Source organism: Lactuca serriola, chromosome 5 (assembly GCF_051521515.1).
Source record: "Lactuca serriola cultivar US96UC23 chromosome 5, Lser_US96UC23_V15, whole genome shotgun sequence".
NCBI lineage: Eukaryota > Viridiplantae > Streptophyta > Magnoliopsida > Asterales > Asteraceae > Lactuca > Lactuca serriola.
In genome coordinates, this window is record NC_136412.1 from 300,877,598 (window position 1) to 300,949,686 (window position 72,089).

General features: G+C 32.0%; 2 protein-coding genes and 3 long non-coding RNA genes across 6 annotated transcripts in view; 1 reads left to right on the forward strand and 4 right to left on the reverse strand.

Annotated features, from left to right (window-relative positions):
- The first annotated feature begins 25,221 nt into the window (after positions 1-25,221).
- On the forward strand, positions 25,222-28,004 carry LOC145054766 (O-fucosyltransferase 10-like). Its single transcript, XM_079003020.1, has 10 exons — positions 25,222-25,661; positions 25,915-25,990; positions 26,097-26,164; positions 26,253-26,341; positions 26,456-26,653; positions 26,724-26,928; positions 27,003-27,170; positions 27,250-27,417; positions 27,489-27,676; positions 27,776-28,004. The coding sequence occupies exons 1-10, from the start codon at positions 25,320-25,322 to the stop codon at positions 27,942-27,944; spliced, it is 1,671 nt and encodes a 556-aa protein (XP_078859146.1). The 5' UTR covers positions 25,222-25,319; the 3' UTR covers positions 27,945-28,004.
- A 506-nt stretch (positions 28,005-28,510) lies between these two features.
- On the reverse strand, positions 28,511-34,218 carry LOC145054764 (uncharacterized). Of its 2 annotated transcripts, XM_079003019.1 has the most exons (8): positions 33,993-34,218; positions 31,821-33,902; positions 31,610-31,724; positions 31,414-31,502; positions 30,205-30,443; positions 30,024-30,110; positions 29,848-29,947; positions 28,511-29,771 (listed from the first exon to the last, which is right to left on the reverse strand). In XM_079003019.1, the coding sequence occupies exons 2-8, from the start codon at positions 33,816-33,818 to the stop codon at positions 28,902-28,904; spliced, it is 3,498 nt and encodes a 1,165-aa protein (XP_078859145.1). In that variant the 5' UTR covers positions 33,819-33,902; positions 33,993-34,218; the 3' UTR covers positions 28,511-28,901. The 2 variants fall into 2 exon arrangements, with proteins under 2 accessions (XP_078859145.1, XP_078859144.1); XM_079003018.1 differs by having other exon boundaries at positions 31,821-34,218.
- Positions 34,219-38,899: 4,681 nt separating this feature from the next.
- LOC145051748 (uncharacterized) lies at positions 38,900-45,403 on the reverse strand. The gene is made up of 7 exons (XR_013683808.1): positions 45,363-45,403; positions 44,090-44,157; positions 43,103-43,166; positions 42,323-42,392; positions 42,074-42,144; positions 41,449-41,499; positions 38,900-39,774 (listed from the first exon to the last, which is right to left on the reverse strand). It is a non-coding gene; the product is annotated as an uncharacterized LOC145051748 (long non-coding RNA).
- Positions 45,404-45,798: 395 nt separating this feature from the next.
- Positions 45,799-47,079, reverse strand: LOC145051749 (uncharacterized). Its single transcript, XR_013683809.1, has 4 exons — positions 46,995-47,079; positions 46,848-46,913; positions 46,546-46,627; positions 45,799-45,862 (listed from the first exon to the last, which is right to left on the reverse strand). It is a non-coding gene; the product is annotated as an uncharacterized LOC145051749 (long non-coding RNA).
- Positions 47,080-64,195: 17,116 nt separating this feature from the next.
- The window catches only part of LOC145054767 (uncharacterized), a 9,288-nt gene continuing 1,394 nt past the window's right edge, over positions 64,196-72,089 (reverse strand). Inside the window, exons 4-12 of the long non-coding RNA XR_013684920.1 lie at positions 70,667-70,733; positions 70,165-70,297; positions 69,990-70,090; positions 68,244-68,545; positions 67,387-67,559; positions 66,688-66,760; positions 65,984-66,469; positions 64,580-64,777; positions 64,196-64,399 (exon numbers count right to left, since the gene is read on the reverse strand). This is a non-coding gene — a long non-coding RNA (uncharacterized LOC145054767). The remainder of the gene's footprint in view (positions 64,400-64,579; positions 64,778-65,983; positions 66,470-66,687; positions 66,761-67,386; positions 67,560-68,243; positions 68,546-69,989; positions 70,091-70,164; positions 70,298-70,666; positions 70,734-72,089) is intronic.

A 72,089-nucleotide genomic window follows, 5' to 3' on the forward strand; every position in this document is an offset into this window, starting at 1 on the left:
GGCAGTCACAGTGGTGTCAAATCTCTCATGCCACTGTTTAGGAGCTTGTTTCAACCCGTACAAAGACTTAACAAGTCTACATACTTTGTTTTCTTGTCCAGGTATTACGAAACCTTCAGGCTGCTCCAGGTAAATCTCCTCTTTGAGATAACCATTCAGAAAGGCTGTCTTCACATCCATTTAATGAATGTACAATCCCTTCAAAGCTGATATTGCAATGAGAGTTCTAATTGAACTAATTCTAGCAACTGGGGCATAGGTATCAAAATAATCGATCCCTTCTCGCTACCTATAGCCCTTTGCAACCAACCTTGCTTTATAAGCAGATATGGATCCATCAGGATGATATTTCTTCTTGAATATCCATTTGGATCCTATGGGTCTTCTCCCCTTGGGTAGATCAACTAACTCCCAAGTTCTATTACCCATAATTGAATCCATTTCGTCATTGATTGCTTCCTTCCACAGAGGAGCATCCCGAGACGTCATGGCTTCAGTAAAGGTCTTAGGATCATCATCCAAATTAATTGAAAAGATGACCTCTCTTGTCACTTTCTTTTGTGTTCCTTCGACCAAATAAGAATAGAAATCATCTCCAAAGGTTTTCTCAGTTCTAGCCCTAGTACTTCTCCTTGGTTCCTCCATAATGGGAGGAGGTGGGACTAGTTCTCGAGAGGTACTTGTAGGTGTTGTATGACTAGAGTTTTCTTCATCCTTAGAAAACTTGTCCTCAAAGAATTCCACATCTCTGGATTCCACAACAACACCAGAATCAATATCTAGTAATCGGTAAGCCTTGCTATTTTGAGCATATCCAATAAATATACTCTTATTAGCTCGTGCTCCCAATTTGGTTCGCTTAGGATCGGGAGTCCGATAATAAGCAACACACCCCCACACTTTCAAATAGTCTAGGTTAGGCTTTCTACCTTTCCACAACTCATAAGGGCTTGTAGGAATCACACGACTAGTGATCCTGTTATGAACATAACAAGCAGTTAATAGTGCTTCCCCCCACAGATTGTTTGGTTGACCCGATTGATTCAACATACAGTTGACCATCTCACAAAGAGTTCGGTTCTTTCTTTCAGCCAAACCATTCTGTTGAGGGGTGTATGGTGATGTTCTCTCATGTTTGATTCCATTCTCTTCGCAGAATGTGTCAAACTCTTGGTTGAAATATTCCCCGCCTCTGTCCGAGCGAAGAATTTTGATGTGTCTTTCAAGTTGATTTTCGACCTCAGCCTTATATCGTTTAAATGCATCAAAAGCTTCATCTTTTGATCTCAGCAAATAAACATGTAGATATCTACTGAAGTCATCACAAAATGTGATGAAATACCTTTTTCCTCCTCGAGTAAGGATTCCATTTAACTAACATATATCAGAATGAATCAACTCAAGTAAAGATGTGTTTCTCTTAACGGATAGAAATGGTTTCTTAGTGAACTATGATTTTACACATTTTTCAAAATCTTTTGTGTCATATTTTAACATACCTTTAGTTTGCATTTTTTCAATGTTTTTAACATTAGTGTGAGCTAAACGTTTATGCCATAAAGAAATTGAACAAACAATATAACCAGAAAAGTTCACTTCATTCACATTAGCAACCAATCCATCAATTACATCATTACCAACACTCGACACACTAGCAACACTAGAAACACCACACTCAACACTAGGACCACTCACATTACCCTCATCACTAAGACACAAGCGATACATTCCCGAATTATTGTTCTCCCTCCCAACATGTCTTCTACCTTTAGTGATCACAATTTTGCCTCTCTTAAGCACCATCTTGAACCCACCCTTGTCAAACTTGTCCGCAGAAACCAAACCTTTCGAGATGGTAGGAACATGAAGAACATCTCGAAGAGTCACCTATTCACCACATGTGAACTTCAACCGAACATCACCCTTTCCTAGAACTTCAGCTCTGTGGCCATCAGCACAGACGACAACCGTCCCTTGTGGCATGGGGTGGTAGGTGCTAAAGCTTTCGCGATGCCCACAAACATGCATAGTGGCTCCAGTGTCCACGAACCAACCTCGAGCACAGATTGCTCGAGTAAGAGAGGAGATCATGAAAATCTCTCCAAGGTTCACACTGGCCACCATGTCAGTCACCTTCTCGACTGCGTGTGCAACCGGTACTGATTTGTGATCTTTGCATTCTCTTGCATAGTGCCCAATCTCTCCGCAGACGTGGCAAGGACCGGCCCTTTTTGGCTTTGAGTTAGGATTCTGATGACCCGGTTTCTTGAAGCTTTGTTTCTTGGGTCCAAAGTTCTTCTTGTTCTGTCCCCCAGATTTGCCTTTGTGGCTAGAACTCCCAGCTGACACTTGATGCACACTTTGTCCAACTTTACCTCTCTTGTCCCTGATGCGAGTTTCCTCCTCAATGCGGAGGTGTTTCATCAGATCATCCAAGGAGTAGTCCTCAGACTTGTGCATCATTCTCTTAGAGAAATCTTTCCAAGAGGGTGGCAGTTTTGCGATGATCGCACCAACCTGAAAGAGTTCTGGAAGAGAGATGGTGAGTGCTTCAACTTGTTGACCATGACTTGGAGTTCATGCACTTGCTCCATAATCGATTTGTCATCAACCATTTGAAACTCAAGGTACTTGGACACAAGGTACTTGTTAGTACCTTCCTCATGTGCCTTGTACTTAAGTTCCAACGCATTCCATAGCTCTTTTGGATCTTTGACCGACGAGTGAAGATCATAGAGCCGATCAGATAGGGAATTCTTGATGTGACCCACACACAATTCCTCGGATTCTCTACGCAGAATCCTTTGCTTTTCCAGTTTTGTAATGACCGCTGGGTCTACAGATTCCCCCTCCTTGGGAATTGGATTATCTGGAATTGGTGGCAGTTTTGGGTCCAACACAAAGGAGAGCTTCAAGACATGAAGCATGAACTTGACCTTTTCGGCCCAACGAGTGTAGTTTTGACCATCGAATTGGTCAAGTTTGGCAAACTCTTGGTTCATGAAGTGGAGGCTAGCAGTAGTGTCCATTAGTCTGTTGATTGATCACAAAATATAAAAACCTTTAAGATTGTTGTATGTCAAACTAAAAGACACGCAAGGAAACCGACAAATAATATTGTGAATTATATGTCGATTAGTTGCGAATAATAATTCAATTATTATTATTAAATTTACCAAGTTTCGTCTAGAAACCAGATCTATCCTTCTCGATTAGATCTGATTATAAGAAAGGTAGAAGAAGACTGTCTTGTTATTGGACGAATTAAACACAAGACAGAAAAATAAAACCGACCTGTTGATTGCTGACTTGATCTTGAAGCAACTGCACGGATCAGATTCTTGTCCTTAAAGGTTTTTACTTCGCTTGTATTGGCTGTAAGCAACAGAGTAAAACCCCAGGATTTAATGCAGCTAGATCGATATTCCAACAGCACTGGAAATCGACAAACACAAAGCGACTACTCGGAAACTAGAAGAAAAAACCGCAAAGAGAGGGAGAGAGCTTTCAGATTTTCGTGAGTGTTTATGTGGCTCCTAGGAAGCTGTATTTATAGGTATTGTAACCCTAGAAGGCATCAAACGGGCCCCCATAGGCCGGCCCTAGAAACCCTAGGGCGACAACTTGCTCTCCAAGCAAGCCGTTTCCTGATCCTTCTAGAATACCCTGACTTGGCCTCCACGATGTCAACGGCAGTCAACCATTTGACCAGGATCGGTCAAACCGACTTGACCCGAACTCGTCAAAAATAAAAGCTCCTCAGCTCCCAGCGACGTGCAAAGTGCGCCTAAATCGCACACTCGCGGCGTCGGCTAGTGCTAGGCTAGGCTAGGCGCGCGCGTGGGCTTGGCCCAATCCTTTGATCCACTAAAGCCTTTGAAGGCTTACCAAGGGAATATGCTTATAAACCCTCAAAAGTTTCTTCTCTCCACCAATGTGGAATACAAAGGAAATTGCCAACTTGCAATTCCTTTATATATAAAATTCCAACATGCGACGGACGACAAATCCCGAGTAGTGAATAGTTTTTCGGCGATTAGTATCATTTCGGAAGACATTAAATAGGTTTCTTTAGTCAAATATTTTTCTTTCAAAACTTGTTATATTCTTTTGGCGATTATTTTTTTTTTTGACAAATGGTTAGTGGGTACGAATTTCCGTTATTGTTTATATTTTATTTTTTGTTACAAAGTATGTATGTTTTATACCGAACCAAATACCACTAACCGAGATTTGTTCGGTTTTTCGGTTTTAAAAAACTCATCCCTATTCATAATAGTCATTTATAAAAAAAATACTTTTAAAGTTGAATCGTTAGATATTATCAAACAACTGAAAGTTTGGGTTTTATAAAAATTGAACCTTTAAATATTTTCTTATATATGATTTTTTAACAAAAACATTGTCTTATTTAATCACTAATATGAGAAATTATACTTGAGTAGATTTTTGAAAACCAATGTAAGTGTAATGTTATATTTATGTTGTTTTTCAAAAATTTGAAAGTTCAGTTACCTTTATTATTACATTCAAAAGCTTTAGAATTAAAACTTAATTAAGGACTCTGTTGTGAAAAAATTTAAAGCTCAATTAGAGAGAGAGAGAGAGAGAGTTTCTAAAAAATGAATTTGAAATTTTAATTCTGAAATGTGTGAAATGGTTCCAAAGAGGGTGGGATGGGGTTGGACAACTTTAGGTTTAAACTTTAATAGTATTAGTTAATCATTTTTATGAATATATTTTAAACCTTATGACCGATAGTAGGATTTACTTTATTTTTTATTACTGTATTACATATAAAATATGTTAGTCATTACAAAAAACGATCGTCATTTTATTCATTTAAGTACATAATTAAATGTACCTGAGTTTCAAATAACGTTAAGAACACGTTATTTGATTGTTTGATTTAATTATTAATCAAATTAAAAAAAATAGTTTAAAAATGATGGTACCTATGTGGGGACAACCCTTCTACTAACATAATGCTACATAACTCTTTATGTTTAAAAATAACATTATATTTTGTTTATTAGAATCAATCATCTCATCATTTTATTTTATTAATCTATTTTATAATTGTTAATAAATATATTTCATAATGAATAGATATATACATATATATATTTACATAATAATCTTTATCTTTATACATGACTAGACCATTGTTGATTAAACCAGTTAATTCTTCACTTTAGTCGGATAGAAAGAGGCCCAATAAAATCAATAACCTAATTTCACTTTTTTGCCCTATTTTGTTTCTTGTTTCCTGCATCCGACAAATTGAAGACATACATTTCTCTTCTTCTTCTGTATCACTCCATAGACACATTTCTCTTCTTGTGGAGCTAAGCACGAGGTGCAGTTTACGGTGGTGAATATCGAAGGCGCAAGTGGGTTTTCAAGTGGATATCAGAGGTGCCCAGTGAACGACTTGTGGTTAGAGGTGTTCGACAGTGACTGTTCTTGGTTATGGCAGCGACGTGGTTTAAGGATGATCCAAGGAGGGTGATGGTGGGAGGTAGGGAAACATTTTGTGGTTTACAGTTAAAAATTACAAACTCTTGTTAGAAGAAGATGACCATATTTAATGTTAAAATTCTATTTTAATTTCACATTTTTAGAATAATAAAGTTGTTGTTTAATTTCATTTTCTCAAGAAAGAAACTACATGAAGTAAATCTTTTAAATCTTTATGTGTTGATTTTATTGCACTCATTTTGATTTTGGTTCGACTGCCGCTTTTTGGTTAAGGGTGTATTCTAATGTAATTGAAAATTTTTGATGATGAATAGAAAAATAGGTTACTCTATATGTCCAGCCACCACATGTTTTCCTACAATAACTTTGTGTCAAAATACAAATTTGCTATCAACGATAAATCTTTACTATTCACATGAGAGATATGTTTAATCTATTCTCCTATGATATCTTTGTGCTAACTACATACATTTATTCTACTTTATAAACACAGGAAAGTAAATCATCTATTCACTTGAGACATCTCTTGGTCGCCTTGATCATGATGAGAGACATCTTGGTGGCCTTCATCACGATGAGAGAATTTTGAAAGCTTGTTTCCATCATGCCAAGAGTAAACTCCAAAGCTTAGTGGTCGCTTTGATAAGAGAGATGTTGATTTGATTAAAATACCCACACATCGCTCACAATAATTGTAACATCCCCCTCTGGAACGTATCACAATATTGTCCGCTCTGGGCCACTCGGCACGAGGACTTCCCAGGGGGTCACCCATCCTGGTACTACTCCCGCCCGAGCACGCTTAACTGCAGAGTTCTTATGGGATCTGCTGCCCTCACGGCTTTAAAACGCGTTGTGATAGGGAAGGTATCCACACCCCTTATAAGGAATGCTTAGTTCTCCTTCCCAGCCGATGTGGGATCAGATCTAACCCACTTTCACCCCCCATTATAGGGTTCGACGTCCCCGTCGAACACATCGACTCGTTCCCTAACTCTGATACCATTTGTAACAAACCCCTCTGGCACGTATCACAATATTGTCCGCTTTGGGCCACTCGACACGAGGACTTCCCAGGGGGTCACCCATCCTGGTACTACTCCTGCCCGAGCACGCTTAACTGCAGAGTTCTTATGGGATCTGCTGCCCTCACGACTTTAAAACGCGTTGTGATAGGGAAGGTATCCACACCCCTTATAAGGAATGCTTAGTTCTCCTTCCCAGCCGATGTGGGATCAGATCTAACCCACTTGTTTATGCTTTATGCAACTGTGACATCCCCAAAATCACGGCCATAAAAGACCGATTTTGTTTATGCTTTATGAAAATCAGAGCACTTCGTTTTATAAAAAGGTTGCGGAATTTGTTCCCAGAAAACATGGTAAATACGTTATTAAAACATTTTCGAGGAAACATATTTATTTCATTTTAAAACGTTTGGGATGTCATCGTTAATACCGAAACATAAGCATAAACAGAACTTACAATGATTTACACTAGTGATCTACATCTCTTTAAATCTCTCAGTGTAATGTCACTTCACTTCGTCACCTGTGATATACATAAACTGAGTGGGTCAGGTTGGGAAACCTGGTGAGTACATAGGGTTTTCAACCCACAATAATATAATTGTTATGTTCAATCATCAAACAATTAACCCAATTACTCATCCCCATTATCTTCTTTACTCTTAAGGATTTAACCTAAGAGTCGTCTATCCTGCATTCGCTTATTCCGAATTCCCTTACTTCCAGGGTTATAGGACTGGCACTAAATCCATAGCTGCCAATGTTCGTTCATAAAGCACTAATTCCATAGCTGCTATAGTTTATTCATCGGGTACTAAATCCATAGCTACCAGTCTTTATCTAATAGGTACTAAGTCCATAGCTACCAATGTTCAACAAGTACTAAATCCTTAGCTACCAGCGTCTAACTAATAGGTACTAAGTCCATAGCTACCAATTCCCAACAGGTACTAAATCCATAGCTACCAACGTCTAACAGGTACTAAGTCCATAGCTACCTATGTTTGTCCCATAGGCACTAAGTCTATAGCTACCAATGTATACTCACATCATCTTCTATCTCTCATCATTCATCTACCCATCTCATACCCAACATATCCGTATATATAAAATACGTATACAGTTTAATTTCTTTAAAACATGTATAAAACGTTCATCCAGCATAGACAGCAAGTATTCAGACAATATGCACACACAACACGTAATTTATATTAAAATACTTCATATCTATGTGTAAGATGAAAGGGACCATGCACTCACCTAGGAAGGTGGTGACTCGGCACTCGGACAACACTTCGTTACTCTTAAAACAACTTCCTCGACAAAACCTAGTATCATCACTACTAGAGTTTAGTCTGATGTTAACCGCGACAAATTAATAGTATAGCTATTATTATTATTATATAAGCGTTAAATAACACTCAATATAACTCATAATAATAGCCCACATACTTATTATAAGGTCCTAATAACATTACTATATTGAAACATAAGCTATACTAAAGATAGCGTAGGCATAGCTTACTTACAGCGGGTTTTCTCGAAAACCGGGCTTCGCTGGAGCAGCGTTCCCGAGCCAAAAGGCTCTTTTCTCGGGACTCTGGGAGCCTCGGGGCTTCCTTCGGGTGCTAGGGGGTTTACCTAGACTTTAGGGGGGTTAGGATAGGCTAGAGAGAGTGTAGAGAGAGAAAGAAGTGGGGAAAGGTGTGAGAAATGAGAGAACCCGACACTTCTATTTATAGGGTGAAATCCTGACGGACTCGCCGAGTCGATTCACTGACTCGCCGAGTCAGTTCCACGTGTCATCATCTGATGGCTTTCCTTGGGGAGAAAGCCTTGGCCCATATTCAGCCACGTCACCCCTTTTGCAGCAGCACCCTGCCGACTTCTAAACCCCGTAACTTTCTCATACGAGCTCCGTTTTCGACGTTCTTTTTTTCCACGCGTAGGTAAAAACAAGATCTACAACTTTCATTTAGACTTCATTGGATAATTCTCGACCGATCTCAAATTTAACAGTAGGAGGCGTTTAGACTGTTAAATGACCGCGAAGAATTCGTAACTCCTTCATACGAACTCCATTTTCATCCATCTTTTTACCATTGAGTTCCTATTAATGAGATCTTCAACTCTCATTTAGGTCGCGTAAGCCAAAAACCGCTCGAACTAAAATTCGAGTTTCGGGTCGTGCACTGCTAAGCCGAATCTTAGAAAAATCATAACTTCCTCATACGAAATCAGATTTGGGCGTTCTTTTTATCGACGCTCTCAGTTTAACATATTCTACAACTTTTGTTTAGATTGCTAAGGCTAAATCTTTCTCTATCGTAAATTCACTATTTACGCTTCCCGATGCCGTGCCGGTTTTGCCGTAAAACTTCGACGGGCCATAACTTCTTCGTTATAACTCGGATTTCGGCGTTCTTTATATGTACAGAAACCTTGTAACATATTCCAAAACTTGGTTAAGATTATTTATTCTAAATAGTATTTTGTCGAAAAGTCGTTTTTGACCCCTATTGCCTCTAAATTGACTAGCCCGGATTTGCGGGCGTTACAATTATCTCCCCCTTAGGATGATTACGTCCCGGAATCATCAACGAAACATGGTCGTATAATGACTCCATACGTCATCTCTTCATCCTAGGTAATAATTATAACTTCTACATTCCTTCAAGTCTATCTCTCAGACTTATTGACTGTATGCAGTACTCGATCGTGCACCTGCTAGGCAATTTAGAGGCAATAGGGGTCGAAAACGACTTTTCGACAAAATATTATTTAGAATAAATAATCTTAACCAAGTTTTGGAATGTGTCACAAGGTTTCCGTACATATAAAGAACGCCGAAATCCGAGTTATAACGAAGAAGTTATGGCCCGTCGAAGTTTTACGGCAAAACCGGCATGGCATCGGGAAGCGTAAATAGTGAATTTATGCTAAAGAGAGATTTAGCCTTAGCAATCTAAATGAAAGTTGTAGAATATGTTAAACTAAGAGCGTCGATAAAAAGAACGCCCAAATCTGACTTCGTATGAGGAAGTTATGATTTTTCTAAGATTCGGCTTAGCAGTGCACGGCCCGAAACTCGAATTTTAGTTCGAGCGGTTTTTGGCTTACGCAACCTAAATGAGAGTTGAATATCTCATTAATAGGAACTCAATGGTAAAAAGATGGACGAAAACGGAGTTCATATGAAGGAGTTACGAATTCTTCGCAGCCATTTAACAGTCTAAACGCCTCCTACTATTAAATTTGTGATCGGTCGAGAATTAGCCGACGGAGTCTAAATGAAAGTTGTAGATCTTGATTTTACCTACACGTGGATATAAAGAATGTCAAAAACGGAGCTCGTATGCGAAAGTTATGATTTTTCTAAGTTCGAAGGCTGATACGCGATAGGGGGTGACGTGGCACCACCAGAATTGGACACGTGGCACCACCAGAAGGTTGCCACATGCACCAACTCGGCGAGTCATGACTCAGACTCGACGAGTCCATCAGATTTCTCCCCTATAAATAGAGGTGACGGGTTCCCTTATTTTCTCACCCCTCAACCTTCTTCTTTCTCTCTCTATACTCTCTCTCTAAGCTCCCTAACCCCCCTAAAAGCCTAGGTAAACCCCCTAGCACCCGAAGGAAGCCCCGAGGCTCCCGGAGTCCCGAGAAAAGAGCCCTTCGGCTCGGGAACGCTGCTCCAGCGAAGCCTGGTTTTGCGAAAAACCCGCTGTAAGTGAGTTGTACCTACCCTATCTTTAGTATAGCTTATGTTTTAATATAGTAACATTATTAGGAACTTATAATGAGTATTTGGGCTATTATTATGAGTTATATGGAGTGTTATTTAACGCTTATATAATAATAATAATAGTCAGACTATTAGTTTGTCACGGTTATCGTTAGACTAAACCCTAGTGGCATTGATACTAGGTTTTATCGAAGGAATATCTTTTTGAGAGTATCGAAGCGCTGTCCGAGTACTGAGTCACCACCTACTCAGGTGAGTGCATGGTCCCCTTCAACTTACACATAGATATGAAGTATTTACTATGTGCTATGTGTGCATATTGTCTGTTTGCTTGCTGTCTATGCTCGGTGAAAGATTTTTATACATGTTTTAAATGATTTAAACTGTATATGTATTTTATATCTACAAAATATGTTGGGTAAAACATGGGTAGATGAAATAGTTGTTTTGTGATAACACGATGGGAGACATCAATGTTGTCAGTGATCCAGTCATCTAGTGGAGTATAGATGATGACCCTGGGCGATACTAGACGGTCCGGTGGAACGCTAGTAAGCTCGTAACCTGTAGGTGTTTTTGAACTAGGTGCTCATTAGGTATTTTGAACTGAGTGTGTTCACTACATATCTTTGAACTGAATGTGTTCACTAGGTATTTTGAACTAAGTGTGTTCACTAGTTACTTTTGAACTAAGTGTTTACCAGATGTTTTGGACTACGTGTTCACCAGTTGTAATCTATAAGATTTGGTAACAATGGACTTCGTGTCGATTCCTTAGGATAATCCTTAGGAATGAATGAACGAGAAATAGTTGATTCTTAGGGTAGATCCTTAAGAGTAAAGAAGATAATGGGGATGGGTAATTGGGTTTAATTGATTGATTGTTTAAACATAATAATTATATTATTATGGGTTGAAAACCCTATGTACTCACCAGGTTTCCCAACCTGACCCACTCAGTTTATTTATATCACAGGTGTTGATATGAAGTCATATTACACTGAGAGATTAAAGAGATGTAGATCACTAGTGTAAATAAATGTAAGTTCTGTTTATGCTTATGTTTCTGTATTGACAATGACATCCCAAAAGTTTTAAAATGAATAAAATACGTTTCTTCGAAAATGTTTTAATAACGTATTTATCGTGTTTTTCTGAGAACAAATTCCGCAACATTTTTATGAAATGAAGTACTCTGATTTTTAAACAAAGCATAAACAAACCGGTCTTTTCTGGCCGTGATTTTGGGGATGTCACAATAATACCCCAGAGAAAAATAATGATGTTTTAATTCAATTTGAGAGGGTGACAGAATTTGTGTATGAGTTTATGTAATGAGGAGGATGGTTCGAGGTCTTGGTCCTTTAAAAGAAAGTGAAATTTTTGGTTGATTACAATCCACCGGTTCATTCGTCTATTGTAATCCACATCCATTCGATTAAAAAGAAACGAAAGTTGTGGATTGCAATCCATGTGAATGTATTTCTTCTATTTTGATTGGTTGCTTTTTGATCACACGGATCATCATAGTTTTAATGGTATAGATTGCCTCCTCTTGTTTTAAATAAAATTAAAAGGCTAGGATGGTGTTTCATTGTTTTTTAAGATCAAGTCTTAATTTTATTTGTGGCCCACAACATGTATGTTTTATAGAATGATATATATATATATATATATATATATATATATATATATATATATATATATATATATATATATATAAAAGTAGGTTCATGCGAAAACATAAATATTACGCGAAAACGCGAAGACAGATTTTATCTTGAAAAAATCAAACACATTGACTATAAAAATTAAATTTATTTGCAATAAATTAAAGATAATAAGTTACATTAATTTGTGTTAATGATAATATAGATTTAAAGGCTGTTTTAACAATTATTTTTTTTCACGTCCTTAAACATTTTAAATACATGTTTTCATAATAAAAATGTCAAAAATCATGCTTTGCAAATATGAAACAGTTTATCATGTATCATCGTTTATCATCATGTAGTTCAAAGTTTGGATGGATTATAGCTCAAAATATAAGGTTGTGGTGACCCAATTTCATAGTTTTTTGTTGGTTTGCGTTTTTGCAAATTATTTGCATTTTCGCATGAACCCTCCCTTATATATATATATATATATATATATATATATATATATATATATATATATATATATATATATATATATATATATATGTATACACACACACTAGTGGGGTACCCGCGCGATGCAGCGGACGACAAATACGGGTGTGGTTAATATTATTTTTGTTGCTTATTTTCCTTTTGGTGGGCATTGAATAATTATTTTCGGTGAATAGTTTCATTATATAGTTATTTATTTGATAATCTCTAAATATTATTAAAAGAGAACCTTTAATTCACCAATGAAGCAATCAAGGCCCTTGATTGTATTTCAATCATATGATTTTCACCATTAGATCAAATTGATGACATCATCATCTCAAAATAGAATTCAAACATTTAATTATAGAATCTTTAAATTTACCAATTACATTTCAAACACAATTACATTAAATTATAGAATCTTTAATTATAGAATCTATTTATATTTAATTATAGAATCTATTCATACTTTCGAAAATATATTTTACAATTCGGACATAATTGCATTTAATTATAGAATCTTTAAAATCAACAATTATGTTATCAATTAAAGCATATCATTTTATTTATATATGAGACATCGGTTTCTCCATAAATGTGGCCAAAAACATGAATAACCGCCCCCATCTTTCTCCTCTATTATTTCTCTTAAACCAAAATTCCATAATCCTCTTCTTCATGTCAATGGTTGTGCTTCAATTGATGTTTTGTGTGTTCATAACAGAATGTAGCACCATAACGTGGTTCCTTTTTCTTATGTATTCTTAGAATTTGCGTATTGCCTCTTCCTTGCATCTCCAATTATCACACATCTGCTTTGGCTTCACACAAATCTCTACAAACTGAAGCAAGCATCTCCTTCAAGACATCTTTTGACGATCTATGTCATCATTAACCCTAATTAATATTGTTCATAATTTAATTCCATTATTTATAGTTTTTAGCTTCAAAATTTAAACCTGATTAGTTTTTTCTTTTTTAAAAAAACTCATTAAATAAGCATATCAATAATTATGTTATCTTTAATCTCTAGATATATATTAAAAGAGAAACATGATTACACCATCTTCAAAAATCAGGTATGTTGATTGGCTTTTCCTTATAGTTTTCCACCCTTAGATCAATTTGATGATGTCATCAATGTTAATAGGATTTTTTAAAATCCTTTCAAATGTTGATTAAGGAAATAATTATTTTTTTGGATTCCGACATTTATGATTAAAATGTTAATTAAGGAAATAATATCTTTAAATCATTCAAAATCGTTGACCCTTATAATGTTTAAAACCATAATTTAATCAAATCTCATTAAATATGCATCTAATTCATCTATTTTTGACAATTATTTGAATTTAATATAAAATCACACCTCCTGGTTTCTAATTATTTATTGAAAATCGTTAATCAGCTCTCATTCCTTATTATCTTCATCAATTTCCTTTAATTCTAATCTTTGGAGATACTAAATAATAGATAAACATGTTGTCTCCAATTTAAAGTAGATTTTAAAAGATTTAGTTTCTCATTGTCCGCATTTTGAAAATTATAAATAGTTCTCACATTTCTCATTCTCTCTTTCACATGTTCGTTCTTATATCAATGCACTACATAAATTGAACAAAACAATACATCAACCTTCACATCAGTTTTATTACGAATCTTCAAGGTATGTCCTTATTCACGTGTGCTTTTTAAGATGTGTATGTGTTGTGTTTCCCTTTGTTGGTACCTCTTATATGTGTTAACTAACTATTTGTAAATGTTCTAAGAGAAACCTGCATAAAAAGATTTACAACTTCATAAAAGTATTAACAACTTCATCTTCTTTATATAAATCAAAGTTTCGAATTTCTACATCTACACACATTTATATTGACCCTTATAGATAGGGTCAGACCTAATATAAGTGAAATATAGAATATCATAAGTACATGAATATATTAAGATTTCTATAAACATTTGGAATTCGTATAATCATTTGTTATGTTATGAGATCCATCTATGAATTTTATAATCTCTCAAACCTAATATAGATCAAGCAAAAATAGCTAATCTACATCATGGAAATTCAAATTAACATGTGTATGTGTTGTGTTTTCTCTTTGTTTGTACCTCTTATATATGTTAACTAACTATTTGTAAATGTTCTCGGTGAATCCGTTCATTGCCCACTGCATAAATTCAAATAAATTAAAAAATATATATTGTTAACAACATGGGTTATTCACTTGGATACTTTTGCATGCAAACTTAGCAACCAAAGTCTGAGGTTTTTTATTTTACTTTGAATAATTATTCTTTTTGTTTCTTTTCTAATTTTAATAATGGAATATTGGAATTTATTGTTTTACACCGTGTCATGACAGCAATAGAATCTCACGACCATAAAAGTTGTATTTTATCTGCTTATCAAATAGTTATTAAGAAAACAACTTACCTCAGATTTTATTTAAATAGTATTTGTTTTTGCTTAGTCTCATAATTATCTCTAATAGTTTTGTGTTTCTCTTTACAGAAGGCGAAATGGCACATAACAGTGTCAATGAAGTCGTCTTAAATAGTCTTGCTACATAGATGCCTCGAAGGAATCATAGAATATCCATATTCAAGTAGTCATGGGTTGGAAGCAGACTTACAAAAAGAACACAAACATGGTGAGAAGCTTGGACATGATTTTAATGGACCAGCAGGTGTGATTTTACTAAATTAAAATAATGCTATATTTTATTTTATTTTTCAATAAAACAACATTGGTTATCACCTACAGGGCACTAAAATACAGACAACAATAAAAAAATCTCATCAATGCATTTCAAGCTCTGTTTGATAAAGGAGTTGTTATTGTCTAACAATGACATATTGCAATTCGATGTACATTTAGAAGATTAATTAGTGATATATGCACCTTCTATTATTAATGATCTCAACTCGAATGCATCGAGACTTACCAAGTTTGATAGAAAATTGAGATATTTTTCTATAGGTAGAGATCGTTTGTGGGGTATTTGGGTTTTCATACATAATCAATGAGTTAAAATCGATGTTAGGAATTAGAATGCTGATTCACATGAATGCTGAGATTATTGAAACAATCTCCTTAATTTTTTTTAAAGGAAATACGATTAAGTATGTTGTTCCGGCACATTGTTTCTCAAGAAGTATTTTTATTTCATTCAAATTTTGAGATAGTGACTGTGCCAAGTAGAAATATATTTTAATCGTCAATTCATGTTTTATTTTGTTTAATGATATTAATTTTTTTAGGTTACTTTATCATTTTTTTTATCGTGTCGACTTTTTATAACTTTATATGACTTTTTATACGTTCTCCCGCGTTTAACGCGGGTCATAATCTAGTTTTATTAACATTTAAAAAAACGAATTTTTAAATGATATAACTTTTATTTTATCGATATTATTTAATTATAATTTGAAAGATATGTTAAGATTCTATTTAAATATGGTATGATATCATTTTTTTATTTTAATGAAAATATTATAAAATCTTTATTAATTTTGGTATGATGTTAAATATTTTTGGTATAATTTTTTAGATGTATATTAAATTATAATTTTAATTAATTTTAACAAAAACGAGGTTAATTATCTTTAGATTTGATACTAATTACGAAAATGTCATTTTTATATATTAGAGATGATTATGATTTTTGTAAATATTATGTTATAAGAATTGAATTAATTTTGATATGATTTTAAAATATTTTGGTATAATCTTATTATACTTTTAGGTTGATTTAATAGTAAATAATATATAATCTATTTATACATCCTTTGAAATTAAGTATATAAACGATTTTGTTGACATCTATAATATATGGGTAATAATTTCCAAAATTGTCTTTAAACTTCTGTTGTATATATTGTATATGACTTCCTTAACGATTACTGTTATTCACTGTGAACATCAAAGCTCTCTAATATCAGAATCAAGATACCGAGAAATACACAAGGTTAGTGATTTTATTCTTTTTATGTATACAATATCAATTTTTTTACTTGATACACATTGAAAGACAACTATTACATGATGTTTTACTTACTAATTGTCATTTCAACTTATCAAATCACTTCAATTTATCAAATCAATAATGGAGTACACTTCAAGCAATAAAAGTAATGATGCACAAGATCATTCATTCATCATATGTGGTTTACATCTTATTGTCTAACAATGACATATTGCAATTCGATGTACATTTAGAAGATTAATTAGTGATATATGCACCTTCTATTATTAATGATCTCAACTCGAATGCATCGAGACTTACCAAGTTTGATAGAAAATTGGGATATTTTTCTATAGGTAGAGATCGTTTGTGGGGTATTTGGGTTTTCATACATAATCAATGAGTTAAAATCGATGTTAGGAATTAGAATGCTGATTCACATGAATGCTGAGATTATCGAAACAATCTCCTTAATTTTTTTTAAAGGAAATACGATTAAGTATGTTGTTCCGGCACATTGTTTCTCAAGAAGTATTTTCATTTCATTCAAATTTTGAGATAGTGACTGTGCCAAGTAGAAATATATTTTAATCGTCAATTCATGTTTTATTTTGTTTAATGATATTAATTTTTTTTAGGTTACTTTATCAATTTTTTTATCGTGTCGACTTTTTATAATTTTATATGACTTTTTATACGTTCTCCCGCGTTTAACGCGGATCATAATCTAGTTATATTTATAATACGAAATACACGAGCGACGTCAATGAAGATTCCTTAGGCATTTAGTTCGTTTTGGTGAACTGTTTTTTTTGTTAAAGTTAAAGTAAAAGTTTTGTTTGATTTAAATATAAAGTTTTATCTATTTTGTTGTTTTTAAATATATTTATTCTTTTTGGATTAATAATAGATGTATTTTGTCTGTTTTGATTTAAAAATATAAGTATATTACTGTTTTGGGTTATTACCATTTTGCCATTTGAATATTTATTTGTTAATATACAAATGAATAGTTATTTTAGGTTAAAAATAAAAATATGAGAGAGAGATCATTAATAATAATTGAATAGTACAAAATAAAAGTAAACTAAAAATTTGGTAAAATCTAATGAAAGTAAAAAATTTCTAATGAAACCCACAAATAAATAAAAAAAATTCAAAAGAAAATTAATAAGGTCAATATTGTTTGAGACTTCAAGTATGAATAATTTGTATCTAGTATCAAAAAATTATGGTTTTCTAATCAAAATTTATATTGTATTTGTACATAACAAATTTTAAAATCAAAATACGTTGTTTTGGTATAAAATTTTATTGTGATTAGTTTATATTTAAATTGTCGATGAATGTAAAGGGCCATATTTTGCTACTTTTTAAAAATTACGAACATTCAGTTATTAACTGGAGAAAATATATTGATATCTATTTTATAAATTTAAAACATATTAGGTTTTGAAATACTATTAAAGTATTATCATATTGAAAAAATAACAAAAATTATTTATTATTATTATTATTATTATTATTATTATTATTATTATTATTTTACTTTAGCTATTATAAGAATTCACTTGTCATCGAAAAGTTTATATTTTGTGTATAATAAAATTTCACTTTTGTTCTCTTAAATATACCAGTGATTAAATAATAAACTAGAAAGATTACCCCCGCTACACAGGGTCCAGAAGCTTTCAACGTTGTTTACGAATCGATAAGGGGGTGTTTGGGATTTCATCAAAAAACTTCTTTTTAACTTATTGACTTTTTGAAAAGCTAATAAGCTAAAAAAGTGTTTGGATAATTAATAAGGACTTTTAAAATGACTTTTTTGAAAAGGAGTTTTGAAGAAGTTACAATTTGTGACTTCTTGAAATGACTTATGACTTATTAGAATAAAAAACAAGCAAAAGTCAATAAGTTAGCCAAACACTTTTTAATTTATTGACTTATTGACTTTTGCCACTAAAAATCAAATCCAAACACTTTTTTAAAAACTATTTTTCCCATATTCATAAGTCAATAAGTCCTTTTAAATAAAAGTCCTTTTAAACTTCAGAATGAAATCCCAAATATTCTCTAAATATGACAGACGTAGAAAGTGCAACGATAAAAAGCCCGGGCTTTGCCACGAACCATTTTTTTCATGTTTTTATGAAAAAATATAAAAGTTTTGACTGCAATGATTAAAAGTGTCAAAATGGCTAAAGAATTAAAGGAGTAGGAATTAACAACTTTTTCGAAAAGGGATCAAAGTTGTCAAACCATTAAAGTTTTGTGACCAAACTTTAAATATTAAAAGGTTCCTAAAAAGTGTAAAATTATTGATTGCAATGACCAAAAGTGTTAAAATGACCAAAGAATGAGGAGCAAAGTTGCCAAAAAAATGGCAAGTTTACTATTCATAAGATTGAGTTCTTTAATATATATATTAATTACAAAAAAATAAAATATTTAAAATGGAAAAAATATGATTTAAATATTTTAGTAATTTATGTATAAATATGTTAATTAAAATAATACATATGTTTATATGTAAAAGAATGTTTACATACATCTCGAAGTGTGATATAACATTTATTACATTAAATGTCATATAATATATTTTCTCTGTTTATCATATTTAGTTATAGAAATCAAGAAAAAAAATTGATATATTAAAAAAATAAACTTAGGAATCTGTACAAAAAACGTTCTAGGTCGTTACTCATAATCCATTCACGATTTTAATAAAACTTTAGCAACCATTTTATCAATATTGTGAGAAAAAAAATAGTATCGTGAATTTGAGGTCCGTTTATCACGAATAAGATGCACAAAGATTTTTTAAATGTTTATTTTGATATGTTAGGACACCATTTTTTTTTTGAAATAACAAATATATTAGGAGACCATTTTAATAGCAATTTTAAAAATATATTAATTCAGTTCTTATGATTTAATTGCAGAGGCAAACAGAATCCTCTATAGGGTCAGCCCCTCTGATTTTTAACCTCCTTAATACTAATGTTATATATAAAAACTTGGTTTTATTTGTTGACCAACCATTTGGCCCCTATGTTCATGATATATTATATGCAATTTTAAATAAATAACTCTAAACCAGAAAGACAATAAGATTTGATATTTGATAATCTCATAACAATCCAACAAACGAAAGGTAAATAAATAATTAACACATTTAACTAAATTTGAAAACATCAAAACGAATTTGAGTAAATTTAAAATTCTAACAAATTAGGAAAAAAAAACTATATTGATATCCAGTCTATTCATACTGAACTTCAGAAGATATAGAATAAAATTCGTCTCTGTGCCGAAAAAATAAATAAATAAATAAACACGATTTCTCACATGGAAAACATAGCTACCGCCAGACTTCCAACTAGGATATATCACCGCCGCCGGAATGCTCACTCCTAGCTCTCTTTTGTCCGCCTCTGTTGATCCATGTCTCCCCCCTCATCCGTTCAAGCGACCAACAACTCCGAAATCGACCTCTGCAGTCCACCGCCGGAGGGCTTTCTCCATCGTACGCTACATTACATCTCGGTGAGGCCTCACTACCTTCGTTGTCGTTGCTTTCTGGCCTCACTACCTCAATTGTCGTTGCTTTCTACTGAAGCGGATCAATAATATCTTCTGTTATCTCTTTCTTTACATTTTTCTTCCTCAAAAGTGACGTTTTATGCACCATTTTTATATAATTAGCTAGGATGTACTACTTTTAATAGAACTAGATAGGCTATCATGAGTTTTTTTCTCGAAAGACCTAGGCTGTACTATTTTTAATGTTATTTAATGTTTGTTATGCTAATTGACAATAATATATAATTACTAATTTTGAAAAATAAATTTTACTAAAGTTGAAATAATTAGTTTACTTCTTTATCGAAATATAGTTATAGATTGTGATTATAATTTATTATTTTGTTTACTAGTAGTAAATTATATTACATAGTCTACGTCTAAATAAAAAAATATTGAATACCGGTTTCGGCTCATCCGATTAAAATGTCTGTATTCCGCCCTTGTTTAATTGTTATACAAATATACATTAAATGATAAAAATATAATAAATAATAAACAATTGCTATTAATTATAAGAAACAGCTCATATATATATATATATATATATATATATATATATATATATATATATATATATATATATATATATATATATATATATATATATATATATATATATATAAGGTGTTGTTAGTAGGTTAGAAAGTGATTATTACTTCTAAATCATGCTTTTTCAGACAATTACTTTTCGAAGTTCCAATACATTAATAAAAACGAAGAGTTAACCATATAGTACTTGAAAGCTTGTCTCGTAAGCATCCATTGATATTTTTTTACACTTCATCATTTTGTTCCAAATGTAACCGACTTCTTAACTTCTTAAACAAAAACCAAATATATTTGTACCATGACATTTTTAAAGCTCGGCCATATATTATTTTTATCACCTTTTGACTTTTCTATTGGTAGATTTATTTTTTGATATCATACTTAATCAATTAGATACATTGTCTACTGTTATTAACCAAATGTTCCCAGGTGATTTTCATTATAAATAATAACCAAATGTTCCCTGGTGATTTTCATTATAAATAATAGTTTTATCCTCACAAAAACAATTTTAGACTTTTGCATGTCTTGTTAATCACGAAGATCACAAATCAAATTTCTTTCCTTTTTGTGCCAAACACATAACTTATCATATTAATCATATGTATAAAAGAAATAAATTAAACTACAAATTAAGGGAGTATTTCATATATACCCCTCTTAAACTTCAAAATATCATATTTGTCTAGCTTAATTTCTCAATATCATATTTACCCTTCATAAACCTTCAAAATATCATATTTGCCCAAATCATTTTTTATAATGTTTTTAATATTTTATAATAACTTTTTATACCTTAGAATTATTATAATTATTAAAAAACGTAACGATATTATCCTTACATCTACGATAATGGAATGTGAACTTCTAAATTGTTGAAATGTCGCCTTCTTGACAAACAAAAAGATTCATCTTCAACCCTCTCTATTAAATGTATATTTTGATTATTTAGTTTTTGTTATTGTTGATTTTATCATATTGTAAATAGAAGATATTTTAGATATTATTATTGATATTTTTATATTTAAAAAGTATATATACGATATTTTGATATTTAAGAAAGACATATATGATATTTTGATATTTAAAAAGGACATATATGATATTTTGAAATTTTATGAAGGATAAATATGATATTTAAAAATTTTATGAAGGGTAAATATGAAATTTAAAAATTAAGTTGGGTAAATATGATATTTTAATGTTTAAGAAAGGCATATATGAAACTCTTCCAAAAATTAATTACAACATACTTATATTTTGAATTTAGTTAATTGTTAGTATTTAATTACTTTTATAAAAGAAATGTTTCATATACTTTTTTTTATTTTTTCAAAATCTAGATAATTTTATTTAAAACTTGAATTTAATAAAGATGTTGGTAATTTGAAATTATATATTTCAAAATTTTGGATTTATTAATCAAATGGACCAATATTTATAGTTTTTACTTTCTTATGGCCCACAATCGTAATTTTACCTATAAGTTATTATTGTGTACTTTAGTTAAAGTTCTCCGTATACACTTAAATTGTTCAAATAAAAAATGTTGCATACTAAAAACAAAGCGTAACACATTCACACACGTTAATAATCGATTTAATTTCCTTATAGAAACAAAGTGCATACTAATATTTACACGTTATTACTAAAAACAAAGTGCAACGCTACTAATAATCTATTCAAGAGGGAAACTAAGGAAAAACCAAATACAACCCATACAACGTTCAAACCACAACATTTCTTCTCGATACAAACAAAATAAAAAAAGATATCCTCCATGCCACAGTGCCACAAAAACATCATATTCATATACGCATATTTTCAATAGCCTAAAAGAACATAATAAGAAACAAATAGAAAGCAACATAAAGTGTTGTAGGTGACTACAAAGAAAGTAAGAGCAAAATAGCAACAGATTGGATGTACTACCATCGTGAAATTATTCATCTGATTCAGAAAATAATATCCCTTTATTGCATTCATAATCGTGCTTCTTTCCGTTTCTTTCATCTTCTGTGATTTAAAAGAGATGAAAAGCCTATACAAACTCAAATCTACATGTAGAGCACAATCCCTGAAAACACCAACAAAAAACCATAATCAATCACCAATGCATCTATTTATATTAATATCAGTAACAAAAATATTTAACTAAATTTACATTAAATAACCCAAATGACGAAGGTATATAATCAAGTTTTCATCAATCAACCTAAAAAATAACTGATTAAATGTTGGTGATTTGTTGTCATCAATATTATTTAAGTGTAATGGGATTATTTTGTTGACAAAAGGTGATCTTGATAAATATTAAACAAGTAAGGAAGGTGTGAAGTATACACTTGTTTAAGTTTGATCAAGTTTTCAAAGTACACTGTCATTTAGGGGGGTTCGGGGGCAGCGCCTCTGGGAGCGGGGTCCAAGGGGCGGTAGCCCCTGGCGGGGTCTAAGGGGCAGAGCCCCTGGCTGGGGTCGAGTTGCCAAGTCAGCGCAATTTTTTTTTTTTTTTTTTTTTTTTTTTTTTTTTTTTTTTTTTTATATATAGGGTATGTTGCTATATAAAAAATGCATCAGAACATCGTATTTTCAAAAAATTGACCATTGTTTGACCCTTATCCAAACTTCCGTTTTATGTTAGTTTTTACAGTTTATGACAGTTTTCAGACAAAGATCATAAATTCGGTTTTTTGGTCTCATTTTCTGGTACAGACGAAATCATCATCAAAGCATTCTAAATTCTTGTCTCTCTGAGTCTTATCCGATTAAAGAATATTGGGAGTACCACCCAAATACTTTAATCTGAAAGTGTTTTACACAATTCTCAGAATTTCAAGCCTTACTATACCCCAATTTCTAACATTAAATCCCCAGAAATTGATTAAAATTACATTTGAAATTGCTTTGTCGGTTCATGGTTTTGATTCTTAACTAGATCTAATCACACCACTGCCTTCAAATCTTGGATTTAATCCAAACATATTTACAAAAAATTACTGATTTATCATCATATATAATATCCAAACCATATTTATTATGTAGTGCATCTGTGTGTGCGTGGTAGTGCTAGTTTTTAGGGAGGCATAAAGAGAAGAAGAGAGAAAGATGTTGGTGCGTTGGTCTGTGGCTTTGGCGAAATTAATATGAGTATAGATGCATGGATTGGTAGTGAATCAGCGTTTGTGGCTTTGGTCTAATGGTTGAGACGGCGGGGTGAGTAGCCGGCCATGAGGTTGGTGGTGAAAATAAGGATGACTACATGGAATATTGATTACAGAGGAAGGGTCGGTGATTTTGGAGAGATAGAAACCTACTTTGTATAGAGAGATGAGACATATGTGAATAAGGGTTTAAAAGAGTCCAATTTTATAGTGTGATGTGTATTATGCATATGGTTTTGATTGGTCCAAATTCATTCATAAGGATTACCATGAGTTTTTAATCACATCCATCTAAATTAATTTAAATTTAATCAATGGTCAAAATTTTGGCTCCCTTTTTAAGACTTTGGTTTTAAAACCTTTGGTTTCTCAATTGTATACTTTATATATATATATATATATATATATATATATATATATATATATATATATATATATATATATATAATGACTAAATCGATTATGAGGTCAATATAAAAGGACTTTTTTGCACTTTTCCTTTATTGAAATAGGATTATATTTGTTCATTTATGTTTATAATTATATTTATTTATGTTTTCATCTTTTATGGTCACTAACATATCTTTATGCTTTATTGTTGTGACACGTATCTATATTGAAAATAAGAGAAAGAAATATAGAGAACAAATGTTGAAAGAGTGATGCTTCATTGAAAATGTAACAAAATTCTTCATAGAGCCGCTAGGATTCTTCTATAGATCGTTAGAAGGTCTCTATAGTGACAACCGATGTGACATCTATGAGAACACATCGCTTAAAGTATCTGTTTGATTAATGTAAGTAAAAAAATCATTTAGAATGTTTATCGGTTGTGATTGTTTCCACTTGGATGTGAACATTAACATTCTTGTAAAGAGATGAACTTCAAATGAACCCTACATAGTTAAATCAACAAACACGACAACACAAAAAGAAGCCTAAATTGACATATAACCAAATTTCCAACAAATTTCAAAAATTTAAGGTTTCCTTGAATAATTTTTTCAATTTATCAAGATTTTATTTTATAACAACTCTATATGAATAATCAAGAATCTAAATCAAGTGAAAGAAGTAACTGTTCATTTAAAGCCAGTAAAAAATACAATATTATGAAATTTCTTATAATTTACATGTTTGTTTATTGTCCGGAAGGTACATAACCACTTGGATATATACTATTATTTGATTAATTACTACATAATTTACATTATAGAATATGAAATTTAGGAATTGTTCAAATCCATTTACACTTGATTTAACAATAGAAAATGGATAAATTTATAATTATAAAAGTATATTTAATTCAATAAATTTGTTATCAAAATTAATAAAAAACTGAGTTTCTAAATAAATCAAATACACAAAAATGAATAAAAAACAAAGAACAAAACAAAAAACATTTGAAGATGACCAATAAGGTCTTTTAGAAGATCCCAATACAGTAAGTATAAATTAAGAGCAGTTAAAAAGTAATTATTAGTTATCGTTCTAAAAAAAACTAAACACTTTGAAAACTATACAAAATAATCGAATTCGTATGAATTTAAGGGTTCAGACGAATTACTCCTTAAAAATGGGATGTACAGAAAAAGACAGGAGAGAAGATCTCACTTTTTCCCCAAACGTCACTACGCCTTGAATCCAAAAAATAATATGCAATGGATGCCACTCCCAATTACTACAGCAGCAGCAGCAGTGGCAAATCTTTGAGCTCACCGCCGTCTCCTCCTACTACTCATTCCACTTCTCGCCGGCGAGGTCGCTCTTACAACTCTCGTCGACGGCGTCCACATCTTTTAAACGGAAAATTTTTCCGGCGACGAATCTTTGGCTACTTGCTTCTACTCCCGTTATTGTTCTTATCGGCTGTGATCACGTTCGTCGGCCCCTTGTCGGCAATGCTATTCCCCAATCCTTTGCCTGGCTCCATTTATCGTAGTCATGAGATCTTCCAGAATCTCCTGACTGACATTCAATCTGACACTTCTTCTGGAATCCAGGTATTATATGGTTTATTATACCATTATTATTCCCAATTTTAAATCCTTTTATCCCCAACCTTTACTGCTACAGTTCTGTAATATCTAAATCTCGAAGAGGAGGCTTTCACATCTTAATTTCTATTGGTTTCTCATCTTTATCCAAGATAGATCTCAGTATTGTCCATTGATTCACCGAATACAGTAATTAATTGTCGGCTACATTACATTATATGCTTGAAGCTGATGGAAAATTTGTATCTTGTTGACTTAGTTGTCAGATGTATGGAGACAAAAAATGAAGTTGACAGAGCAGAAACCTTGCCCTACAACATCTCATCAATATCTTGGTATTTGTACTTCTACTTCAATTCAGTGGTAGTCTCTTCTAATGATTATGTATTTTGCCATCTTCTTTATGTGTACCTATAAACTAATGAAAATCTTTTATCACAGAAACTGGCATACCTGATCAATACTTGGTTGTGGAGGCAAATGGTGGTCTAAATCAACAGCGTTCATCTGTAAGACTAATGAACATCCATTATTCATTAGCTTACTTATTTTATCCTCTAAATATGTTAACATAACAATGAAATCTTTAAATGGCAGATATGTAATGCAGTGGCAGTTGCAGGTCTTTTGAATGCTACACTCCTCATTCCTCTTTTTAATTTTCATAATGTTTGGAGGGATAGCAGGCAAATCCTATTACTTAATGAACATCCATTAATCTTGAAATGCAATAAGGAGTTGTTTTTGGCTTTTTGTTGCTTGAACTTATTGTTCTTTTTATACTCTTTTGTTCTTCACAGTGAGTTTGCAGACATATATGATGAAGACCATTTCATAGCCACCCTTAAAGAATATGTTAATGTAGTTCGTGAGCTCCCAAATGAATTAATGGAAAATTACAATTTTAGTATAAGCAATATACCAAACTTTCGGGTCCCAGCTTGGGCATCTGCCAATTACTACTTAAAACAAGTTTATCCTGTCCTCAAAGAACAGAGGTTGGTTCTTAATATTATTTTAAAATTTGGGTATTTCTTTATTTTTAATCCTGTGAAAAATTCAATTCAGGATTGTTCGAATAGCTCCTTTTGCAAATAGATTGTCTCCAAATCTCCCTCCTCATATTCAATATCTTAGATGTGTTGCTAATTATGAAGCATTGAGATTCTCTAACTCCATCATCACAGTTGCCAAGATGCTAGTCAACAGAATGACTGTTGATAGTTCAAATTCAGGTGGAAATTACGTTTCTATCCACCTTCGGTTTGAAGAGGTATGATACACTATTGTTATCCATTTGTCCTAATGAATCATGTAATAGATACTTATTGATTGCATGTGATTTAGGACATGGTTGCCTTTTCATGTTGTGTATATGATGGAGGGAAATCTGAACAACTTGAAATGGATAAAATACGCCAAAAAGATTGGGGGGATAAATTTAAACGTAAAGATTATATTATAGATCCTGTTCGTAATCGAATCAATGGAAGGTGTCCAATGACACCTTTAGAGGTTAGTTTCAAGAACTCATGAATTTTATAATTTCTTGAATTTTGCTTCATGTTTGAGGATTAATTTCTTTAAAGCATAGGTAGGGATGATGCTAAGGGGTATGGGATTTGCAAACACAACTCCAATTTATTTGGCATCAGGAAAAATATATGAAGCTGATAAAAATGTAGCTCCTTTGAGGAAAATGTTTCCCCTCTTACACACAAAGGAGTTACTTAGTACCCCAGAAGAGCTTGCTTCATTTAAGGTTAGTGTCTTAATACATTAAGCCATGTAACCCCTTAAACTTAGTTTAACTTGTGTAGTTTCTGGATGTAGAATTATTCTTCAAGGATGGCTGCTTTGGACTACATTGTGTGCTTTTTTAGTGAAGTTTTTGTAACAACACAAGGTGGAAATTTCCCACATTTTTTGATGGGTCATAGGAAATTTCATTATGGGCATGCAAAAACCATCATGCCAGATAAGCGCAAGCTTGTTGTTTTGCTCCACAATACAACCATAAGGTAATCCATAAAATGCTGTATGAATAAAAACATATAAGCTTATGATTGATGAATCTTTATCTTCAAGTAAATGCAATACCAAAATTGTTTTTTTGGCAGTTGGGATGAGTTCAAGAAGGAGATGCAAGTAATGCTAGCCGAAAGTGACCACAAGGGTGTTGCGATACCCAATATCAAGAAAATCACAAGAAAAAACTCGTTATATTTAAACCCCTTCCCAGAGTGTCAATGTCTTAAAAAACCAAAATTATTTGAAGAAGAATATTGATGCATTAATGATTGATGTAAGAATGTGAAAAATCCATAAATGAGGTCTAAGGTTGACATATGCATGCATGCATGCTCATACTCATACTCATACTCTGTGATTTACCTTCCCCATGTTGGTAGCGAGACTGGTTGGTGGTTTCAAAGATATCACCATAGATTTGGAGTCATGCCATGATGTGGCTCTTGAAACTATAAGGCTTCAAGTATGAAGATTTTAGTTTTGTGAAGCCACAACATGGATTAAAATTTATCATATATTGAGTTTATGTCATAGATGAGGTTCATTAGACTTGGTGTCATGAGATTGCTTTAAGTTCTCTCTTTTTTTGACCAATAGATTTCTAGGTCTCAAATTTTAGGCTTTGTGTATTATGGGTAAATGTATGAATATGATGGAATATAACAATATATGTAGTGGTTAAAGAATAATGGTTTCTTGCGCATGATTACAAATATATCATTTTATTATGTATTCAATTTTATAAACCAACATAAATCCAATATAGAAAATAATGGCGTGACTAAGGAAAATAAATCTGAAAAGTCAAATACGACAGCCCTTAATATACAAATAAGTAAATTGTATTGGCAACACCAACATTCCCGTTGAAGATAGTTGTAGTTATAAATTTTGTTACATATCAAATAGAATTGGAAAAAAAAATTACTCTGATAAATATGTTGTCCTCAAAAACCCAATCAACCTAATCGTTTATTAACTTTTCTTGATACAACAACAGTGAATGAGTCAACTCGAGTCGACCCACAAAACCAATTACAAACTCAAACCTCATCAGCAGCATCTTGTGTTTATACATTCCATTCCAGGCTCTGTAGCAACTCACGAATGGAATTACTTTTCATGTGATTTGGAAAGATTTTGGTTCCTATTCTTTCCATCATCTTCACATCAATAGGTTATATATAACATAATCAAAAACTTTAATCTGGATTTTCATTTCTCCTTTCCTGTTGAAAATTGAATCAATTCTGCTATATTTGCAGCTGAATTGGGAACAGATGGAAGTGATTCCATTCCAGACAATTGTGGTTTGGGTTCAAGAGAAACGTTTAAGGATATCGCGTCAATTGGAATAGCATCATCGATTCCGTCATCCTGCACATCAGTTAGTTCTTTGCTGGAATCGGAATCCATAGATACAGAAACTGATTCTTTTCCCATGACTTCACATGGGTTAACGGAATTGACACCGCCTGTTTTGGTGATAGACGTCACACTCCCATTCTGCAGAGCAAATCCTTCTACCTTGGAATCGGCATCAGCAATTCCGTTTGTAGTCTCATTGCCACCCCGCACACCTTTTTTCATCGGAATGGCAACAGAAATAGCAAAATTTTCAGTACTCTCTTCACCATTCTGCATAACCGTATCATCACCATCAAGCTGAACATCGGAATCACTAATAACATTTGGTTTTCTTTCAGGAATTGGAAACCGAATATCAACTTTAACAGAACTGATGGAAAGAGTTGCATCGCTAGCATCTTGAGAACCGGAATCCGATGGAGCAATTCTTTGTCTCGACTCTTTAACATCGGGAGAACTTGATTCCGATTTGTCAGCCTTCGGAATGTTGCTTTCCAATTCCAATTCCAATCTTATCTTATGTAACGATGAACCTTTCTCTGGAATTAGCGGTTTCTGCAACATATCTGTTCCAGGAAACACCAACATGTTGATGGACCTCATTTCTTGTCTGTGTGTTTCCTCAAGAGGCTTAAAACCAAAAACATCAGTCCATGTATGCATGTGTTCAGCAATGGCGGGAATAATCAATTTCTCAATATGGAGGGATGAGAGTACCTGAAAAGAAAAGGGTATACAAGTAATTTACACGCACCACACCAGAAGCAAATAAAAAGGTTCTACTTTTTCTTACCGATTCAATAGCAGATAACAACCTCCGACACATCCCTTGGCGTCTATACATATGGCGGGTCCCAATAAATGGCATCTCTGCTAGCTGGGTCCCATGGATCCTTTTATTAAAATTTGAAATTAAGGTAAGAAATTGACAAATTTTATTAAAAATTAAGTAAAGCAACAGAAGCCTACCTGATGGATGCAGCACAAATCATTTCATCACCCCTCTCCAATATAGCTGTAAAGAAGCCACTGTAGTTTAACCTGTTAAAGTTTGATCTACAAAATTTTTTTATAAAGAATTAGGAAATTCAGACATGAAGTTAATGGGTAAAGATTAAAGAAAGTAAGAGGGTATTATGTTGGAACTTACCCACAATTGTAAACAACATTATGAATTAAGTTGATTCCACTTCTCCTGTCAAGAACAGGAACAAAGCACTCATCAATGACTGAAAGAGCAACAGCTAGCTTGGAATTGCATTCCACTCTTTGTGATAACTCCATGGATGAAGCATCTGGTGGAAGATCTGATCGACGAATAAGAGACCATGAGAATCCAGAACCCACTTCATGTTTCGCCCCAAGAAGCTTCTGCAGCTGGCTGTATACCTGCAAAATCAATATTAATTACAATTTACACCACCAAATTAGAAGAGAGAATGTCATAAACAAATAACACAACAAAAAGATAGTTTCTCTCTCTCTCTCTCTCTCTCTCTCTCTCTCTCTCTTTATGTCCCAAGGAAATTGCAACTTTAGATACTTCTTGCGCATTTTCATTGTTATAAATATTGTAACATGTGTACAGTTATGTGCAACTTTTACTGACTTTACTCACTATGTTCCAAGAAAAGAGGTTTTAACTTTTACATATCTAAAATCAAACTAGTTATTTTCAAATATTAAATTGATAAAAAACATATGTTGCAATACACTCCTATAGATTACTCTTGCAATTATGGTTACTCAAACTTTGAGCAATGTAGATGACTTTGAATCTTCACATTAAATCACAAAATTCTATATTTGTGTGTAATCTCTTGCATTCTAAAATACATGAGTGTTACTCTAGAAGTTTAGTGTAGAATGTAATCATTCCCTCAAACTTCTTGTTTAACAATCTTCCTATTTTGGTCTTCCATATTTCTAATCGACACTCCCCAGAGTTACCATATCCCTAAAATATTACCAAAGGCCTAGTCATTAAAATAAATATTTTTCAATGAGTTCTCTTCTCTCTATATGCTTATATACATGCACGAAGGCACAAATCTCTAAACATATAACAATCTAAAAGATAAAGAGATAGGAATGCAGGGTAATGGTGAAATGAGAAAAGGAGAGAATATAAATCATGATCTCTTTGCACACATACTGCACATCAAGCTTAAAGCAAGTGAAAACTAATGATGATGATGATGCCTTTAATTTTTCCCTTTAGAGCTAATATGTAAAATACTAGAATACTAATGCTAATATGCTTAAGAAAGAAACAGAAATAACAACAGCTGCATGATTTTCTATATGCATATGAGATTAAAATCCATTAACTCAGAATAGGAAAGAGAACTTTTAGTACCTCTAGACACTTCTGGCCACAAAATGACAGGTTTGGATCAGTGAGATCAACAGGCTTCTCATTCATCTCCAGGCTGCATGATTCATGATCTGCAACAGCAACATGTTTTAAATTTAGTCCAACCAATAAACATTAAAATCACAATGATTAATGAAACAAGCATATGATCAGATCACAAACAAATAGCAAACATTACATTTTTTCTCACAAAGGCAGCATGCAAGAAGTTGACTTTCAGTTCTAACACCAGCTTCAGTTTCACAGTATTTACACGAGCAATTTGGACAATGCCAATCACCTTGAGGAAGCATCTGAAATCACATGATTCATAACAATGAATTCATAATACACATACAAATAATATATCCATGGGTATAAAGCAATAAAATCACAACTAATATTAATACCTTTATGCCTAAACAGCTCTGGTGAAAGGTGGATGGACAACCATCACAACAAATCAAATCACCACCATCGCCACATAAGCCACATGTGTCATCATTAGGATCATCACCATCAACATCTACAGCATAAAAACCCTTTCTTTCCAACTCTCCTTGTTTATTCCATGCATCAATCTGACACTGCATCAAAGATTTTCCAGATTGTCCAAAAATATTCAGATATGGCTGCTTGAGTTTGCTTCCTGCATGAAGCTCAAACTTCAAAACCGATAAAATTTTACTACAACAGCCACAATGGATTCCATCTTTTGTGATCCACCCTTCTTGCATTACTCGTGTCTTTCTTCTGTTCATATATTCAACTTTCTCACTCATTTCCACTGTTCCAGAATCAATCAACCATGAAAGAATGCTTCGTTTCCCTGAATAGGAAACAAACCTATCATTTTCAGAGCTTTTCCCTTCACTTCTAACCAACAAAACACACCTTCCGAGTTTTCGACTTTTTTGCCCCTGTGGAATTTGAGAATCATATTCACGCCCAAGTCCAACACTTCTCTTTGCAGCAGCCTTCTCTTGTTTGGCTGTTTCCACGTAATAATTATCATTTGAATCATCAGCATCACCATTGTTGTTGCCTTCATCTCTTTTCTTCTTTTTCATTTCTCTTTCAATTTTCTTACGGGTTTGCCTGGTTAGTTTACTAAGTGTTTCAACGGGTAAAGGAGTAAATTCTCCACCAACTTGTGAGTGATCTTTCTGTTCTTCTTTTTGAAGTGCCTCATAAGCTTTGATTATAGACCAATAAGCAGTTCCTGTTGGATTGATGTAGACAGCATCAAGGTAGTCTCTGTTCCTTCTTGGTCTATAATCAATAGTCCAACCAGCACCAAGAAGCATACTTCTAATCTTCTCTCTCAATAATTGCTTTTCAGTGCCACTTCCACGTTTAACCTTGCTTTCCTTCCCTTTAACTGGAGTAACTTTTTTGGTTTGTGGGGTTATTCTTTTTTCAATTTTAACCATTTTTTCAGCAGATGGTTTTATTGGTAATGATGTATCACTATCATCTAAAACTGGTTTTTCCAAATCCAAATCAACTTCACGTTTCACTTGATTCTTGAATGAAACTGGTTTCTCGGGATGCCTTGAAGCAGAGTGCAATGAAGATGACTCCATAGCTGCTTTTTTCCTATTAGAACCTTCCCAATGATCATGGCTTTTATGGGATATGTTCTGTTGTTTCTTTTTGTAAACTACTGGCCTAGATTCTTTCCACTCTTCAACTTCTGGATGATGATTATAACTTTGATGTGGAACACTCATCTGCTTATGTTTTTTTACCATCACCTTTAGAACACCATTTTTCCCTTGCAACCTGATAGGTTCATCAGAAACTTCTCTATAATGAAGGGGTAAATGGGATTTATCGTCCTCCATCTTGTATCCACTTTTGATGCCATGAATAGGCCTACTACTATTTCCACCCAAAATGGCATTCCTTTTATCATGAAGGAATTCCCTTCTCTTATCATCGATTAACCTACTACTACCACTTGCAGAATTCTTTAGATCCCCACTTTGCCAATGTAACTTCAACCCATGTCTATGATCGTTAAGATCCTTCCTATTCATCCTCTCAAGGAATCCATTATACTCATCAAACTCATGCATATTTATCCCATTATTTACCCTTTTCTCAATCTCTGATTCTCTATTTCCCATAAAACCCCTATTACTAAAAGATGAACCATTGTGAAAATTATCAAGTTTTTGGCGGTAAGGCTCTGTGAACTCATCACTGGACTCGGAATCACTCCTAATCGCTCTTGGCCTTTTTTTCTCTTTTGCCGAGTAATATAGCTTCCTTGATGACGAATCGCTAAACCCTTGAACTCCGCCAACACCATCTGCTACCTTCTTTTTGATAATCAAGCATCCAGAAGAGCTTTTTTTCTTTACCACGTCTATCGAATGGACAGATCTCCCCACCTCTTTCATGTCACCAAAGATAAATAACAGATGCCCTCAATTCTATCAAATCCGACATAACAGAAACACCGGCAATCAACGATACTTACAGATCTAGGCTCGCCAAATTGAAATAACACAACAAATCAAGATCAACGGCCTTGAAAACGAAAAGGCATGTGAAAAGAATATAGGTTTTCTTACCAGGAATTAAGTAAGAATAAGCAAAGTTTCCCAGCGGAAAAAATGTCGATTAAGGGAATTTGATCAGGGATAACCCAAATTTCAATCCAAGGACTTGGATTTGCGTGTGTCGGAAGAATACTACTAGTGTGTATCTGGGGGTCTTGTAAGTTGTAATGATGCAATCTATAGCATGGATCGGATACCTGTAACATTAGCAGGCAAAACCCTTTTCCTCCATTGTATCCGGTCGAATTATGTAAATTAAAATTCTTTTTAACTTTTTTTTTTCTTAGAAGGATAATGAATTTATTAGGATAATTATTTTTTAGTTTGTTTATATTTTGATAATTTATTATTTTTTGCATATATATATATATATATATATATATATATATATATATATATATGTAATGAATTTTTTGAAAGAATATAAAAGTTACAACATGTTATAATGGTAATATCTAACACTTTCAACAAATTCGTTACATATATTTATACAAAAAAAAAGTTATTCAAATATGAACAAAACGAAAAAGTAATTACTAATAAGTCAATTTTTTTTTTATTTTATCTCCTAATTTTGATTAAGTATAAAATTTAACCCAAATGATAAATATTTTTAAAACCATAATATTTTGGTAAATATCATTTTAAAATATTTTCAAGGAAGTTTGCTCCGGTCTTGACTTGTTTTTTTTTTCTATAACAAATTGAACATACTTTGCAAATATACAAATCTCGAGTGTTCTGTCTGACACAACTATAGATGTGAACAGCTGATGTGATGTGGATGGTGACTGTCATATTTATTGTCGAGTTGGTATGCACACACGTATTCCCAATTTTTGCACGTGTACATAGTAAATTTTAATTTTTATATTTAATATCTTAAATAATAAAATTATGAAATGACGATATGTGTTTTTATCGGTTAAATCAGGAGTTTTTATTTATTTAATTTTTTATACCAACGTAGTCTATTTTAAAAATATATTTACCACATTGGCGTGGTTCTAAAAATATTACCATTTATGTTAAATTTTATATCAAATCAAAATTAAAATGTAAAATAAAAAAGAAGGGAAATTGACTTATCATGATAATTATTTTTTTCGTTTTGTTTACATTTGGGTAATTTTTTTTATACAACTGGTCATAGTGATCATATGTGAACACTTCTAATAAGTTTGTTACCTAGATGTGTAAAAAAATAAAAAAATTACTTAAATAGGAACAAAATGAATAGATAGTTACCCTGATAAGTTAATTTCTTGTTTTTATTAATATAAATAAGTATAATGACTTAATAGAATAAAATATATATTTTTTATTTTGTATGTATTTAGTTATCGATTTTTTTCATAATTAACTATTTAATTTGTTTTTTGTATACATTCGTTCTTTATAACTGACTGCCCCGGTTAAGCCAAAAAAAAAAAATTAAGTTAATAAGGTAATATAATTTTCAGTTTGTATACATTTAGTCCTTAATATTTTTAGCTTATTTTCTATTTTATGTTTTTCTTTATTCTTGTCTACATTTTAGAATCAATAACTACTAATTTGATGCTATAAAGCCTAATTTCTATAGCCACAAGCATTGGAAGTTGCAAACATCAAATATTACAACCAAGCAACATGCCATTTCAAAGTGGCTTCTTCATTTTAGATCAACTAAATCTTTTTTTTTTCCTGTAATTACACTTTTTATTGTCCCGACTATACATTGGAATCTTAAAGTCATATTTGTTATACTTTTAAGTGTGATTTCTAGGTCTATAACCTTTTCACAACTAATTCATTGGGTTCAAAAAACATATATGTATCTATTTAACATCTCGAATATTCAAATTTAAAAGTGTTAAAAGTACATATCCCTTAAGAATAGTATTTAAGAATAGTATGTCCCCGAAATCACTTGTAGTATAAGAAAACAAGGTAATAAATATATCATCATTTATTCTTTGCTCTCTCAAGTAAGGTTTTGTTTATAAGAATGTTTCCATTTTACCTATAAGCAACCCTTGAATAATTAGAACACACGTTGATGATTAAATCTTCATCAGGAAGGACCTCGTATATCATAAATCCATGAGTAAATAACATGTACCATGATGTCGGTGTTACATCAAGCATATATCGTAAACATGTGGCCTAAAATATTGTTTAACGTTGTTCTGAAAAATAATCTAAGACTTTATGGACGTAAACTATAGTTCCTACTTGGTTCACTTGTCCACCAAAACTCTTGTTATTATGGTATTGTAAAACAAAATAAAGAAAAGTAACATTAACAAGGAAAAATGGTTTATGGTATTTTTCGTAGGTCACACCTGTGAAATATCCAAAAATGACTTGTGCAAATACCACAAACAGATAATTTGTGTAAATACGACAAACATATAATTTCACATGCATGGCTTGCGAAATTACCAAAATCCGCCTACGAAAATATTGGAAACAAGTAAAGGTACGACCTACAAAAATAATATAATTTATCAATGAAATTATTCATGTTTGAATTTCAAAATTAATATGTTGCTAGAAACCTATTTTAGACACTTCAAATATGGATAAACACTTATTTTCACAGAAAATATTTGGAAAGATGGATTTTTGCTATTTTTTAGTGTTTAATTGTCAAATCTATACAATTTACAATCTATACGAATATAAAAAAAAGAAACTTAATACATTCGACCCATTATACTTGTTTTTTTTTTTTCAATATGAGGAATTTGCTATGCTAGGAAATGATTTTCTAACATGTACCCTAAAAGAACACATAAGAAACATTAAGTAAACTATTAATTATGGGAATATTACCATAATTGGGAATATTACCATAATAAAATGTGAAATTAATTAATTATAGAAAATATTCTTTGTAATTAATATATTTCACATTTAATTATAGTAATATTTCCTATGATTAGTATATATATATATATATATATATATATATATATATATATATATATATATATATATATATATATATATATATATATATGGGCTTAGGGAATATGTGGCTATTAGGTATCTATCATTATATATAGAACTCTCAAAACTACGTAGTTTTAATTAAAACATATCTAAATTAGTTAACATGTTTACACTAATTTCTATCCTAAAACGGCGCATATGTATTTTTTCGCTGCACAAAGAACCCTAAAACAAAAACGGCAACACTAAAACATATGATCGATGTGTTCGCAATAGTGGTGGAATTAAAAAAGAAAATGAGCTTCGTGATCAGTTCATCAATAAATGCTTTGGGATGTGTTTCTCATGATTAGGATAAAACGGTTTATGCAAGTTATATTAAATTTAGAAAATGTTTGATTACTTTGTGTGGTCGAAACACAATTCATGATTTTTTACTGTGAAAAAAGTATGTGATTGAGTACTTTGATTTAAGAATTCAATTGTTTTGGTGGATCATTTTTAAAAACTGATGAAAACGATTATAAAGATGATTATTTTTATTTAAAACTATGTAGTTTTGAAATGTTCTACACCTAATATTAGATACATAACAGCCGCATATTCACTTATTTATATATAGGGCTTAGGGAATATGTGGCTATTAGATATCTATCCTTATATATAGAACTCTCAAAACTACGCAGTTTTAATTAAAACATATATAAATTAGTTAACATGTTTACACTAATTTCTATCCTAAAACGGCGCATATGTATTTTTTCGCTGCACAAAGAACCCTAAAACAAAAACGGCAACACTAAAACATATGATCGATGTGTTCGCAATAGTGGTGGAATTAAAAAAGAAAATGAGCTTCGTGATCAGTTCATCAATAAATGCTTTGGGATGTGTTTCTCATGATTAGGATAAAACGGTTTATGCAAGTTATATTAACTTTAGAAAATGTTTGATTACTTTGTGTGGTCGAAACACAATTCATGATTTTTTACTGTGAAAAAAGTATGTGATTGAGTACTTTGATTTAAGAATTCAATTGTTTTGGTGGATATTTTTAAAAACTGATGAAAACGATTATAAAGATGATTATTTTTATTTAAAACTACGTAGTTTTGAAAGGTTCTACACCTAATATTAGATACATAACAGCCGCATATTCACTTTTATATATATATATATATATATATATATAATATATATATATATATATATATATATATATATATATATATATATATATATATGTGTGTGTGTGTGTTTTTAAATACATACCAGAAAATCCCTGTTATATGAAATCAAAAGTCGAAAAATGGGATTTTTAGCTAAGGCCCATTGACCCATTTCGTAGTCCATCATGTCCATTTCATAGGCCTTCTGCACTTCTTTTAAAAATTGGTAAATGGTGATTACATTTGGAAAAAAAGTAAATTTTTGTTTAGAAAAAAAATTATATTTTTTCTTAAATTATTAATCTGTGTTATATGGATCAAATACTAATGGAATCAATGCAATCCAAATCCAAATGAAGTGTTATTATCGTTGGACACCTTGTACAAGGACAACCCATGGACAACATGGTTTTGAAGCTTGGAGGTGAAACAGCTAGCCACCCTCCCTACTCCAAAAGACACAACCATTAATTAATTTCAGGAAATTAAAAGAACGTGCTACTTCTTCATCTAGCTTGTCTAAACCAGACACCCAAAGCAAAAACATTGATATAATCACTGAATTAATTAGATGGACGCTAACAATGTATATATGTTAACTACGAATTGGATTTGTCAACGTTTATGTGGCTAACGAGATCAGGAGTTGTTGGAAATATGCCCTTCAACCAACAGGTTGAAGGTTGAAGTTCATGTTTTTTTTTCAAATTTGTTGGTACCCTGGATCTTAAGCAATGTACTTTATTTGTTACATATTGGCATATTGCTATTATTGGTAAAGATATCTGGAGTATGTTGCAATAACGAGTAACGAATTGTAATTATGTTGCTATTATGGGTTACACGTCGCTAATTCGCTATTGTGGGTAAAAAATAAAGTATATTACCTATATTTATAAAAAGAATGAAGTATGTGTCCAAAAAAATAAATGAAGAATAATAACTTTGTCATGATAGAGTAACAATCATATAAGAAGAGATCTTGGAAGCTCCAATGAAGACAAACTTCTTTGAAGAAAGTTATTCACAAGAAATACATTTGTGTCTTCTGATGATCTGAAGCAAAAAAAATGACATGAATTTTCTTTGGATTTTAACATGGAAATGCAGAAGACGGGGGACAAAATGGTCATGTTCAGATATTTAACATATGTATTATAAAGTTGACGACCCGTGGACCAAAAATGTTATGAAACCATGAAATGAGTACCAAATTTTCAAAGAATATTCTTGTTTCGAGAATTTTTTTTTAGGGATTGGTGAATAGTTACGCTCTTTAAACGTATATGACAGAGAATTTTAAAGAAAAGTGATGAATGTTGTTGGGTGAAGAAGACATTGGCAAAATGGTCATTTTAATAAATTTTGGGCCTAAACCATATTTTCAAAAAGATTCTATTTTTAAGGATTTAGGGTTTAGTTATATTCCTTCAACATATATGACAATTGTTTTTAAGGATAGACATATAATTCTGTTGAAATGTCATCATGCTCCTTGGCAATGGAAATGAAAGAGATGAAGATGAAAAGTACTTAAAGTGTTATGAAGTAAGGACCAAAATTGCAAAAAGATTCCCTTTTGGGCCTAAACCACCAATCTAACAATAAGGACATGTTGTTTAACTGTAGCAAGAAACTCCTGGACTCCACTCCACTAGAATAGGAAAGAGAAGGGAATGCTAGACCTGAAATCAAGTAGATCACATTTAAAAAAATCATCATATCATAAATATAAATAAAAGATGTGGGTTTCTAAATAAATTCAATGTAAAGTAACATGAACTCATGATTAAGTAACAAACTACTATCTGTTCTAATTAAAAAAAAAAGCTATAATGCTATAATTGGTAACCACTAACCAAAAACAAACAAGGTTAGTTTTTTTTAAGTACAATGACTAGATAGGAAAAATAATAAAATTACAATGTCTTAACAATGAAAGTGGAATTAGGGTAAATTATTCCAATTAAAAAAAATGGTCAGTGGATGGAGAATGTTTAAGTTAACAGCTTCTTGTTTAATAAATTTGGTGGAAATCTCATGTTTCAAAACAAAAAGGTTATCGACCTTTTCACCCATCACTCCTACTTTCCAGCCAAAATTGATTTTTTCGGACATATTTACCCTTGGTGATCAACAACATTATATTAGTATAGTGGCCATTACTTCCAGGAATCAATATACGTTTTTCCAAAAAAAAAAAATCATGGATTTACAGTAACAAAAGTTCTAGTTTCTCCACGTTTGATTAGAGCTTGTAGCTACAAAAATATGAGGAAGCTATATATACAGCTGATGGATATGTCCTTTTTTGGGAACTATAAGAGTGAATATGATCAAAAAGTATAAACAAATGGAATGAAATAGATTTAAATAAAGAAGATAAATTTGTATGTATGTATGTATGTTGTTTTTCACCTTGGTTGCTTGCTTCTGAAACAGAATGAACCCTAATTAATGAATGTCCCCTGTCAGGATTTTGTTACTATTTGTATAGCCAATGGTGATCTATGAGCATATTATTAACGAATCATGATTTCAAAATATTTTGGAATTAGGTGCATCAGTGTAGATAGCTGGGGATGCGGAGGGCATTTTTGTCTTTTACTCAAACAGAAAGATCAAGAGTCAGTTCCCATCCCACCTTCCACCTTTTTGGTTGGGATATAAAATAGAAATTTGTTTTCATCATGGGATGTATGTATATACTTCATTTCAGGAACATCCACACACTTTACTTCTAAAACAAGAGGAATAGCATACATCAATATTGGTTTAAATGCAAGAAATAGCAATCTACTTTTATTGATTTGTGTATTACAGCATTTCCAATTATAGCATTGTACTATGAAAAATCTGCATAGAGTTTTCATAATATAATGCCCTTATAAGAAAAAAGTTGAAAATTACAAGTGGAATTCTCTTCCTTCTTCAAGATACATCTAGTCATTCTTCTTTTTTTATGGCAGGAGTAATGTTACTAATTGAGAATTGATTGATTGGCCCAATCACCATTAAAGAAAGAGTCCTATATGTTTTGTCCGGAAGGCCCAATAAAGGGTAAAACAGGAAAATAGCTTAAGTCAGTCAGGATAGAAAGATGAATAAATAAAGGATTTGATTGTGTTAATCAATTCCTTTAAACCCTAATTTATGTTTCACAAAAATATTGTAGCAACAAACATCATCTGGCGATGGTTGTTACTTCTTTAAAAAGCAAATAAAAGAACCATGTTGAGAGACAAAATCTGGCTGTAGGGGCGAATAAATAAATAACTTTTAAAACGATAAAATTTAAACTGTGTGTAACTTTCATACAATATAATTAGGTAAAAAACTTACAGATTATTAATCTTTACCTTAACATTTGGTAGTTGAACATCTCATGCAATTTGAACTTATGTAGTACCCTGTATGTAGGATTGAAATTTATAATTAGTTTCTTTGTAATCTTATATTCAATAGACCGATTTCAATTCAAAAAATTAAATAATAAAGACAAGGAGTTTTCTAAATGAATTACAGCAAGAAGCTCTAAACATTCTTTTCCTGAAGATAATAAATAAGCACAAGTTATAGGAACAGAGGGTTATTTCTGGAAATACACAAACAGGGTCATAGAAATAAACATACATACTCTAATTTCATAAATAAAAAATAATTATATAAACATCAAACATACATACTCTAATTTCATAAACATTTAAAACAATTTTGGGGGGGATCATTTTTAGAGGAAAAGGGTGAAACATATCAACTACTCATGTCTTATAATCTTCTCTTTTTAAACTAACTTCAATCAGAGTTTTTATAAAGCGGACTACATAGATGCATACTCCAATTGAACCCAAGATTCGATATGCTATATAAAACTTTTAGGCATTTAGCTATTTCTAAAATATAAACCACAATCCTTCCCTTTTTATTTTTATATTAAATAATGAAAAAAGAGTAGTTACATATGTTAAATAACTAAAAAATTACCTCCTCATGTCTGTTAGTTGGATGACTACAAGCCAGACTTTCCAACATATGTGCCAGTGCCACATCAACACCTTCCAAGAAAAGCATACCTCAAGTGTCCGAAGAGGGTAATAATGTAATTTCAAACAATTCAGAGAATTATATCAATAACTCATTTAAAACTTACTCTCCTATATGGAAATGAACATGATCTCGAACATGTTGTTCTTTTAAAAACAAAAATAAAACATTTCTATTAGCATGTTTTACCTAACAATTTCATATAATTATGGATCACAGTAGAGCACAATAGGTCTCAATTCCACCATTTCAAGTTATCCTACATGAATGAAAATACAGTAACTAAGTCAAAAAGAAACACCAGTTTTGTCAAGATGTAATTAAGTACAATATTGTCAAAATGTGTGTGTGTGTATATATATATATATAGCGGAAGGATCAATAGAAAATGCATCAACCTAAAAAACCCCCTAGAAATGCATAAAAAATACTTTGAGATGTCTATTTTTTAACTTTACAGGGCTAAAAATCGCAGTAAAAAAATTCAATTTTTTTTTTCAGCAAATTTGAACGAAAAGTTGGGATTTTTAGCCGTGTAAAGTCAAAAAAAAAGATTACATATCTCAAAGTATTTTTTTATGCATTTCTAGGACATAATTTCAAGACTTCCACCAGCAACATTTGTAAGAAAAGGAATAAGTTCCACTTAAGATAAGAAAATATTTAATTTTGGTAGAGTTGAAAAGAAAAAAAGCATAAGTGAATAAGATTAGAAACCATTGGTGTCCCAGTTCTTTAACATAATACAACAACAAACATCATATGATTTGTAGTTTACAAGTTGGAATTCTCTTCCTTCTTCAAGATGCATCATCTATTTTAGTCATTCTTCTTTTTTTTATGGCAGGAGTAATGATACTAATTGAGAATCAATTGGCCCAAATACCATTAAAGCAAGAGTCCTATATTTTTTGTCTAGAAGGCCCAATAAAGGGTAAAACAGATAAACTTATACATCAACATTTATACCTCAACATTGTAACATGTGATGAATGTTGTGAACAACTGATGCATTTTGAACTTGTGTAGTAGCCTGTAGGGTTGAAGTGTATAATTAGTTTCTTGGTAATCTTATATTCAAAAAACCAATTTCAATTAAAAAATTAAACAATAAAGACAAAGAGTTTATTTTATGGTGGACTACAACAAGCTCTAAACATTCTTATGGGGCTAAATGTAATAAAACTTCATCTTTTCCTGAAGATAATAAATAAACACAAGTTTTAGGAACAGAGGGGTATTTCTGGAAATACACAAACAGGGTCATAGACTCATAGCTATAGCTACCTGTACACCTGCATATCGTTTCAATGAGACTAAAAGTGTATCTTTAAACAATAACAAAAAAATAAACTAAATAAATAAGTACATAAAAGACATGAGGGGCTTTATAGTGTCAAGGGTGATTCCGGGGGGGGGGGGGGGGGGGGCATCTTTTTTTCTTTTTATTTATCATAAGTTCTTTATATAGTTTCTAAAACCTTTTCTTGTTGCGGAGTATTAAATAAAATTCGTTAAAGGAAATGATATCCATCATGTGCATGGTTGATAGAAAATGGAAAGGGTTTCAATCCCACATTTTAGTTATTTTCTTTCTACCATTTTACCGATTATAGTGATTACATTACACAATTATAGATAGTTATATTACCTTGATCCCTTAAGTTGTTGCTTGTGCTTTAATTACCTACTAATGACCAACACAATTGCACTTGGCATATGTGTTTTCAAATTCATTAAGTTAAAGATTTGAATTTGTTAAACAATACTTATATTTTGTTAAATCTATCATAAGACCCCAACTCTCCAATTTTCAAAAAGGAAAATGATATTGGCCTTTAAACATCATAGTAATATAAAAGCCTGCACAACCCATAACCTTTTAATTTTCAAAGAGACTATTAAACAATGAAAAAACAGTACTTATATTTTGTTAAACAATGAAAAACAAATTACCTCATCACGAGTTTTATCACAGTAGGCATTCATCAATTTTTTTTTTGCTTGATGTGCTTCATTCCATACTACAAATGCAACAAAGTTCTTGCATTAGCTTTGATTGATGACTACAAGCCCCAATTTCCAACATATGTTTCATTGCCACTTCTAGGAAACGCAAACCACTTGGATCCGAAGAGGGTAATAACGTAATTTCAACCAATTTGACATATTACATCAAACTTTAATAACACATTTACAACTAACTTCCTGTCATATATGAAAATGGGTATAAAACACACAAACCTAGAAACAAGACTATAATACACTTTTGGTCCCTGATCATAGCTAATTTATGAAGGCAAATCACCCAACACCCTATTTGAGATTCAATGGAACTAAAACTGTACCTTTAAACAATAACTAAAAAAACTAAATTAGAACATATAAAGCATGAAGGGCTTTATAGTGTTAAGGGTAAAAGCATACACTTTGATTCTCAAGGGTATCGTCTTTTCTTTTTCTCCACCATATAAGTTCTTTATTCGGTTTCTTAAACCTTTTCTTGTTGCAAAGTAATGAATGAAATTTTTTCAAAGGAATTGGAATCCATCATCTATATGGTTGACAGCAAATGAAAAGGATTTAGATTCCATTCGTTTGTTGTTTCTTATTTAGTTTGCAAATCTATCAGAAAAAATAAAATGAAAATTATGTTAAATGACCAAAACACCCTTTAGTGATTTTCTTTATATGAAATGATAGAGTTGCTATTTACAGAAATAAAATTGTTTTCTTTTTCAGATAATTAAAGAGTTACTATTTACAGATAGTTATACTATTATATGGCCTTAAAATAAAATTGTTTATTTTTTCAGAAAGAACCTCATCCACATCCTCTTTGTTGAGTAAAAGGCCAAAAGCGATTTCACTGCTTAATTAGGTGAATTTTTAGAATATAATGTCCTAATAAGCAAAAATAAAATAAAAAATGAAAGTGCAATGGTATAAATGGGTAGATTATTCAAAGTATAATGTGACAACAAGACAAACAAAATTGGAAGTAGAATGCTATCTATAATTGGGTAGAGTTTTCAAAGCATAATGAATGCCCTAATAAGGAAAAAGATGAAAGTGGTACACTTCTGCTTAGTTAAAATTTATAAGATATGGAATACTTTATGGCATGTGCCAAATATCATAAAGGAATAATTGTAATATTGTCTAGTTAAAATTATAGAGTTGCATTTTCTACTGTTTAAAATCATTAATTTCTACGAAAAGACTTTACCATTTCGATCAACTTCTTTCTGCTTCTCCTTAATCTGCACCTTTAACAAATCAGAATATTAGAAAGATAAACTGATATGAACATGCATGAAAAGGGAAAATTAGGTAAGTTCAATCCCCCTGTGTAACTTGTGATATAGAGCATACATTACAAAATAGGAACATTACCATAAATAGTGAAGAGCCTTTGTACTTGATCACCGATCCTCTCTGTGGCATATTGATTAAGTTAGATGAATTTAGTCCTAAAAATAACTTACACTTTAAGAAAATATATGACATAAGGAAACTTGTCTTTTATTTAGTTAAATACTAATCTGTCACACATAGGAGATGCATCCTTGCCTGAAAGATAATAGCAGACAAATTATATTCTTTATAAAGTATAGAAAACCAAAATACATATATTTATCATAATTTTTTTTGTAAATAGTTACCTTTAAGCAATGCTTCCCTCTTGGCATTAAACAGTCTTTTCTTTCAGACCACCAGATGACTTCACTGCAATAACCACACACCTAACTGAGCATCAATAAGCCCAACTGAAACTTTTGACAAAATACTAACTGATTTTGAAATTAAGAAAGTCAAAAATTTGGGATTATGTTATTGACTGAAATTTTTGCAGATTTTTTCATCATTGTAGAAAAAGACAGACCCTTTGTGATACTTAGGAACAGTTACCAACAATACATTTGGTAAATGTTAAAAGTACAGAATCTGAAAATACATTCTCAAACAACCAACACGAAAAACATTATCAAATGATCAACAAAATCACAGTTAGAGACAGAGAAAATCAGAAAATTGTTCTCATTCATAACAAGTTATATATCTATAAGTGGGTAGATTATTCAAAGTATAATGTCATTATAAGAAAAAAAATTGGAAGTACAGTGCTAAAATTGGCTAGAGTTTTTAAAGAATAATGCCCTAATAAGAAAAAGATATGAAAGTACAATGCTATAATTGGGTAGACATCTAAAAGTAAAAGGACATAATAAAAAAGATAGTTAAAAGTACAATGCTATAATTGGGTAAATTTTCAAAGTTCAATGTCTTAATAAGAAAAACCTGAAAGGACAATACTGGAATACAAAGAAAATTGAAACTAGAATGCTATAAAACACAAAAGAATGGAAGAAGGTTGTTATTTATTGCAATTAGCCCTAAAAATAACTTACACTTTAAGAAAATCCAGGGGAGAAAGGAGATGGCCAAGTTTGTCTTTTATTTTGGTGTTATACATAGGAGATGCATTCTTGCCTGAAAGATAATATCACACAGATTATATTCCTTAAAGTATTGAAGAAAGCTTTGTAAATTGTTACCTTTAAGTTATTAGCACCATTAAAACAATAATCAAAATGGCAGAAATCATGAAAGATTGATTGACTCATGTTATTGGAGATGTTTAATAAAACAAGACAGAGTTAGCGAAAAGCGGAACACTAAATTGTGATTCAACAAAAGGGCTTGAAGTTACCTGAATAATAAGTTCTGAAAATGATACAACATCCTTATTTGATATTCATTGGAACTAAGAGTGTACCTTTAAACATCAACAGAAAAACTAAATAAGAACATAAAAATCATCAAGTGTTTTAATAGTGTTAAGGGTAAAAACATACACCTTGATTCTCAGGTGCATCTTTTTTTTTTCCACCATAACTTCTTTATTTAGTTTCTAAAACCTTTTCTTGTTGCAGAGTAACAAATGGAATCTGTCAAAGGAATTGGAATTATGAATAATAGCAAGTAAAGGAAACTTGTGGTGCATAGAATATTTTTAAAATGAATGGAATTTGTCAAAGGAATTGGAATCTGTCATGTGCATGGTTGACAGGAAATGGAAAGGATTAGATTCCATTCATTTGTTGTTTTATGTTTAATTTGCAAATCTATCAAAAGAATTGAAGTAAAAAAGTGAGAACTATGTTAAAAGACCAAAACACCCTTTAGTGCTTTTTTCTAATAAATTAATAGACGTGCTATTTACTGAAAAAACAAAATTTATTTTAAAACAAATACTAAACATTAAAATAAAGTAATACGACATTAAAAAGGACTTATGAAAGCAAATAAAAAATTAAGAAAACAATAATTAATCTTTTTAATGAAGAAATAAATAATGGAGTTTCAATTCTTCCCTAAGAATGATAAAATCCTATGAATACAAATTTTGGGGAAATTTGATGGAATCCGTTTTGTCAACCAAATTTGTAACCGAAGGAATTTCTATTCCAATTTCTTCAAAATTCCATGGAAGAATGAGCAATAATGCACTTTAAAAACTTACATGTAACATGATGATCAAAGACTTCATGGTATGAAAAGAATACACCACGTAAATAAATTATTTAAAAATGACAAAATTTAAAATTGTAGAACTGTGAGTAACTTTCATACAGTATAATTAAGTGCAAAACTTACATATAACCTCTTTTAGCCTTTCCTCTGTCACCTACTTGAAAAAAAAAACTTCACTACATTGCTAAAATAGCTAGAAAGGCTTAAAGTACACAACAAATTCATCCTAACTTAACTAAACAGAAACAAAATACACTTCATGAGTGAAAATTAAATTATTTTGTACAAATCGGTAAAAGTACATTGTTATTTCCCATAATTTTCCTTAAAAAATTAACAAACATTTTGAGACTAGTTGTTATCTTAACCAACTCAATCATCTGATTATTCTCATTGCAACATTTTTATTCACAAAAGAGAACTGATTATTACCTCTTTGTTGACCACTTGTTTTAAACATTTCAACCACACCATGTGGCATTTCCCTTCTATGATTTTTCAATTCGCTACATAAAAAGTACACTTACTAAATTTAAATAAAAGAATTGACTAAATAACAAATATCTTTTGTAAAAAATTACCAGGCGTAAGAAATAAGTGCTGAAGGCGTTTTCCATGCAATATTCAACATCTTTTTTTATTTGTTCAACGTGAAGTATGTTTATCTTATCATTTCCTGAAGATAATAAACAAGCACAAGTTTTAAGAACAGAGGGGTATTTATGGAAAACCACAAACAGGGTCATAGACTCATAGCTATAGCTACCTGTAGACATGTACAAATAAATAATTAATCAAACAGTAATTAATCTTATTAATGAAGAAATAAATAATGGAATTTCAAATCTTCCCTAGGAATGATAAAATCCTTTGAATACAGAATTTGTGGAATTTGATGGAATCCATTTTCCATCCATTTTGTCAACCAAATGTGTAACTGAAGAGATCTCCCATTCTAATTCCTTCAAATTTCCATGGAATCCATGAACCAAATAGAAAAAGTAGGAAAGAAAAATAACATGTTGATTTAGAATACGTCTTTGTTGAGTAAACCTTTAACTATTGCAATTGGCAAAAGTTAAAAGAGTTACTATTTACAGATAGTTATACTATTATATGTCCTTCAAATAAAATTGTTTTTTTTTTTCAGAAAGAAACTCATCCACATCCAGTTTGTTGAGTAAACAGCCAAAATGCTGACCAGGAAAAGCATTAGATTTATGCTCTCCAAAACCTAAACATAAGAAAGCATCACTTAGATATGAACTTCACATCATTAACTTTTAAACTAAGTGAACTTTTAAAAAATTGATGTCTATGCTTAATGAAAGCATTTTCTATCAAGTCAATCATAGATAAAATAGACACAAATCCAGAAGATTAAATAAATCATTATCCAGGAAGCACTTTATCAGAGCAGCACTTGATGAAAAAGATAAAAAGGGTTATGTGCCTTATATAAGAAGCAATACACAATATGATATGAGTTTTTTTTTTCCAAAATCAGTTGGACATGCTAAATATCAAACCCATTATTTTATTTGCACTTTATAAAGGAATTGTACTATTTTCTAGTTAAAATTATAATATTGCATTTTGTACTGTTTAAATTTATTATTTGCTACCAAAAGAATTTACCATTTTGATCAAACTTCTTTCAGCTTCTTCTTAGTATGCTTTGACAACCAAAGAATCTCAGGTATCTGCGCCTTTAACAAATATTAGAAGGATAAATTGATATGAACATGTATAAGGGAAAATTAAGTAAGTTTAGTCCACTTGTGTAACTTCTGATACAAAGCAATAGCTGCTTTAGCATCCTCTTCAATGAAGCATTTCCTGAACTTCATTTGGTTATAGGTTAAACTCCCAACATAATCATCTCAACCAAGTTCCTAGTTCAAATTTGAAGTCTGAGAGTCAACTGATTTCTCAGGCATTTTATCGAACAGATGGAGGTTGAGCATTTGGTATGTTACGAATTTTGGGTTCTTAGGCTTAGATAGCTTCTGGTATTACTGTTTATTTGGTTTGTTGATGATCTTACAGGGTCACATCCCAAATAGGAAACAGAATAAACATTAGCAGATGAAGTATTCCATGATCACACACCCATAAAAAGAGATTTGACTAGAACATCAGCATCTGATGATGAAATTGGTTATTCATAAGAATGCTGACAGAATCTGAAATACATTCTCAAGCAACCAACAAAAAATCATCCAAACACACAAGACATTATCAAATGATCAACAAAGCCGCAGGAACACATTCTAAAATAAGGCTACCAGACCCGCTTAATCAAGATTTGACAGAAAAACAAAAAACCCAATAACGAGATAGAGAAGGAAACCCTAAAAATGATCGATAAAACTTCAGAAAAACTATGTAGTTTCCTTCTGTTTTAATGTTGCAATACAACTTGTGCAGCAGTGCAGTTAGAATATCAGATTTTACAGATAAAAAAACCCGCCAATCAGAAAAAAAGAGAACTTAAAAAAAAACAACTAAACTTCGATCTATTCTTGTCCATATATACAGAGAAAATTTCAACTCGAAATTAGAGAAAAACCCTAGAGAACTAAAATAAACGGGAGAAGAGAAAATGATAAGAATGAAAAATTACAATATCTTGACAAGTTCTTTGGATTATAGACATGGTTGTGAGTGTCCTGCAAAGGATTGGGGTGCTTGGGTCTCAGGGGAGCGGAGTGATAGAGATCGGGATGAATCTCCGGTGGTGTTTAGAGAGCAGCGAGTGGATGATCGAAGAGTGGAGGAAGGAAGAAGAGGTTATTTTAAGCGCCAATACACCGACCCAAACCTTTTGACTTCCACTTCCAACGGTTCTTTTATATAACCTTTCCAAAATTAATATCTAAGCCATCACACTATTAACTTTGATTTTTACCGTTTTAACCCTGTTTTTTACCTTTTGTTATAAAATTTATCACCACCTTTTCTTTATGATTTTTTTCGGGTCTAAATTATTATTATTAATTAAACATATAATACAACTATACTCCATTTAATAATGGTCGAATAAATAAAATTTAAAACCATAAATGATGAACCATTATATAAAGTAATTTGGTAAAATGGTAAATTTGATTTAGTATATGTAATTTGATAAATGATAATGGTAAATATGATTTTTGCTTTTTGGGAATATCTTATTGTGTATTTCATGCTAAACCACAAGAGAGAGAGAGAGAGAGAGAGAGAGAGAGAGAGAGAGAGAGAGAGAGAGAGAGAGAGAGAGAGAGAGAGAGAGAGAGAGAGAGAGAGAGAGAGAGAGAGAGAGAGAGAGAGACTATTAAATAATTAATAGAGTACAAAGTCCATTAAACAATTTACACAACTTATAGCCTTTTCAGGTTAGGATTCGTAAACTCTCAAGGTTTAGAAACGGAGTCGACTTTGTTCTTAATTTTTTCACTGACCTGATATGAACTCTAACTAAGGTGAAAATCACCATTTTTACAGACTGGTCCGAAAAAGACTGCAATGATATGCAATTTTGCAAAAAATCATAATAAATTGTATAAAGATCGTATAAACATGTGCGAGTAGTCCTTGAAAAGGTATCGACCTGAACTACGTGCATACAAAACAACTTTGCAAACCATACGACTTAAAATGTGCAAAACAGGTCTTGGACGATCCATAATTTTTCATGTAAAATCATAGCATTTTGTAGTATATTTTCAAAAGTGTTTTTGCATAAACGAAATATATGAGCACATGTATCAACCCCCCCACCCCCCCTTTTATATATATATATATATATATATATATATATATATATATATATATATATATATATATATTGTGTGTGCATGAATGCACCAATAGGAATTTAGGAATAATTAAATAATTAAAAATTGTAATAAGGGTAATTATGTAACTTTAGCATGATAATTAAAATAAAATCTCTTGATTCATGAAAATTACCATAAAAATCTCTTTGACCAACTATTAAACCCTAGCCTCTCATATCATACGTATTTTATTTCTGCCTCCTCCCTATTGCCTCTTCCATTGACAACCACAAAATCGTCTCCTCCCCCTTCCATCGACCTTCGGCCGCATCGGTTGAGTTTTGATGCACATGTCGACCATGACCCTGCTACAACCGTGTGTATGCATCTTCAATTTCTCAATTAGGGCTTCCGCCCCTATCACCGCCATCGATTGGTGGAGGTTTGGGAGCCACCATCGCTCTGTTAACCTCCATCTACTTCCCAACTACTTAGGTACTTAATTCGACCAATCATCGCCGCTTGTGTAGCTATATGGAATTCTTTAGCTGCCTCCTGATTAGTCCGCTCCTTTTTTTCAATAGCTCTTCTGCTTTGTTTTCCCTCCATGAACCGTAAATGACATCTTAGGTATCATGTTATCTTCTTTATTCAGGTATCATGTTTATTGTGGGTATTTGGAAGAAAATAGAAGAATATCATGTTATCTTCTTTATTCAGGTCTCATGTTATCTTCTCTAAATTCCCAGTTCTTGATTTTAGGTTCGAAGATATAGAAGAATATCATAAACAATGGCATCCCTGTTGGTGGAATTGAAAATATTTCGATTTGCACACCAACTATTTGTTAATATGTCTCAGTGAACTTCAGTTACTTATTCCAAAATTGGTTCTTTCTTGCTTAATGAGTAACTTTCAACATGTCTATGCATGTTTTGTCCACAAGGATGGGAAACAAATCATATATCTTTTAAAGTAAGTAATCTCTATTTTGGCGTCTCTTTGTGCCTTTTTTTTTCTATACCTGTGTATAAATGTGTGAATGTTGCTCCTCTCCCCCTCTTAGAAATTAACTTTTATTAGATTTTCAGGGGATAAAGACATTCACCAAACCTGGAAGATTGTTGTTCCTTGATTATATTTTTAAGTTTTTCTGTTTATTCTTTAAGAATAGTTATTTCATTCTTTAAGAATATTATGTATTTAATGTATTCTTCTATTTGAATAATGTGTAAAGAGTATAATAATCTTGGAGAATCACGTAAGAATGATTATGTGATAATTGTATTTCTGGTATAATCACATAAGAATGATTTTGCAAGGGTTGTATTGCAATTGGCTGAAGTTTTAACATGATTTTTGTTTCTTATGTTTTTCAGATATATAAAATCATTCTCATGCAATACAATTATAACAGAATGCCAATCTCACAAAATGTCAATCTCATAGAATGCTAGCATATTTTAAAGTGGCTTAGAGGTCAAACATACACAAGATATCTAGAAACGAAACAAGAAAGTGAATGAGGATTCTTTCAAGAATGCCGATATATATATATATATATATATATATATATATATATATATATATATATTTGCAAGAGATTTCAAGAACAAATGTAATTTATGTTCATAGTTGTATTCTTTAATAATGAATGTAATTACTTATTCTAAACTATTAAACTTCATCTTATATAAAATTTATTTTCATTAAAAATTATTGGTCTTGATAATATGTGTTTATAATATTATGTTCATAGTTGTATATCATTCTGACAGAATTATAGAATATCATTCTAACAAAATAACATTCTGATAGAATAAAATCAGTTTATGTTTACAAATTACGTTTGAAATTGAATTAATTTGAAAAAAAATCAGATTTTTAAATCAAAATCATTAATTATCCCATAAATCTCGACTTTTCCTTTTTTAAATTCGTCTCAATTGACTAGAATACCCTTATGCTGAATTTTATGTGATTATATGGTATATGTTACCCTATTGCACTATCATAGACTGTAACGTCCAGAATTTCAGGTATGTCATTGTATAGTTGAATTCTTGGGATTTATGGAGTGACTCGACGAGTTGGGAGTCCAACTCGCCGAGTAGGGTCGAGTTGCCGTGTGGGATTTAATGAATAGACTCGACGAGTCGGGAGACAGACTCGTCGAGTTGGTGTTGGGCAGAAAAACCCTAGTTTCCTGGGGTTGGGGCCTATTTAAGGGAACTTATGCCCCATTTACGCCTCACCAGTCACCCTACACCCCTGAGAGCATACCCTAACCGCCGTTTGTGCTAGAAAGTGAGTGAGAGAGAGAGAGAGAGGCTATCTTGGGATTCTTAGTGCACCATTTGAGAAGAAGAGAAGGAGATCAAGCAAGGAACAAGAAGGGGGCTGGTTGGATCCAATGATAGATCGTCCAGAGCTTCTGAGGAAGGTAAAAAGTTTGCACCTTTCCCATTATTTTGGATAGATCTCATGTGTTTGGATTTCTAGGGCTTTTACTACCTTTGATTTGGGACTTTGAGCAAAATGGATTAAATAGAAGCCTAGACCTCATATCTAGACCTTGTGAGGTCCCTAGAGTCCAAAGGTCCCAACTTTATTTATCCATTAAGGGTTGTTGTGCTTAACACCTTAAGAAGGGCTTTGTATTGGCATTTTGAGGCATTTATGCCATGCATGAACGTAAAGGTCGAGACTTTATGTATCTTTTGTGTCTTGAAGGGCTAGATCTAGGGTTTGGAATGATAGATCTGACTTTGGACGTCTGAATGAGGAATCAAACTGAGGGGACTCACCGAGTCCATGGGTTGACTCGACGAGTCAATGAGGGTTTGTCCCGATGAGCTTGTTCATGCGAACGCTCAACGAGTTGGGGGTCAACTCGACAAGTTGAGTTGGACCTTCGCGAGACTTCTGAGGATGTGAGTGGAATCGACGAGTTACATGAGTGCACTCGACGAGTCAGGTCAAACAAGGACTGTTGACTCGAGTTGACTTCTGTTGACTCTGGGGTTTGGTCAACATGAGTAATGGAGACCATGGATGGGTAAAATGGTATTTTACCCAATTCAAGAGTTAGAGAGAGATTGAATAACCTTCAATTTTAGGGTCATGTAAAAGAGTATTAATTAGAGATATTCATCCCTTGTGATAGGCGGAGGCTAGTTTGGGATTCGGGTGCGAGGTTATTTACTTGCTGCTTTCCAGGTGAGTCTTCTCACTATACTTTACCTAGAGTGGTAATCAGAGTTGTGTGATAGAGTAACTTATATGCTATTTGTATGATGTGATACACTGCATTATTTCTATGTGCTTTATGTTATGTATGATTCAGAATTAGGACCGGAAGGTCCACAGAGTTAGGACCAGAGGGTCCACCAGAGTTATGGGACTGGAGGGTCCCACAGAGACACATTGACCAGAGGGTCATACAGAGTTATAACCTCGAGTGGCTAATTTGTTGCATGTGGTATTCCGGGGAACTCACTAAGCTTCGTATTTATCGTGTTATGTGTTATGTGTTTCAGGTTTTTCTCAGAATCGCGGGAAGGCGTCGGCTCGATTGTACACACCAGTGAAAGAATTATGTTTTTGTGGATCCTAGATTCTTACCAAACAATTAAGGATATGCAAAGTGTAAATTAAATAAATGAGTTTTTAATGATGTGTATTGAGATTTATATGTTTTTAAAAGAAAATTTTGTTGAGAAAAATTTACGGTGTTACAAGTTGGTATCAGAGCCTTGGTTTGAGGGATTCGGATGCACCTTCGGGTAAATCTGGACTCAAACTGAGGATTTGAGAAAAAATTTCAAAGAAATGATTTTTCTAAAACGAGCAAGAGTTTCTAAAGAGAAAACGAGGAGGAGCAGTGTGTACAATCAACTAGAGCCCAAACGGTGATTTCCCAAAATACCCTTACTTTTGTATTATGAGATATTTATGAGATATTATGCATGCTAGAGATAGGCTAGGTATATCATATTTTAGGACTAGAGTGGCCTGATTTGTGATGTCTTAGCCTAGGAGTTGCTGTTATCTGTGATGTGCTAAGTAAGAGTAACCAGAGGAATATTACAGAGATGGAGTTTCGAGTAGAGGAGTACTCTAGGAGAGACACCTAGATGAGCATTGGAGGAGCCTACTCAGAGAGTAGATAGATGCTCGCATGGGGTAGAGTTGCTTGAGTTCGGTGACACCTGTTGAGTATGAATAGAGCAAATAGAGTTGTAACCTAGAGTGGGTTTTACGTGTTTATTCGATGTTTGCACAAAGAATCCTGCGTTTGAAGGGTACCAGATTCCGAAAGAGGTGGTTCTCTTGAGATACCGAAGAATATTCTTCACAGCAGTCATATGTGGTTCCCGAGGATTTGCCTGAAACCCAGCACAATAGCAAACAACAAACATAATGTCTGGACGACTAGCTATTAGATACATTAATGAACCTATCTCTTGTCGATAAAGAGTAATATAAGTTGCTGGCTTGTCTAAAGAAGGTGTAAGCTTCGTTATGAATGCCATAGGAACCTTGACTTTTAAATCTCCCACCATTCCGAATTTTGCAAGTAAGGACTTTGTGTAGGCTTCCTAGTTAAAGAAAATGCCCTTCGAACTTTGTCTAATAATTAAATCAGGGAAAATTTTAATTGGACCCATTGAGCTCATCTCAGATTTAGTTTCCATCAATCTTCGGAATTCCGCAGTTAATTTAGGATTAGTAGATCCGGAAATGATATCATCAACGTAAATTTGGACAATCATCAGATGGTCACCATCTTTCTTGTGAAATAAGGTTGGGTCGACCGATCCTTGCTTAAACTTAGATTCCTTTAGGAAGCGAGTAAGGGTTTCATACCATGCATGCAATGCTTTTTTCAAACCGTACACAACCTTATCCAAAATATAACAATGATTTAGATACTTCTCATTTACGAAACCCGGTGGCTGTTCCACGTAGATTGTCTCTTCTAATTCACCATTCAAAAATGCACACTTGACGTCCATTTGATAGACTTCGAAATTTTTATGAGCTGCATAGGCAAGGAAAATGCAAACAAATTCTAGCCTTGCAACCGGTGCAAATGTCTCTTCATAGTCTATGCCTTCCTCTTAGCAGTAACCCCTCCACCACGAATCGTGCTTTGTTTCTGATCACAATACCTTCTTTGTCAAGCTTGTTTCAGAATACTCATTTCAATCATACCACAGATGTATCGTTCGGAGTTGGAATCAATCTCCATACTTTGTTGCGTGCAAACTCATTAAGCTCTTCCTGCATAGCTTGCACCTAATCAGAACGATCAAGAGCAATCTTCACAGTTTTTGGGCTCAATTTTGGAGATGAATGAATGAAACATGCAAAAATCCATTTTAGAAAATAATGCAGTTTTATTTGCTTTTTGCTGAGCTCTTGTGAGAACTCCTGAAGAAGCCGCTCTGATTACTTGTGTTTTGGGATGATCTTTGGTCTAGTTGGTTAATGTAGGGTAATTCGGATCGTATGTTGGATTCAATTCTGCATTTATGTCTTCGAATTCCGACTAAGCATCTGAGTCATTAATTTCATTTTCATTCCCCCCTGGAATGATGCATGTGGCTCTTCGCTCGAAATTGGTTGCTCTCTTTGGATTGGAATATCATTGTGAACTTGAGGATTTGAATGCTCCCCTTGAACAAGTGTACTTGATGTGGAGGTTGGAGTGGACCCCTCCTTTTCAAGGTCTTTTATAGCATCATCAATGATTTACTTTAGTTCATCATCCTTATTATCTTCTGCTTTGGATTCGGAAGAAATGGCATTTTCGGGCTCATCAAACAGGTTCATAAATTCCTCATAGAAATTTGAAAGAGGAATCGTCATTGGATTTGTCGAAGGAAAGATCTCCTCAGATTGACAATCAGCCTTCTGGTACTTCTTTAGATAATTATCGTTAAAGGTGACATAGTAGGTTTCCTCTATCTTTTTTGTCTTTTTGTTCAAAACCCTATATGCCTTCGAAGTAAGAGAGTCCCAAAAAGATTCATTCGTTTGCTTTCACATCGATTTTGTTCCTTTGCTCTTTGGAATTGAAAATGAAACACCTGGAACCAAAGACATGAAAGAACTTGATGTTAGGTTTACGTTTGTTTAGAATCTCATAAGGAGTGATTGAGAATCTTTTGTTGATTAGAGATCGATTCTGAGAGAAGCATGCAGTTCCAATAACTTTTTCCTAGAAGTGAAGTGGAAGGTTCGCGAACCATAGGATCGTCATTGCAGCTTGGCAAAGAGACCGGTTTTGTCTTTCAACGACACTGTTCTGCTGAGGGGCATAAGGAGCAAAGAAGTTGTGAGCAACCTCCTTTGCAGTCACAAATTCTTCAAATACTTGATTTTTGAATTCCAAACGATTATCGATGCGAACATTCCAAACAGGCTTTCACAATTGGAGCTCGATCTGCTTAATGAAGTCCTTTGGCTAGGAAGTAGCATCTGATTTATGTCTAAGAAAATAAACCCAAGTAAAATTGGAAAAATCATCAACTATCACAATTCACAAGAATGTATTTGTTACCACCAATGTTTTCGATGGCAGATGGGCCACAAAGATCAATGTGTAACAGTTCAAGTGGTCCAATCACTTTGGTGTTAATGATTGTCGAATGACTCTTCCTACTCTATTTTCCCGGCTCGCAAGCAGCACACAAATGTTCTTTCTCAAAGTTCAGAAGAGGCAAGACTCGCACAAGATCACCAAGTACGTGTTTGTTGATATCCTTGAACTTCATATGCGAAAGCCTTTGACGCCATAGCCAACTGTCATCCGAAGATGCTTTTCTAAGAAGGCAAATGGTTGGCTTCCCTTTGATAGGATTGAGATTTAGAGGATACATTTCGCCTTTCTGTTTGGACTTTAGAAGCACTGTTTTGGATTTCTTCTCAATTATCTCTGATCCCTCATCATCGAAAGACACCTTCAACCCGGTACCTACAACCAATTGAGATACACTAATTAAATTTTGTTGCAGACCTTCGACGTAAGCTACCTTCCGAATTGAGAAATCGCCCTTCGCAAATATTCTGTAGCCTTTGATTTTGCTGATTGAATTGTTTCCAAACTTCACACGCCCAACATCATTCAGCGATCAGAATTCCCTCAACTCTTCTCTCCTCCCAGTCATGTGACTCGAACACCCACTGCCAATATACCATTCCCAGTCAAACTATTCGTCACGGATTACCTACAAAATTTAGAGAGATTTTGGAGCCCAAAGTTGTTTGGGTCTTTGTGAGGTTTTCTTAAGAATAGGAAAGTTATAGTTTCATCAACCCAATAAGATCTCTTTATCAATGTGAAGTTCTCCCCTTTCTTTATTTTTGAAAACAACGATCCTATTATCTTGATTCTTTCCTTTAAAAGGAATATGTCTTTGTTTAGCTTCTTTTTGTTGCCTGACTACCTTTTTCATAAACTTATTTTCCTCCTTTTTCAAATTTGTTTCGGATCCTTTAAAGGAAATTTTAGGTTCTGAAACAACTTTTCCTTTGCCCTTCACATCTTTCGATGTGTTGACATATTTTAAAAGATTCGTTCTTGGAGAAAAATTAGGTTTTGTCTTTTCCAAAGGTTTCACTTGTTTTGAAAATGATGGTTTTGGAAAAACTTTTGGTTTTGAAACCTGTGGAGTTGAAGACTGTGACTTTGAAAATGTTTTGGGTTTCAGGGATGAAGAGAATTTTGCAGTTTGATTCGCAGATCTTTCTTGGTTAACTGAATTGAAATTTTTAGATTTCCATAAACGCTTTCTTTCTTTTAAGTTTTCCGATATCTAGCATTCAGTTGACGTTTCTTAGTAATAATTCTTCAGCTAACTTATGAATGTTAGCTTTAGTTTCTCTTTTCTAGGTGGCTTTTCATTGTGTTCCGAAGAGATGTCACTCAGAATATCCTTTGTCCCACTTGGACCTGCCTGTTCGTAACGATGGTTAACAAAATTCAATGGTTCAGCAACATATCTCCCTTTTGTTTTCCAAGAGGTCATTTCAGAGAAACCTTTGGTTTCTTCTGCATTGTCAATGGGAGCAGTCCAAAAGAATTCATCGCATCCATCTGCATTGTCTTCATCTACAAGGGACGTTAATTCCGATGTTTGATTTTTTTTTCCAGTCTAATAGTTGCGAAAACTTGATTCGGAACAATTTTTACTTTCAAAAAAATTGTTGCTTTTTCTTTTAAAATCTTTGAACATTTGTTTTTAGAAAGGCAAACAAATTCCTTTTACAATTACTTAGTATATATATATATATATATATATATATATATATATATATATATATAATCTAATATCGAACGGACAGTTAAATGTGTGAATCTGACGTAAGCCCACAACCGAACAAGGAACGGGAAGTAAGGCGTAAGTCACACATTTCACTGCCTATCGGATGTTATTTATACATAACCTTGAGGTATAAACTAAAGAATTATAGAATTAACCACTAAAGGTCCTTTATGTTATACTAGTTGTAAACAAGTGTTGAACCTTGTGTAAAAAGATTCTTAATTCCATGTAAAATGTTGTTTTCCGGAATAATTGTTATTGTTTTCGGAAAGTTCTATCGAAAGCTGTTTACCTTTGAAATAACGATGTTTACCATAGAAAATCCTATATTTTCTATAAAACTGATTTGTAGCCTTACTTGTTCCAATACCAAAAAGCACAAGCATAATTACTATACTTACTTTAATGATATCTAGTTTTGTTGATAAGTTAGACCGGCTGAAGACTTGATTGTTTCGAAAATCCGATACAACGATACTACCCTCCTATGATCACTTAATATATATACGAGTTGTATATATTGAGTAATCATATAGTTAATATCCATTGAAGTTGTTCATAAAAAGTATATTAGTACGTAAATATATCGTTGTTATCTACTTGTGAGTTTTATGACCATAGTATTAGATACGACGTGTACCGGACGCCAATATCATTTATGACTTTGTCACCCGTAGACCTGTCGATCATACTGTAGCTACCAGCAAGGTGCGGGATTGTCAGTCCCGTATAGATCTATACACAAACTCACGCTCTCCATCATGAAGACTCTGGACCATAAGGGTAGTCTTCCACCGGTACATATGTAAGTACTCAAAAACGTGTCTCACTATGACAACCCAAAGTTTTTATTCTTGCAAAAATCAACCTTCTCATTTTGATCTATCTTATTTAAATAGATTTAACTCCTAACTTTGTTTAAAACTTTAAATTTAAAGAGTTGTTGAATTAGAAGTGAAATATAAAGAAAATTTTTCCAAACCGAGAAACTTCGCATGGAGACCGCAAACGAAGCTCGGACCGCAAACACACTCCGAGCCGTAAACATGCCTTGCAGCCGTGAACCAACCTCGGATCGTGAACCTCTGATTTGCGTCCGTGATCTCGTCTTCGGCCGTGAACGGTCCTAGGGTCGTGAACTCCTTCGGGTCCCACACTCTTCCTTTTATATATATATATATATATATATATATATATATATATATATATATATATATATATATATATATATATGACCAGAATTTTCTTCATTTTTCCTCTTCTGATCGCAAATACTCAATTCTCTCTCAAGTATCATCAACCAAAAACCTCTTCTCTCCTCAAGAACATGCAGAATCTTCACAGAAACTTGTAAGAATCACACTTTGATCTTGAAATCAGCTTCCAAACACTTCTAATCTTCACAATTTGGGCCTTGAACTCGTCATGAACACCCAGCTAGCCGTGAACCCTTGTTGCACCCTTCAAACTTTGCTTCTAACACCATTATTTGTAAGTTATACTTACAGATTAGATCGAATTCCTATCATTCTTATGATATTAGTCATTAATAGAATACATATATGTTGCATAAATCGCTATTTAGGCCTTGATTTTGTCTTGGGTTCTAACTAGTGGAAAACATCCTAAATTGAACCTTCACTCGAATCACCGACAAAAAGGTGAGTTCATACCCCTATGTTTTACTATTTTTCACTGTTTTAGGGGGGATACAAGTCTAAACACAAGGATATTGTGTTTACAATAAACGATTTTTCTTTAATATTGTTAACTCTTTTAAATATTTTATATTATGTATAAATCATATTTATATGTTTTTAATTATATAAATAAGATTTAAAGGGCTCAGGACTAATGATTTGCCTTATTTCCTTTTTCTTGTCTGGATGTGAGCCTAGGGTAAAGTTATTTGTCCGACTGTCGTTTAAATTTTAATATATATATATATATATATATATATATATATATATATCTTGTATATATGTATTAATATAAAAGTTAGTTCAATCGTCTGTTCGATCTCAGTTATATACATGGATATTAACTATGTGATTACTCAGTATATACCATAGGGTTAGATAAAACTGAAGTCCAGTAGACAGTGAAATGTGTGACTTCCGCCTCATTTCCTGTTCTTTGCTTGGTTGTGGGCTTAGGGCAGATTCACCCATTCAACTGTCTGTTCGATCTCAGTTATATACAACTCGTATGTATTAAGTGATCATAGAGTTAGTGAAACTAGAAACTTATCTATAATAGGTTTAATACTTGTTATTAAACTAGTATAACATAAGGGATCTTAAATGGTTAATCCTATAATTCCTTAGTTTATACACCAGAGTTATATATAATTAATATCCGATAGACAGTGAAATGTGTGACTTTCGCCTCATTTCATGTTCCTTGTTTGGTTGTGGGCTTAGGGCAGATTCACACATTTAACTGTCCGTTCGATATTAGATTATATATAGCTAGTATAAACTAAGTGATTATAGAAGGAACTATTGTGGTTACCAATTTACTAAAGAAAATATATGGTTTTCTTAAAGAATATTTTCATCAAATGTCAAAGAACTATTACAGTTAATTCCGTAAGCACCTAGTGAAGACGTCAGGGATATACACAATGAGGATCTAACAAACAATGGAATGTGTGACTTCTGCCTCAATTTCTGTTCTTTGTTTGGTTGTGGGCTTGGGGAAGATTCACAAAATCGATTGTCTATTTGATCTGAATTGTATATAACTCGTATTCATTAAGTACTCATAGAAAGATTTGTAAGAGCCATTTTTACTTATCATTCATCATATCAGAAAATATAGGATTTTATGGAGGAACATACGAACTTTTCCAAAGAACTTAGAGTATAATTTTTATAACAAAAATACTTATGAACTCACCAGCTTAAATGCTGGTCTGCTCTTTCAAAATAACTTGTATTCTCAGGTAACTAGTAGACATGTACGCGTATTGGGATTCAGAAGATGGAGCATAGTAGCTTCATCTCTTGGTTTCGTTATTAATTATTTTTGTGTCAATATACAGTGGTTGAACACAAGTAAAAACTTATACTTATTAATGCAATGGTTGTTTGTACTTTGATTTCTATAATGCATGTGTTGTGATACTTGACATGACGTCATCCGCCCCCGAACGTTTCCGTCATTCCCGTTTGGGGGTGACACTCACAAACTAGATTAACGACTTTACAAGTAATAATGCGAAAACCCTTTTTATAATTAACAAATAAGTTTATAAAAAGATTCATTGATTCCATAAACTATACTTATAATAGTTCGTAAGCTTATTTCCATGATCTAAAAAGTTTCATGTGTTAAATACAGTTCATTGGTATAAAGACATAATAAACAATTTATATTTTAAAAACATAACATTTCTTGTGTTTTACTTGCATTCTCACCCTAAAACAATTAAAAATCTTGGAAAATATAGGGGTAGGAACTCACTGTTAGTTGCGTGAAAGTGTCGAACAACGAAACTGGAAATGAAGACCCTCGGGTTGATGTACGCGACACTTAACGGGATCCTAATAAAAATTAAATACATATATGTATTTTATTAGCAAAACCATTAATTATAGTGTTGGAAAAACACTTGCTTTTGGGTTTAGAAATGTTACCGGGACTCGATTGAATCGGAAAAAGCGGGTTTTCAGCCAAGTTCACGATTTGGGAAGGTTTGCGGACGTGAATTGTTCTCGGCCGTGTACAGCCCTTGAATGGTTTACGGTCGTGATTAGTGTTCTTGAAGAAAATATGAAGGTTTGAAGGGTTCACAACTGTGAATTGATTTCGGCCTTTGAAGTATTTGAAGGGTTTGCAGCCATGAATTCAAGAACAACAATATTGGATTCGATGAAAAACGCATTTTATATGCTCCACTTTTGTTTGTTCTTTATCCATAATAACAGGCTACATACTTAAACTTTATTTGTAACAATTTGGCATTTTACTATTATTGATAAAGAGATCTAAGTATGTTGCATAATGAGTGACAACTTGTAAGCAATTATGATGCTTTTATACAGTATGTAAGTATATTGTCTATATATTGGTAAAAAGAAAGAAGTATGTTGCTATTTCCTGAAATTTACCCTATAAAAAAACAAAGCGATGCCATACAAATACAAATTTATAGCATCCTACTATCTTCATACAACACTGTGCTTTCAAAAATCAACCCAGTTTTAGCAATGCCATACAATGACAAAGCGATTTCATTGCTTAATTAGGTGAAATGTTTTAGAAGATAATGTCCTAATAAACAAAAATAAAATAAAAAACGAGATGAAAGTACAATGCTATCTATAATTTGGTAGAGTTTTCAATGCATAATGTGAATGCCCTGATAAGAAATAAAAAAGATGAAAGTACAATGCTATAAATGGGTACACTTCTGTCTAGTTAAAATTTATAAGATATGTAATAATACTTTATGGTATGCCAAACATCATAAAGGAATAATTGTAGTATTGTCTAGTTAAAATTATAAAGCTGCATTTTGTACTGTTTAAAATTGTTAATTGCTACCAAAAGAATTTACCATTTCGATTAACTTCTTTTTGCTTCTCCTTAATCAGCTTTAACAACCATAGAACCTCAATCTCAGATGTCTGCACCTTTAACAAATCAGAATATTAGAAAGATAAACAAGATGAAATTATAGATCACACTTAAAAAAATCATGAATATATTCTTCCTTATGACATTCACAAATGCACATGAAAAGTTCAGAGATGTTAATAACAAATAAACAAGATGAAATTAGGGCACAAAATAATGTAACAGCATACCCGATGATAAAACAACAATAACATATTGCTACTGAAAACTTCAGAAAAGATCGTATTGCTCTTATGGCATACAATATTTTGTCTGCAAAAATCACATCCACTCTTCCAATGCAGATTACATGTGTATGCATAATTGCATAACATACAGAGATTCAAAAGACGAGGCTAACCTTTCTCACAACACAATTTCAAGTTGTCCTACACGAATGAAAATACAGTAATTAAGTAAAAAAGAAACAGCAGTTTGTCATGATGTGATTAAGTACAACTATAAAATCATTATCATAAAAGGTAATTTGGAAAGGACATAATAAGGTTTCCAAATGAAAGTACTACAACCCCTTACCATGTAGGAAAAAAGGAATAAGTGGAAAGAAAAGATTCAACTTTGGTAGAATTGAAAAGAAAAGAAAAGGAATAAGTGAATAAGAAACAGAAACCTTTGGTGTATAACATATTGTAGCAACAAACATTATCTGGTTTTAGTTGACGAAAAGAAAAGGGTGATGGATTGGTTGTTATGACACAGGGATTCTTCAAAACAGAGTAAAAACTCTATAATTATTATTCCATTATAATCAAAAGTTATATCAAAACCCTATATATATATATATATATATATATATATATATATATATATATATATATATATATATATATATATATATATATATATATATATATATAAGTGTTAATGGATAACCCTACCCTAAATTAAAAGATACTAATAGATATCCTAACTTTAAATAAAGATAACTACTAATTTGAAATAATAATAAACGTTAAATTATTGGAGAAGTATCATGTTACTTCCCTAAAAAACACCAATTCTTATGGCAGAAATCATGAAAGATTGACTCGTGTTATTGGAGATGTTTTAAGTCTGTTATCATAGAGAGAGTTAGCAAAAAGTCGAACACTAAATTGTACAAATTTACCCTTCATGATCAATATATGTTTTTCAAAAAAAAAAGTATGGATTTACAGTAATAAAAGCTATAGTTTCTTCATTTTTGATCAGAACTAGTAGCAATATCAGGAAGCTATACAGCTGATGGATATGTCCTTTTTTGGAAACAATAAGACTGAATATGATCAAAAAGTATAAACAAATGGAATGAAATAGATTTAAATAAAGAAGATAAATTTGTATGTATGTATGTATGTTGTTTTTCACCTTGGTTGCTTGCTTCTGAAACATAATGAACCCTAATTAATGAATGTCCCCTGTCAGGATTTTTGTTACTATTTGTATAGCCAATGGTGATCTATGAGCATATTATTAACGAATCATGATTTCAAAATATTTTGGAATTAAGTGCATCAGTGTAGATAGCTGGGGATACGGAGGGCATTTTTGTCTTTTACTCAAACAGAAAGATCAAGAGTCAGTTCCCATCCCACCTTCCACCTTTTTGGTTGGGATATAAAATTGAAATTTGTTTTCATCATTGGATGTATGTATACTTCATTTCAGGAACATCCACACGCTTTACCTCTAAAACAAGCGGAATAGCATACATGAATCAATATTGGTTTAAATGCAAGAATTAGCAATCTACTTTTATTGATTTGTGTATTACAGCATTGTACTTTGAAAAATCTGCATAGAATTTTCATAATATAATGCCTTTATAAGAAAAAAGTTCAAAATTACAATGTTGTCACAGAAAGAAATGGATGTACGATGCTACAATGAACAAACTATTTAAAAAAAAAAGCTAACTACAGAGAGAGAGAGGACCTGAAGATCTATTTTAGGGTTTAAACCTAGCAATGCACTTTCAGTGATTTCTTATTATATATATAGCATCCTGTTTTCCTAGAGACAAGGTTGATGGCCAAGTTTATCTTTTATTTTGGTGTTATACATAGGAGATGCATTCTTGCCTGAAAGATAATAAATATCACACAGATTACTATGTGTATGAAAAAAGGAATAAGTGGAAAGAAATCGGAAATCAAAATGGCAAAAATCATGAAAGATTGATTGACTCATGTTATTGGAGATGTTTAAGTATGTTAACATGATAACAAGAGAGAGTAGTTACAATTATATTAAACAATGAAAAAAGAGTAGTTACTATTGTTAAAAATGACAAAATTACCTCCTCAGAATATATGCATTCATCAACTTCTTTTACAAGCCACACTATGCTTTATTGCCACATCAACCCTTACCTGTGTCCAAAGAGGGTAATATTGCAATTTCAAACTATTTGGTGTATTATATCAAAATTTAATAACTCATTTACACCAAACTTACTGTCCTGTATAAAACTGGACATGATCCCAAATATGACTCCATGTTGTTCCTCTAAAAACAAAAATAAAACATTTCTATCTGTACACATCGCATGTTTTATCTGATACAAAAAGGCCAACATAAAGCATGCAAACTTAAAAAGAAGAGTAAAATACACTTTTGGTCCCTGATTACACCTAATTTATGAATTTCACATGTAACATTTATGGCCCCTGTTCCAAGTAAGGATAGCTGATTATATATGAACAATAATTAAAAAGAAAAAAAAACAAACATCATAAACCTCAAAGAAGGACCAAAACTAAAAAAAATCAGCTACACTCAGTGACCAAAAATGTAATATTACTCTAAAAAGATATATAGATGCATCATTCATATATATCACATATTGTTACTTAACTATTATTACAGAATCATTGATATTTACACCCTTATTTGAGATTCAATGAGACTAAAAGTGTAGCTTTAAACCATAACATGAAAACTAAATAAGAACATAAAAAGCATCAAGGGTTTTATAGTGTTAAGGGTAAAAACATACACTTTGATTCTCAGGGGCATCTTCTTTTCCTTTTCTCCACCATAAGTTGTTTACAATAGCAATTAATGTCATACTAATGTAAGTAAAAAATTTGGGGTTATGTTATTTGACTGAAGTGAAATTTTTCAAGATTTTTTCATCATTACCAACCCAATGAGAGAATGCACAAAGCCCTGAAAGAAATTGATAAAAAGGAATAAATAAGAAATGTGATGATTCATGGATATGTTAAAGAGAAGAAAAACAAGTATCTGTCTGATTTGGTAAATGTTAAAGTACATAATGCAAAACATTATTAAATGATCAACAAAATCAAAGAAACACATTCTGAAATAAGCCTACCAGACATTGTCAAAATCAGATTTTAGAAAGAGAAAAAAAACCCAATGAAAAGATAGAGAAGAAAGACCCAATGAAACGATCAACAAAACTACAGAAAAACCATGTAACAAAGGAATAATTCCCACTTAAGATAAGAAAAGATTCAATTTTGGTAGACTTGCAAAGAAAAAAAAAAGAATAAGTGAATAAGAAATAGAAACCACTCCTTTGTCACTTCCCTAAAAACAAAATAAAAGAACCATGTTGAGAGAAAATCATTTTAAAATGATAAAATTTAAACTCTTACAACTGTGTGTAACTTTCACACAATATATTTAGGTAAAAAACCTTACAGATGGGTATAATAATAACCACTCCTTTGTCACCTACTTGAATGAAAGAAAAAAAACATTTCTCAGAGTATCAAATCAAACAACTAACACTAAACTGATAAACTTATACATCAACATTTATCCCTCAGCATTGTAACATGTGATGAATGTTGTGAACATGTAAACAGATAAATTAATTTATACCTCAACATCTGATGCAATTTGAAGTTGAATTAGTGGACTACAACAAGCTCTAAACATTCTTTTGGGGCTTAATGCAACAAAGCTTCATCTTTTTCGTATCATCACACAATGAGATTCAGAAACACATACAAATAACAGGATACACTGTTTTGACCTAACAAAGAACTTGTGTTCTTTAATCTTTAAATCTAGGAAATAGGAAGAGAGTTGATGACACAAAAAAATCACAACACCTCATTTGATTAAGATTTAAGCATTTGATGACCTTATGTCCCAAAAATCAAATTTCAATCTCTAAAATCCTGCAGTAAGACAGAAAATTACAAACATAAGTCCACATATTTTTGTAGCAATGACAATCAAAAAACTCTTTCAGATATGCAAATTGTACAGTAGTTGGTTGACAATCAACACGCCAAATTTATCCTAATATAGTTATATTAAACAGAATCACACAATTTTATATGCAACTTTTAGTTAGATCTAAAATACAGGTCTATTTCTAATTGAGTTAAATCTACAAACAATAAATTATCTTTCCCTAATTGAATCTCTAATAGCCCAATAAGTTGTTTAATATTTTAATTTGGCATGTGATTATGTACATAATAATGTCTTAATAAGAAAAAAAAATAAAAGTACAATTCTATAAATGGGCAGATTATTCCAAGTATAATGACACAATAAGAAAAAAAAAATTGGAAGTACAGTGCTATAATTGGGTAAAAGTTTTAAAGAATATCACAAACACTGTTTCATTCGAAATAAACCACAATAATTCCAATTTTATTTTTCAAAGAGACTATTATATTGAACAATGAAAAAGAGTACTCGTTAGCTGGATAACTACACACCACACTTTCCAACATATGTTTCATTGCAACATCAACCCTTTCAAGAAAAGCATTCCACCAGTGTCCAAAGAGGGCAATAACGTAATTTCAACCAAATTGGTGTATTACATCAAACTTTAATAACACATTTACAACTAACTTCTTGTCCTATATGAAAAGAGAAATCAAAAATCATCCTATATTTTCTTTCTACTTATCCTCCTACTTAATAGATCAAGACAAGTTTCAAAATCAAGAGAGGAGATTAGGAGAAAGAATTAGTGGTTTCCACATGTCATAATCTTATATGAGCAGGAAGAAAAAGTATGATATTTTTTCATATAAAAATAGACATGATCCCGAATATTACTCCATGTTGTTCCTATAAAAACAGAAAGTGTGTTTTTGTATGCACAAATCGCATGCTTTATCTGATACAACAAAGAACATAAACCACATAAACTTAGAAAGAAGAGTAAAATACACTTTTGGTCTCTGATTATAGCTCATTTATGAATTTTGCAATTTTGATCCCAAAATTTTTGAAATTTTACTTTTAACAAGAAAAAAAAACTTTGCAAACCTCAAATAAGGACCAAAACTGAAAAAATAAGGGACCAAAAATGTAATATTACTCTAAAACGATAGATGAGTCATTCACACATTGTTACTTAATTATTGTTACAGAATCATTGATAGTTGTTAATGAAAATTATCTATCTATTAAAAAGTACTTGTATAAAGATATGATCCAGTAACACAAATTGCCACTAGAAAGAATGAGAAGAAATCCATACTTTCTTAATATAATTGGTTTGGCTAAAATCTAACAAAAAAAATATGTTTTTTAACAAAATTTTCATATATAAATATAATATTTTCATTGAAAAATAAGAAATGACTATTATCTCACCAGAGATACAAAAGTAAACACCAGTCCCCTCTTTATATTGACCACCTGTTTTTAACATTTCAGCCCACCCAAGATCACACCATGTGACATTTCCCAATTCGCTAAATAAAAAGTACACTTTTTAAATAAATAAAAAGAATTGAATAAATAACAAATATCATTTATAACGACTTACCAGGTGCAATAATTAAGTGCTGAAGGTGTTTTCAAAAATACTCAACATCTTTTTTTGATTGATTCAACATCAAGTATGTTAATCCCATCAAGATATAATAAACAGAGAATCTGGTTGGAACAGAAGGGTATTTCTGGAAGTACACAAACAGGGATTAGATTCCATTCATTTGTTGTTTTGTGTTTCGTTTGCAATTCTATCAAACGAGTTGAAGTGAAAACTATGTTGAAAATTTCTAATAAATAAATAGAATTGCTATTTACTGAAAAAAAGATTTTATTTTAAAACAATTACTAAACATTAAAATAAAGTAATATGAAGAAATATATAACGGAATTTCGATTCTTCCCTAGGAATGATAAAATCCTTTGAATACAGATTTTGAGGGAATTTGATAGAATCCATTTTTTGTCAACCAAATTTGTAACTGAAGGAATTTCTATATTCCAATTTCTTTAAAATTCTATGCAAGAATAAGCAATAATGCACTTTAAAAACTTACATGTAACATGAATAAATAAATAATGCACTTTATGCCCCCCAAAAATCAATTTTCAATCTCTAAAATCCTGCAGAAACAAAATTACAAACATAAGTTCACATATTTTTGTAGCAATGACCAATGACAATCAAAAACTCTTTCAGATATGCAAATTACACATTAGTTGATTGAGTTAAAATTACAAACAATAAATAATCTTTTCTTATTTGAATCTCTAATATCTCAATAAGTTGTTTAATATTTTAATTTGGCTAGTGATTATGTACTTCTCTCTACCTAATTCAATCCAATAACATTTTCACCCTCAAAACAAAGCAAAACAACTCTTTAACTTAATCAAGACATTTCATCAAACACCTAAAGTGCACAGAAGAACAATCTACAACTTAACAAAACTTTTTTAGGTTTTCAAAACTATTAAAGTTTTACTAACAAAACATCACCACTTGCTTGACCAATCATCTTTTTTTTGTTTGTTCAACATGAAGTATGTTTATCCCATCATTTCCTGAAGATAATAAATAAGCACAAGTTTTAGGAACAAATGGGTATTTCTGGAAAAACACAAACAGGGTCATAGACTCATAGCTACCTGTACACCTGCATATCGTTTCCATAAAGACAAATCACCCAAAACCCTTATTTGAGATTCAATGGAAGTAAAAGAGTACCTTTAAACAATAACATGAAAACTAAACAAGAACATTAAAAGCATGAAGGGCTTTATACACTTCAATTCTCAAGGGTATCTTCTTTTCCTTTCTCCAACATAAGTTGTTTATTTGGTTTCTAAAACCTTTTCTTGTTGCAGAGTAATGAATGAAATTTGTCAAAGGAATTGGAATCCATCATGTATATGGTTGACAGCAAATTAAAAGGATTTTGATTCCATTCATTTGTTGTTTTTTATTTAGATTGCAAATCTATCAAAAGAATTAAAATGAATATTATGCTAAATAATCAAAACATCCTTTAGTGATTTTCTTTATATAAAATGATAGGATAGCTACTTATTGAAAAAAAATTATTTATGAAACAATTATTAAACACTAACTATATCATCATCAAACATGCATACTCTCATTTCATAGACATTTAAGAAAAGTACTAACATTAAAAATGAATTATGACGAAAAATAAATAGATAATAATATAAATATCTACAATTATGAAGTTGTATATTAGGATAAACTAGAGATGAGAATAAAGAAGAAGGCTCAAGATTGGGAAATTAATATTTGGGTTGTAAGGATAAACTTAGTCTTTTTAATGAAGAAATAAATAATAAATTTTAATTCTTCCCTAGGGATGATGAAATCCTTTGAATAAATATTTTGAGGAATAAGATGGAATTCAATTCCATCCATTCCAACTCCTTCAAAAAGTCAAAAGTCATTCAATAAAAGGTTTATGTGGCTTAAAT

Excerpts from the sequence above, each read along its gene's own strand:
- LOC145054766 (XM_079003020.1), top strand. The coding sequence starts at position 25,320 with ATGGATGCCACTCCCAATTACTACAGCAGCAGCAGCAGTGGCAAATCT. Across the intron at positions 26,929-27,002 it reads TCCACCTTCGGTTTGAAGAG|GACATGGTTGCCTTTTCATG; the intron begins GTATGATACACT and ends CATGTGATTTAG. Across the intron at positions 27,171-27,249 it reads GTCCAATGACACCTTTAGAG|GTAGGGATGATGCTAAGGGG; the intron begins GTTAGTTTCAAG and ends TTTAAAGCATAG.
- LOC145054764 (XM_079003019.1), bottom strand. The coding sequence starts at position 33,818 with ATGAAAGAGGTGGGGAGATCTGTCCATTCGATAGACGTGGTAAAGAAA. Across the intron at positions 31,725-31,820 it reads AGAGCTGTTTAGGCATAAAG|ATGCTTCCTCAAGGTGATTG; the intron begins GTATTAATATTA and ends ATGTGATTTCAG. Across the intron at positions 29,772-29,847 it reads TGTTATCTGCTATTGAATCG|GTACTCTCATCCCTCCATAT; the intron begins GTAAGAAAAAGT and ends TTTTCTTTTCAG.